Source organism: Elaeis guineensis, chromosome 2 (genome assembly GCF_000442705.2).
Source record: "Elaeis guineensis isolate ETL-2024a chromosome 2, EG11, whole genome shotgun sequence".
NCBI classification, from domain to species: domain Eukaryota; kingdom Viridiplantae; phylum Streptophyta; class Magnoliopsida; order Arecales; family Arecaceae; genus Elaeis; species Elaeis guineensis.
The window spans coordinates 54,999,752-55,071,840 of NC_025994.2; the positions used below are offsets into that span (position 1 = coordinate 54,999,752).

The following is a 72,089-nucleotide window of genomic DNA, read 5'->3' on the forward strand; positions in this document are numbered from 1 at the left end:
ATCAAAATATTTAAAATTAAATCTAAGAAGATCTAACATGCATGAGATGCATAACTAGACTAGGATTAATTGAATCCATGAATAGTCTTAAGTTTTATATTTTAATGAGATTAAAATATGAATTAAATATAATTTATTTTCTATTTTTTTGATATTATAATTATTATAATTAGATCAGAAAATAAAAAATAAAATTTTAATTATTTCATAAAATTGATCTGTTGCATGCCTAGACTAGTTGTAGAATTGTTCTAGTAACTTGTCTAGAATAATTTTTATTTTGAATAGTTCAATTTAAATTCTATTTTTTAGATATTACATATGATGTATCAGATCTGAAAGCATATTAATTAGAATAATTTTTGATACATGAGATGTATGCAAAGCATGTATTAGTTAAATCTTAAATTGTATATGTGATATGTTAATTTAGATCTAACTAGTTTTGTAGTTAAATTTATATTTCTGATTAAGGTGTTCTCATGGCCGTCCAGTCATAAGAATAAAGTAAGGTTTAAGATCCTCTCTTTTCATTAATGGGGTGTTCATATGACGTGTAGGGGTACCTCACGTTCATCCTTAATCAGAAATCAAAACTTACTTTTCTGCAAAACCCTAGATCCTGAAACCTTAGGATTTATTTTACATGCTTTGTATATGAATCCAAACTTAATTAATGTATTGAGTTATAAAATTAAGTTAGGTCTAAAATTGAGAATTTTAGATCTAAGATATTTTCATAAGATTGAGTTCGGGCTTGGGTAGCTCAATTAGATCTAGTGGTTGATCAAACCGAATCAAGAGTTGGTTAGATAGGATCATGAAAGCTAATAATTGATCGACCTAATAGGATTAAGTCTAGGTCAAGATCGAATCATATTAGATGTGACTCGATCAAGTTAAGACCTAATTTGGCTCAGTGGTTAGAGCCTGGATTGTAGACTAACTCAATTAGTTCTGGTTCGACAATTTGGTGTCTAAGATAAGTTGGACAGATGCGACCGACTGGTTTTTAATTGGGAGCTACTCGACTTGAATGCGTTCTTATCGAGTTAATGGCATATCCTCCCACCGGTCTCACTTAACTGGCCATATGTGTCGACCCAATTCTGATTTGAGGTGGCTAACAATTCGAGCTGACCCATGCCACTAGGTTAGTCATAATTATTATGACTATGTCAAGTCAAGTTTAAAGAGACCTAAATCAAATCTCTCTAAGAAAATATTAAGTCTAGGTCTTCCACCATTGTGAATGTGCGGGTCCTTTCCGGGGTTGATTGTTCTCGACTGGTTACAGTGGCTCAGTTGTACCAGAAAGACGCAACCATATCCATTAAGCATTGGATGCTACGGATTAGAGGATGGGTTGGGCTCAATATTTCGGATACGGTGAGGGACCCAATCAGGAATCTAGTTCGTGCAAATGGTGAGTTTGGCTTAACTAAGGATTGGAGTAATATCCCGAATATGGTGAGCTTCATGAATTAGAGATCAAGTTTTGGGTACACCATGATTAGAGAATCATTGGACAAGAGTTGTCCACTCATCGGTTGACCCATCATCAATAACTATTAGGTGAGGTGATGAGCCAGTCAGTGAGACGGCACCACCCACTAGAAATCACTAATCATGGAGATTTTCACATCTCTATCAAGGGAGTGTAGGGATCTGAGAAAATAGTGGGAGCCTAATTTGTTTAAAAATAAAAATCCTAAATAAATTGGTTGAGTCTGATTACAAAATCTAACTAGAAACTTTTGACTCTTTACAGGAATCATGTCTGCCTCAAACCCCCTGACCAAAATTCTAGACACTCATAGACTGATTGGACCAAATTTTAAGGACTGGTTGAGGAACTACAGAATTATTCTGGATTCTAAAAAATTGACTCATGTCTTAGACTAGGACCCACCTGCCATGCCAGCACGTCCGACTGCTAAACAGATAGCGTCTTTGGAAAAGTAGATGGATAATGATAACAAAGCCAGGTACTACATGTTGGGTGCAATGTCTGATGATTTGCAGTGCCAACATGAAAATATTTTGACTACCCACCAAATGTTGGCTCACCTATAAGAGTTGTTCGGTGAACATAGTCGCGTGGCCAAGTATCAAGTTTGTCAAAGACTTTTTAAAGCCAAGATGCATGATGGGCAGTCAGTCCAAGATCATTGTTTGACAATGATCAAGGATCTTGAGGAGCTTGAGAAGCTCGGTATCATCTTAGACAAGGATTTTCAGATTGATATGATCCTTCAATCCTTGTCCGATGCATATGGTCAGTTCATCATGAACTTTCATACGCATAAAATACAATGTACCTTAGCCGAGTTAATGAATATGCTGGTTACGGCTGAGCTTTCAATGAAAGGTTCAAAAAGCTCAGTTCTTACTGTGGAGCGGACTTCTTCCAAGAGAAAGTCTTTTGGAAAGAAAAAGAAGTCCGTGAAGAAGCAGAAAGTGGATGGCAAGAACAAGAAGACATGACCGAAGAAGAAGGCTTCTTAAAAGAGAAAGCATTTCCACTGTCAGTCAAAAGGCCATTGGAAGCGAAACTGTCCTCAATACCTGGCCATCCTGAAGAACAAGAAGGATGGTCTTCTGAAGGTATGCTCATTATCGAATCTAATCTTACGATTTCTTCTGCATCCAGTTGGATGCTTGACTCTGGTTCTAGTGCTCATTTGTGCACTTCTATACAGGATCTTGAGGAGAGCAGGAGGCTGAGGGATGGGGAGATGATCCTACATGTCGAAAATAGAGCAAGAGTTGCTACTGTGGCCGTAGGAACCTACCTTCTGTGATTACCGTTAGGATTAGATTTAGTTTTAAGAGACTGTTATTATGTGCCTGCAGCAAGCAGGAATTTGATTTCTGTTTCATATTTAGCACAAGAAGGCTATGTGATTAGCTTTCATAAGGACCATTGTAACATATTTTATGAAAATAATAAAGTTGCAAATTGTTTTGTTATTAATGGTCTCTATCAGTTACATGTTGATGTATCTGTTTTTAATATTAAGCAAAATGTGAATGCCATAGAAATTAAAAGGCCTAGAGATAATTTAAATGATAAGTATCTGTGGCACCTAAGACTAGGTCATATAGCGGAAGACAGAGTTAACAAATTGGAGAAATCCGAGCTACTGAGTCCGTTGACTTTTGAGTCATATCCAGTTTGTGAATCATGCTTTTAAGGCAAAATGACCAAGCTCCCTTTTGTGGGACATGGGGAAAGGGCCACAGACCTACTTGCCCTAGTACATACGGATGTGTGCGGCCCATTTGATGTGCCGGCTAGAGGCAACTTTGTCTACTTCATTACCTTTACCGATGATATATCTAGGTACGGGTATGTGTTTCTAATGAAACACAAGTCTGAAGCCTTTAAAAGGTTCAAAGAATTCAGACATGAGGTAGAAAAATAAACAGGAAAGCCCATTAAGGTTCTTCGATCAGATCGAGAAGGTGAATACCTTAGTCGAAAATTTCTAGACTATCTTAAGGACAATGGTATAGTCTCTCAATGGACTCCATCTGGAACGCCTCAACTCAACGGGATTTTAGAATGAAGAAACCGGATCCTATTATATATGGTCCGTTCCATGATGAGCTTCACAGACCTCCCAAAATTTCTTTGGGGATATTATCTCATGACAGCAATTTATGTATTGAATAGGATTTCCTTTAAAATCGTTCCTACCACACCGTACGAGATATGACATGGTAAGAAGCCAAGTCTGAATCATCTCAGAATTTGGGGTTGTCCGGCTCATGTCAAGAGACAGCAGACGGATAAGTTAGAGTTCAGGTCTTTTAGAGCTCAGTTCATAGGATATCCTAAAGAGTCATTAGGATATTATTTTTATATTTCAAAAGACCACAATGTGATTGTGAGTCGAAATGCTATTTTTCTTGAAAAACAGTTTATTCAAGATGGTGGCATCGGAAGAATAATTAAGTTCAAGGAGAATGTCTCCTAAGAGCAACTTGCTAAAGAATCTGAGGAACCTAATCAATCAGAACCAGTCCTAACACAACCTCTTCCACCTCGTAGATCGACTAGAGTTTTTCGTCCTCCTGAAAGGTACTTAGGTACCATAAAAGAGGATGTAGAGGAAATGTTCCTCACAGGAAATGGGGTTCATGGTGATGATCCCAAGACCTATCACGAGGCAAAATCAGATATCGACTCCGAAAAATGGTTAGAGGCAATGAGATCAGAAATTGACTCGATGCACTCAAACTAAGTCTGGACCTTGGTAGATCCACCTGAAGGTATTGTACCTATTGGGTGTAAATGGATCTTCAAGAGAAAGATAGGTGCAGATGGGGATATGGAGACATTCAAGGCTAGGCTCGTAGCAAAAGATTATAGTCAGCACGAAGGTATTGACTATCAGGATACCTTCTCGTCCGTAGCCATGCTAAAATCCATCCGCACATTGCTTGCTGTTGCAGCCTATTTTGATTATGAAATATGGCAGATGGACATGAAAACGGTATTCTTAAATGGATATCTTGAGGAAGATATCTATATGGAACAGCCGCTTGATTTCACATCCAGTGATGATGATCACAAGATCTGCAAACTGCAAAAGTCCATTTATAGACTTAAGTAAGCATCTCGGAGTTGGAATACTCGTTTCAATGATGTGATCAAAATGTTTGGTTTCATCAAGAACGAGGAGGAACCATGTGTGTTCAAAAAGGTCAGTGGGAGCGCAGTTGTCTTCCTCGTATTGTGCGTAGATGACATCCCCCTAATTGGGAATGACATTCCCATATTGACCTCAGTCAAAGTATGGTTGTCTAAGGAGTTCTCTATGAAAAATCTAGGAGAGACATCCTTTATACTGGGTATTAAGGTCTATAGAGATAGACCAAATAGGATGCTGGGACTTTCACAGAAAATATACATAGAGGAGGTGCTAAAAAGGTTTAGCATGAATAACTCCAAAAGAGATTTATTGCCTTTTAGATATGGCATTCATCTCTCCAAGAAGATGTGCCCTAGCACACCTAAGGAAATTGAACACATGAGCAAGATTCCTTATGCTTCGACAATAGGGAGCCTCATGTATGCCATGCTATGTACACGACCTGATATAGCCCATGCTGTGAGTGTCACAAGCAGATATCAGTCGAATCCAGACGAAGAGCACTAGACTTCTGTGAAATGTATCCTTAAGTACTTGAGAAGGACTAAGAATATGTTTCTAGTTTTTAGGAATGGAGAACTCCAGATTTAGGGATTTACAGACTCAGACTTTATGTCTGATATAGATGATCGAAAGTCGACATCTGGGAGTCTGCTCATTTGCAATGGTGGTGTAGTTAGCTGGAAGAGTTCCAAGCAAACGGTAATTGCAGATTCTACCATGGAGACAGAGTATATTGCTGCATTGGAAGCTGCAAAGGAGGCATTCTGATACAAAAAAGTTTACCGCAGAGCTTGGAGTAATGTCATCGGATGCCATCCCTCTTTACTGCGACAATAATGGTGCCATAGCCCTAGCTAAGGAGCCAAGGTCTCACCAGAAGTCCAAGCACATCGAGCAGCGATTCCATCTGATCTATGATTACCTCAAAAAAGGTATGTCGAGGTCAAGAGAGTCGACTCCACAGACAATGTGGCAGACCCGCTGACTAAGCCATTGGGCCAACAAAAGATCGAAGCCCACCTTGAGAAGATGGGACTTAGATATGTAGCCAATTGGTATTAGGTCAAGTGGGAGTTTGTTAGATGTGTGCCCTAGATGCCAGATCGGCTGATACATTCCTGTACAGAATTAAGGGCAAATTTATAATTTTGACTATAAATGAATAAAAGAGTTATTCTTCTATCACATTGTGTACATTGTGTCTGTGATACATCCTTTGAGTTAGTAAAAATGTAAATTCATATTTTCAAGAGTTGAAAATTTAAGGCATGAATTTACATAACTAACTCATAAACTGCTCCTGACCATAGGATCATCACGAGGATGGTGATCGATCCGGAAGGTTGGTGTATGATCGCTTTCTTAGGATAGATGAGTCTTGAGTCTACGGTGTGGAGACACCAGAGTGAGAGTACAGGTATTCGTTGAGAACGAGAGTATTGAGCGTGACCACCTCGAGCAGTCATAAAGAAGTCTACCTTCTCGTCGATGACTAGCTCGATGCTGCAGTTGTGTATCTAGTTCTTTGACCTGAGGTGCATCGACGGTTCACCTTGAGTATGTTATAGTTTGACTACACCATACTCGATCTCCTAGCCATTCGAAACCCTAAGGTGTATGTTGGCTATAGCATATCCATTGTAGGAATCAGATCACATCAAGATGGGATCTATCAATCTCGATAGATGAGAGGAGTAGTCCTATGATGATCGAAAGATCGAGCCCTTAAGCCCATGGCCATGGCAGAGTGAAATAATGGAAAAGAGTTTTCCATTGAATTTCACATCGAACTCGAATCGATCGATTGATTCATATGACTGATGTTGGGTTTGACGAGTTCACCTTAACCCTAATTCAGTCAGGACTTATGATAGAGAAACTCAATCACACAGGTAGCTGCACCAAGAGGTTCGTCTTCAGTTCTGATGGGTTGCCACCATATACTATTAGGTGTCACTGATAGATTTTGGGAGCAATTAGAATGATTTTGATGATCGATCATTCTAATTGTCTGAATCAGAAGAGTTCTGGTCCATCGAAAGAAGTTTCGATGATATCGATGATGAGATCACGACATATCTTATTACCATACAGAATTGAACCTAACTGCATCACACAAACAAGGGTTAGGGTCTGGATGTCATCAATTGGGCTACACCAATTGATTTGGATAAGATCCAGTTAAATTCAAGGAAATCATGCTAGCACTCGATTGAGCTTAACTTTCTCCTCATGTAATCTTTTCTGTCTCTACTGAGCCAAATATGATCTGGCTCATCCAGAGAACCTTGAGAAGGTTTCTCTCAGTCTAATTGAAGCTTGTCCAGCTCAGAAAAGGCTTGTCTTAATTCATGAGATGAATTTAAGACAACACCTGCTAATTTCTAGTACCTGCCAATTTTATTTTAGGACATCTGTCAAAAGTTGACATATGGGTCTTAAACTGAAGAGGATTCATTAAAAAAATTTTATGGAGTGTCCACATGTCCAAACCACTTCAAATTGGATGCCATAATCAGATTATGGTGTGAGCTTAATTGGATTTAAGTGGGTGCCCCAAATGGATAAGAACCAAAGAGTCCTGATAAACTTGGACTCTTTGGCGCCACCTTATTTGTGCTTATCCAATGTTGGTGCCAAGATAGGAAAGAGCATGGGAATTCTTATCTGATGTGATCAGATGACATCACTCCATCAATCAAAATTTTTTCAAAATTTATTAGAATTTTTTGATTGGTCGAATGATGTGGCACTGCGCAGCATACAAGATCTATATAAACCCTGCTGCACCTAGGGTTTCGAGATAGAACTTATTTTATGCAAAAAAACCTATTAGCTGCTGCCCCCTCCCCTCTTCTCCATGTCCTCCATGCTCTCCTTTCTCCCCTCTTCATGTCCAAGAAGTTGGACGTTCATCTGGCAAAGGTACAAGGCGTGGTGATGCCTGGAACAGAAGGCTGCAGGACATCTTCGACAGGCTACTGCTCCAACTTCAGAAGGAGTTCTGAAGTACTTCCAAATCAGATATTGATCTAATTTTTGGAGCGTAGAATCGTGAGGAGAAGAAATTCTAGATCCTACCTGAGTGGATTCTGGTAGAGGCTAGACACTTGCGTGGCTACATCAGAACCTCAGGCAGTGCTGTAATCATCTACAGGGTAATTAGATTATCCTAGAGGTATGTCTATATTTCTCATACTTTTAGATTTAATTTTAAATTTTAAATATCAGATAATAAAATTAGATCTAATAGATATTAGATCTAAAATAGTGTAAGATAAAAAAAAAATTAATTTATTCTGCTCCAGATTTGATGAAATCTGGAAGATCCTACACAGGAAAAAGGCGATTTTTTCTTCAATGTCTGACATCAATTCTGAAAAATAGTTAGATATAATGAAGTCAGAAATTAACTCAATGCATTCGAACCAAGTGTGGACTTTAGTGGATCTATCCAAGGATATAAAATTCATTGGGTGTAAATGGATCTACAAAAGAAAAATAGGTGTCGATGGTAAGGTAGAGATCTATAAAGCTAGGCTTGTGGTAAAAGATTATAGCCAGTGCAAGGACATTGACTATCAAGAAATATTTTCGTTCGTAGCTATGCTGAAGTCTATCTGTACTTTGCTTGCTATTTCAGCTTATTATGATTATGAAATCTAATAGATGAATGTGAAAACTATTTTTCTGAATGGATATCTTGATGAAGATATCTACATGGAACAACCTTTAGGTTTCACATCTGGTGATGGTGATCACAGAGTCTGCAAGCTGCAAAGGTCCATATACGGATTAAAGCAAGCTTCTTGGAGTTTGAATCTTTATTTTGATGATGCGATCAAATCATTTGATTTCATCAAGAATGAAGAGAAATTTGGTGTATACAAAAAGGTCAATGAGAGTGCAATAACATTCCTCACATTATACGTGGATGATATTCTCCTCATTAAAAATGATATTTTCATGTTGACCACGATCAAAAGATGGTTGTCTAAGAAATTATCTATGAAAGATCTAGAGAAAGAATTCTATATTCTTGGAATAAAGGTCTATAAGGATGATCTAAAAGGATGCTAGGCTTGTCACAAAAGCTATATATAAAGAAAGTGCTGAAGAGGTTCAGTATAGAAAACTCTAATAGAAGATTTTTACCTCTTAGGCATGGTATTCATCTTTCCAAGATGATGTGTCCATCCACATCTAAGGAAGTTCAACGCATAAGTAGGATTCCTTATGCCTCAGCTATAGGAAGCCTCATGTATGTCATGCTATGTATTCGATCTACTATTGTCCTTACTGTAAGTATCACGAACAGATATCAATCGAATCTAGGTGAAGAGCACTGGATAGCTGTGAAGAACATCCTTAAGTACTTAAGAAGAACTAAAGATTTGTTCTTGATCTATAGAGGAGGTTCTGAGTTACGAATTGAGGGGTATACTGATTCAGACTTTATGTCTGATCCTAATAATAGAAAGTCTATATCAGGATATGTGTTCATATGCAATGGTGGTATAGTCAACTAAAAGAGTTTCAAGCAACCCATTATAGCGGATTCGACCACAGAGGTTGAATATGTCGCTGCTTCGGATGCTGTAAAGGAAGATTTCTAGTTCAAAAAGTTCATCGTGAAACTTAAGGTTATGATATCAGATGCCATACCACTTTATTATGATAACAATAGAGCCATGACATTTGCTAAGGAGTCAAGGTCTCATCAGAAATCAAAGCACATCGAACGACGGTATCATATCATACATGACTACCTCGAAAAAAAATATGTTGAAGTCTGAAGAGTAGACTCCACGGACAACGTGGCGACCCATTGACAAAGCAATTAAGCCAGCCGAAGATGGAAGTCCACCTTAAGAAGATGGGACTTAGATTAGTGATCAATTGGCTTTAGTCCAAGTGGAAGATTATTAGATATATGTCCTAGAAGTCAATATGGCTGACATATTATAATAAAGGTAGGACATAATTTTATACCTAATATATTGATTTGATCAATAAAAGGACAAGTTTATTTTTCATTCAAGTGTGATATGTTCCTAAATCATCCATGGAATTAACATTTCGATACATATTCTCAAAGTGTTGAGAATTAAAGACATGTATTTAATTCTTAAATACTTTCGATCATAGTATCATCATGAGAACGGTGATTGATTCAGAGAGATCGATACATAGATCGCTTCCTTCAAGGTAAATGAGTCTTTGGTCTACAGTGAAGTGATGAGTGCGGGTAGTTGTTAGAGAATAATTAGTACTGAGCATAACCATATAAGAGATTACTTAGATTTCTATTCAATCGTCAGTGATTGTCTCAATGCTGTAGTTGTGTGAATTGTCCTTTGACCTGCAATGGTATGACTGCTCGTAGTGAGGCTGCTAGAATTTGATTGACACATAAACATGGTCTCAATGAGTCTTTGTAGTGGATGTTGGCGATAGTTGATCCATTATAGGAATAGGATGCACATCAAGATAGAATCTATTGATCTTGATAGAGAGAAGAAGTCTTATAGAATTTGAGAGGCTTAGTTCGAGAGTCTGTGGTCACAATAGTATAATTGATGAAAAAAATTTTCATAAGGATCACAATTAGACTTGAGCTGATCGAATCTATCATATGACTGATGATGAGATTTGATGATTTATCCATGACCTACCATTTAGTCAGGACTCACGATAGAGAGACTGAATCATATATAAACTACACCTTGAGGTTCTTTTTCAATTTTACTGGATTGCTACTATATACTGCTAGATATCACTGGTGGATAGTGAGAGCTCATTAGGGTTGATCAGGATCGACAATCTTTGATGAGTTAGAGTGGAATTATTCTGATCCATTGAAAAGAGTTTCAATGATATTATGATAGTAATCATTGTATATCTCACTACCAGATAGAATTGAACCTATGGGGTCACACAACAAAGGGATTAGATCTGCAATAAGCAATTGGACTTATGAAATCTCAATTAGGTTTAAAGAAATCTTATTGGATTCAGGATAATCTTGCTAGCATATGGTTGGACCTAATTTTCTCTTTACATTTGAATTTCTTATTTGATAAGATTAATTCAAATTTAATTACCTGCTAATAACCTAAATAAATTAGATTCATTGGCTTCAATTATTGGGTGCCTAGGGTTTTGGATCAAATGAATTAAGGGTTCAAGCCCTTAATTAATTTCCTTGATAGTTTTGATTAGGCACCACTTGATTTGATCAAACTGGGCGTGCCCACCGATTAGAGAATATGTGGAACCAGCATGGGGCATCCCATGGGTGCCATATGGCGTGTGTATTCATGGGTGCAAAGGCTCCAATAGTTGGCACCTAAAGGATCTCCTAAATGGAGTCAAATAACTAAAGAAATAAGGATTCCTAATGCAAGTAAGAGTTGTATTAAATGGTTGTTTAATTTTGAATAGGATTCAAACCTTATGTCTATTTAAACGGACCTTCCCTAAGGCCTCTAAGAAATTGAACCAGCAGCCCCATGCCTCCATAGAGCAGCCCACAACCCCTCTCTTTCTTCTCCTTTCTCTTCTCCCTTGAAGATCCAATGCCCAAGCCTTGGGCATCCTCCATCTTCCATGCCCGAAGGAGTTTGGACGTCTCCTTTGTTTGCTGATTTCTAGTCTTTGATTACTTCATAATCAAGGAAAGAAAAGCAAGAGAAGAAGAGAAGAAGAAGATCAAGAAAAAGATCAAAGAGTTGATTGCGATCCATACCTCATTCAGATTCACAGACTGATTTTACTTAGAGAAAAAAAATCAATACCAAAGAAGATTGTTTCAGACTGATCCTAAGTGGATACCCATAGAGGTCGGACACTTATACAGTTAAGAAAGAATCTATTCTCTTTCAGATCCAGATTTGAAGAAAAAATTTGCAAAACAAGTATATGATTCAATCACATATTCAATTTCAGCATATGTTCAATTTCAGTATATGAAGTAGATCCTAGTACTTTATATTTTATGCATGTATGATATAGATTAAAAGATATTTTAATCTTTTATTTTATTATATTATTTAAAATTTTTTTTTTTGAAACATACATGCATGCCCCGACATGAAAAATCTAATAAAGACGACGTCCGATGAGTCTCCTAATCCATCAGTGATACGTAGCAGTATGTAGTGACAACTCAGTAGAATAAAAATATAAACCCCTAGGTACAGTTGTCGTATGATTCAATTTTTCTATCATGAGTTTCGACTTAATGGAGGTCATAGAGAACTCGTCAGATTCCATCATCAGCCATATGCTAGATTGGCTCGACTAGAGTTCATTTGTGAATCTCGTGAAAATTCTTTTTCAGTATTCATCTTATTTTGGCTAAAGATTTTCTAAATTCAGTCTCACAAATCATATAGGACTTCTCTTTTTCTATCAAGATTGATAAATTTTATTTAGATGCATTCTACTCCTAACAATGAATCTGAATCTACTGTAGCCAACATACACAGTAAGGATCCAAATGGTTAGAGACTAAGAGAACGTGCAGTCAAACTCAATAGTTTCATTGCGAATAGTCGATGACACCGTAGGTCAAAAGATCACTCATACCACTATAGCATCGAGACAGCCACTGACGAGTGAGTAGACATCCAAATAGTTTTTCGTATTGATCATGCTTAGTACAAGTTGTTCTCTAATAACCACCTGTACTCTCACTCCAATATCTCTATACTGTGATCCGAGACTCATCTACCCATAAGAGAGGTGAACAATGTACCGATCTTAAATGGATTGATCACTATTCTTTATAACGATCTTTTGATCAGAAACATTTAGAAACTAACCACTAATAATGTATATCTCAAATTCTCAATATTTTTGAGAATATACAAAATCATCTTTGTTAATTTTTAGGTCAAATCATGGATACATAAACATGATTGAAATAAAAAATTCTTTTATATAAAAATATTATAAGTATAAAGATAAGCACTAAAAATACAAAATGTGTTAGTCAATAATTGACTTCTAGGGCATTTATCTAACAATAGTCGTATAGAGATTCATCTTCTTCTTGCTGAATCAGAAAAGAGGCTATTGGAGGTTTTTGGTTGGGCTCAATTATTGCCAAAGTGGATGATAAATAACTTCTCAAGCTGCTCAAATGAATAAATGTACTTCGATTGAAGTCTAGAGGATCACACTCATGTCGCCTTCTTAAGGGTGGCTAGGAAGGCGAAGCAGAAGAAAGTGTTTGAAGTATCCTAAAGCATCATGAGGGCCTTATAGCCACCTAAGTGGTCAAGGAGATCTGAAAAGCCATCGTCTGGCTCCATCTATGGCATCTTGAACTAATGTAGAATCGATTTCTGTAGGATTGTACGAGAAAAGGGGGTCGAGAGTTGAAGTTGAGGGCATCGTCATTCCTCTGGCTCTTCATCTGCACTTCACCAAGATGGTGCTCAGTCTCCCAAACTTTCAACTTAAAATCCTTCTCTTGGCGAGATTTTCCAAAGCATGGATAATAGTCTAAGGTCAAATCTCTACTAGAGGAATCCAGGGAGTGCTGATGTTGCTCTTCTTTCTTTGAACCTCGATGGGATGGCGATCATCATGTCATGGGAGCAAAATGATGCACACCCCAAGGAGTCGCTTCTGGACCTTAAGGGTGGTTCTGATGGCTGTGCCAAGAGGGCATCGCCTGATAAGTGGATTCTTGGGACTGTCCCTGCTTAGTGGCTTATTGCAGTTGCTACATGATGTCATTCAATACTTGGACCTGTCGGATCAGAGTATCAAATTATTGTGGATCCACCATCATAGGTGGTTGTGTGGGTCCCCGTGGGGTGGATGCTCATGCAGCACCACCCAAACTACGTCGTGATGATTATCGGTGAGAGATAGCGGAGTTGTTGTATGCACTAGTCCTCACTATTTTATCTCTCTCTATTGTCGGATCGAGTGGCCCTTCCTTTAGCTCCAAATTACCACTGTAAGGCTCAGGTACAAGGAGAGCATGGCTATGGTTGGCGACTATCATTTCTGAGGCTCGGTGATTGGTGGAGATCCGAGGTTAAGAGATCGCTCCTAGACCCCGAAAAAGAAGTCCAATCATTTGGGATTCTTCAGTGGAGGAGGACCTTCTGATGTTTAAGTTAGCCAAAACTTTAGGAACAGTAAAAGCGAGAAATAGAAAGAGAGAGTTTTTGATTTTTTTGGGCCAATTGAACCTACTACAGGGTCTTGTGTGGCCCCCTTTATAGAGGGGGAAAGTAATATGTTACCTTTTTAATCGATAATTGCCATGGAGAATCAGGATCTACGATTGTATTGATCGTGGATAGTGGATGATAAGTGGCATTAACTTACATGCCATGCTCAATTGTAACTATTTAGAATTTAAGGAGGATTGCATTGGCCCATGTTCTTCTTGTAATGATCAACGTTTTGAAGTTCTATGAGTCGTCGGCTCAGATCTGACCATGAAATCGGCATAAGCTCGGCCAAATCATCGAGTCAAGTTCGAAGATAAAGATCGAGCTTGAGCAACCCCCCCCCCCACCCACCCAATCAATCTAGCATTATTTAATTATTTTTAGATTATATAAAAATTATAAATTTTTTAAAAAATATTCATAACTAAATTAAAAAATATTTATACTATAAATATCAAGAGCATTTGACCGTAATAGTTATTTTTTCTTGCTATCATTTGCAATTCTTGCATCTCCCATATCATATTTTAAATTTTTAATATTTAAATTTGATAAACTCTTATAAAATCTTTCATCAATGTTTTAGTTTTTAAATTTGAAATTGTTGTCGCAAAGCAAATTATTTCTGAGTGTCCAACCCGTGGCTAGCATAAAAAGGACAAACCTTTGGGAACGGGCCTTGCCGTCACTAGCGTACAACCCTAATTGAGCAAATCGGTAACACTGATAATGACATGGCACGTGCAGATAGGTCATTGCTCATGTGAATGTTGATGCCAGGCAGCTGATCCGGTCCCGCCGCACCCTTATCTTCTCTCTGGTTCCTCCGATTTTTCTCTCTTTTTACTACTTTAAACGACCCGTAGCTCGCCCTGCCCCCCCCCCCTCCACGGGGTTCCACCAACGTAATAATATAAATCTTGACGTAAGCATTCCCCGTCCCTGTTCCGCTTCCGCTCCCCTTCGCCGGATCCCAGTGTCGGCGATCCCCACCCCCCCCGGGCCCCGGCCCCGACTGCCCTCACCCGCTGGCCTTTAGGTTTCCGGCGGTGCGCCAATGCGTCGGAGCTGAGACAGAGATCCGGATCCTCGCCGAGATCAAGATCATCGGAAGCGGATGGGGAACACCTGCGTCGGCCCGAGCAGCGCTGGGCGTCACGGATTCTTCCAGTCCGTCTCTGCGGCTCTCTGGCGGGCCCGCTCGCCGGACGGCCCCGAGGCTCTCCCTTCTCCCGCCTCCACCTCCACCGGCACCGCCACCGATCCCGCCCCGGACAAGCCGCCGGAGCCCGTGAAGATCCCCGACGAGGACCTTAAGAAGCCGCCGCCGCCGGCGGTGGTTCCACCGCCGTCTCCCACGTCGGAGGAGCTCCCTCCCCAATCCTCGCCCCCCAAGAAGCCTACTCACATCAAGCGGGTCTCCAGCGTCGGCCTCCAGGTCGATTCTGTCCTCCAGCGCCGGACCGAGAAGCTCAAGGACCTCTACAGCCTCGGTCGGAAGCTTGGCCAGGGGCAGTTCGGCACCACCTACCTCTGCGTTGAGAAGACCACGGGAAAGGAGTACGCTTGCAAGTCCATCGCCAAGCGGAAGCTCGTGACCGAGGAGGATGTCGAGGACGTGAGGAGGGAGATTCAGATCATGCACCACCTCGCCGGCCACCCCAATGTGATCTCGATTGTTGGGGCCTATGAGGACGCTGTGGCCGTGCACCTCGTGATGGAGCTTTGTGCTGGGGGAGAGCTTTTTGATCGGATAATTCAGAGGGGGCACTATTCAGAGAAGGCAGCTGCTGAACTCGCGAGGGTGATCGTTAGTGTCGTGGAGGCATGCCATTCATTAGGGGTCATGCACCGGGATCTCAAGCCTGAGAACTTTCTTTTCGTCAATCAGAAAGAGGAGTCGCCGCTTAAGACCATTGACTTTGGGCTGTCCATATTCTTCAAGCCAGGTATTTTTTTTAGATTAGTCTCACCTTGAAGGACTATATAAATCGTTTGCTATTTTCTTTCTGCTATAATGGTTTTAATTGAGGGAAAAAATTGATTTTGATGTGAAAACATGTGTGTTCATTTTATTGATGTACAATGTCATTATCTCTACCATTTATTTAAGAACAGTACATGCTTCTGTTGGAATCAAGAATCAGCGGTATATCGAACATCAATACATCATTTTGCTGCTGAATTATTTATACTGTTATTATGGATGAGTTAAATTTAATGTATACCATAATGTAGATAGAACATCTCCATTTAAGTTAATGGAAGTCAATGAAATTTAAGATGCATTTCTACAATATTTTATTGGTGTTTTTAGTTTTTTGCATGCCAGTGGGACTGAATAGAACATTCATAAGTGAATACAGAACCTCTTTGCTAAATAGATTTGTTTTAGACTGTAAAAATTTTATGAACATGTACAACTTGTCTAGCCCAGTTAAGAATGCTATGAGAATGTGCTTTGTAACTAGAGAGGATAAGTTGTTAAAGGAGATAAGAAGTTGTACAAATTGTATTTATAAGCATCTAATTGAACATGGTATGTCCTCTCTCAAAAAATTTAAGAAGGTATGTCCAGATATTGAGAGGGGCTTCAGAAATAAGACATGGTCAGGAAGGCTTTTATTTCTTTCTTTTTAGATCTTATAGATTTAACAGAAAAATGAAAATATGGTATAATGTAAATATAACAGAAGATTCATCCTTTAAAACAATGCTAAAAGGAAAAAAAATATATGAGGAAATGACTTTCATATAATTATAGGTGCAGCATGCCACTCTTTTATCCCATTTTGGGTGGGTGGGTGGGTGGTGAGGTGGTGGGGTCCATTTTCAAGTGGGCATTTAACATTGGTTTGGAGTCAAGAACGCTCTATTCAAAGTTCAAATTTTAGGTCCATTTGCATATTTTATTGGTCCAAATGAACTCAAAATTACTCAGATTCAAATGTTAATTCTTGTTTTTGTTGTTGCTAATGAAAGAAATGTTGCTTTGATCTACTCCATGCTCATGCTAACTTCAGCCTTTGTTTGGAAATTTTGAGATCTTTTCAGTGTGTGAAACATTTCTTTTCCCTTCTCTTTGATCCAAAACCAGTTTAACCACTGTTATTTGATGTCAGTTTTGACTGCTTGGTTTCCTTTGTTACCATGTTGTTACCACATCACTAAGCTGGTTTTCGTTTAGACCTCCCATCATTTTTTTGCATATTGTTGGGTCTAATGTGCTATGTCTGTACATTTTCATGTCACTTGGTGCTGTATGTTCATTAATTCTTGCAGTGTCGGTAAAGATTTTTTTTTCCCTCTAAAATGAAGAAATCTCAAGAAAGAATAAATTTACTGAATAATTGATTTATTGTTTATGCATGATGTGAAACCTTCAAGCATCACTTTGACAACAGCTACATGAGATCACAACACAAAAGATTTCGGTAGCTTTAGACTTTTGATGAATGAATGTAATTCCTTACATGATGCACTTGTTCAAGCTTTAGCTATGTATAGCTTTCAGTGAAAAAAATGTTTTTGTTTGATAGATTTTACAACTTAAGTTTGAGCTTGTTTCTTTTAATCTCTCTTTTTGCTTAATAATTTGTCTTTGTGCTTTATAGAATGTTGTAATCAAGCCTTATTTTCTTCCTCTCCATTTAAGTTCTTCTCAAATTTAGGAAGCCTTAAAGGTTTGCTTCCTCAGTGTATGATCCTAAAAAGTGTAACCAAGAAATGAGTTTCTCTACCCGCTAGTAAGCATCCTAGGGTTTCGAGACAGGTCTTATTTGTCACTATATGCGTTGGCCAAGGATATATAGTCTAGAGGGTTGATGCAAGATTAGAGGTGAGTGCAGAAGACTTTTAATTTTTGATGGATGATCACTGAACTCTTAAAGGTTAGAACGGACAAAACAATGGATATTTCATGAACAAGTTATTGATTCTATTATAGATATTATAACAATACCCTTTAATGCTAGATGCCCTTTTGATTTAATTCCTTTTGTTTGCCTTGTTTCCACTCCTGATTTTAGAACTGTCCATTTTCCTTAAAGAGTGTGTTAGCAAATCTTATATTTTATTTGTTTATGGCTTCAATCGCTGTATGTGTCATAACTCTTAGGTTTCTTCATGATAAATGGATATTGTTACCAATCTTACAACTTTGGTCTGCTGTCACTATTCTAACCTTAATTTTAAATGTTTTTCTTAAGGCACCTTAACTCGATTTTTATACCCATTTATACATCTAAAAGATGGTGTTAGCAAACCAAGGTTTTTAAAATTTTGAGATCTCAGCATCTTGGTAAATGGCTGATTTTTCAGATGAAGTGAGATCTTGGTTTGTGTTGGCTGAGATGGCACATTGAGAGAAAAAGGGGAAGTATGTAGATATTCTGAGACAACCTAGGATCTTGGATCTTATTGTAGAAACTGGGATTTTTCAATGATAGATATAGTCATGTCAAAACTAATTATTGTTTAATGATTGCAATATTCAATTAAAATTGTAAGAGAAAGATTAGGAAACCTCAGCCATTATGGTGATATCTCATCAGACGATGTCTCGGGATTCATTAGTTTACATTTGCTGAGATAATATGGCCGGGATTTTTCCACCATCGCTAATGCTTATTCTCACAACCTTTTGTTCCTTCCCACACCAACCGACGGACCAAGGTCATAAATATCATGGAACAAGTCCGTATGAATAGTAACATACTGTTTTGGCCAGAAAATTGGGACCAAGATGTCCCTAGATTGCAGACATGATATAAAAGGGGGTGTCCTGATTGGGTTGGGTTGGTAATGGTCAAACTGATCGGTATGGGCCCCGATTCAACTGATACTATGTGTGTTTCATTTATCTTGGCTGAAATGGGTTGATATCAACTAATAGGACACTGGTTCAAGTGGTTCCAAGGTGTCCCAATTGGGTTGAGGTAGCAGATGACAGACCAATCTAGGAGATGAAATGGGGCTCTGGAGCCATCAGATCTCCGCTTTTCTAGAATGTCTTGTGGTAATAGTGAATGATGATAATGACAGTTCGAGTGATGGGTGTGGAGGCTAGCGTGGACAGGGTGGCCAATCTGGAGATGGTGGTTATTTTCAAGGGCTTTCCAATCACAGGGGAGGTAGAATGCGCACACCACATGGGATAGGGACCATCAAGAGGGTGCAAAAATGGTGCAACTAGGGGCATACAAGACCAGGGTTATGGGAATTGGTATGTCAAGAGATTGGAGGCTCAATTGTAAGAAGTTATGTTCAGGCATGGAACGATTATATGTATACCTGATATATTAAAATTTGAGTTGGTGGAACAAATTCGACGGGAAACGAAAGGAGATAAGGAGCAGTACTAGAAGACTTGGGACTTGTTATGTACATTAGGAGCGGATGGTAGTGACAAATCTGGAAGTGCATCATATGGCTATAGTGGACAGTGGATCTTATCATAGAGGCTGATCTCCTTGTGTATCATATAGTTGGGTGGATATTATGCTCCATCCATGTATGATCGATAAGGTTTCTTCTACTCATCATGTCTTGGGATCTGGCTCTGCATCGTATCACCCCTATGGATATGGGTATAGCCATGGATCAGAATATGGCATTGCTTTATATTACCCTAATCTGGGATGATTGAGCTTCTACAAGTATCAAATGTACATGCATTTGCAGTACCAGGAACTACAATCCAACATTTGATGACTAGTAGGGATGGGGATAATATCTAGGCTGTTATGATATCCAAGATCTAGACTAGGGCTGGCAATTCGTGTTTGCGGGTCGTAAATGGGTCATGTTGACTTGCAGGTATAACATAGATTAGCTCAACCTGAACATGATCCGTTTAATTAAACGGATCGACCTGTGAAACACGAACACGACACGAACATATATAGATCGACACGACATGATCCGTCTGACATGATTAATAATCATGTTAGCGGGTCAAACGAGTACATGACCCGCCTAATGACCCGTTTAACTATTTGACATATTTACAAAATTTAATTAAAATAATAAAAATTTGATCAAAAAACTAAAATAATATAAAAATGATTTAGTTATCTGCTATGCTAATTCATAGCTCAAACAAATTTAAACAACTTTAAAAAATTAATCTTATTTACAAACACTCCTCATTTGCCCTCAAATAATCTTAAAATAAATGTGTTAAATGTGTTTAAACATGTCATGTAACCTATTAACCTGTTTAAACCATTTTATTTAAACCGGTGAAAATGGGTTATATGGGTCAACCCGCTTAAGACATGAATTTGTCGTGTTATAAACGGGTCAACCTATTTATGACCAAACCTATTTATTCTAAACATGAATCTGCCTAAGTACGTATCGTGTCGTGTTCGTATCAACGGGTCGTGTTGAAAATTACCTGCCCTAATCTGGACTATGAGCAAGATCCGGATGTATACCAAAGGCATCAACACTTTGCATAGGCTTAAAGTTGTAAAGTGAGTTATTCATTTTCTTTTTGCAATACTATATTGTATTTGTCATTCTTCACTGGTAAATGTTGCTAGTTTATCGATCATTGATTGTCGATGTTGATAAGAGCAATTCACTATCACTTACCCATTGAAAAAAAAAGAATGATTTAAATGTTAAAAATACAAAACAAAATCATCCCAATACCCTTGCCGTGTATAGAAACCAAAAAAAAGAAAAAAAAAATCATTTTTTGTGGCCCATTGTGGACCGATATGAAGTCTCATGCCATCTGTCAATATGGGACAGACTGGGACCATACCATTTTGGCCAAAAACCAGTGCCAGGTCCATTACTGGCATTTAAAACGTTGCATAGGAGAAAAGAATTTGGGAAAAATCTTTCTTAGTAGTTGTTGATAGATTAGGATCTAGTGCTTTTAAGTGTACTTGGACATATAACTTTTCCCTCTTCTGTTAGAACAAGATTTTTACATCATGCAAGTGGGTCTATGGAATCATGACCTGCTTTGATCAAGTGGTAGACTTCTCATTTAGTAACTATTGGCTATACCTAGGGCATAGTATTCATTGCAAGGTGATCTTGCTTATGCTGCCAAAATTGACCATCATTTGGTTGTCAGTTATTGTGGCCTTCACTATTTTAGGGCTATTTTTATTAGCTCAATTTAAAGGGCTACTTTTGTCATATTATCGATTTGTGGTATATGTTTCCTGTGACCTTCCTTAACCTTCTCAGCAGTTTGTTGCTTTCAAGATGGTCAACATGCATGTTGGACTAATTAAAGTGGATGAGGACTAATTCATTACTTTCAAAGGTTTCAGATTTAAGGCCATCAAAAGAACATCAAAACATAGCTTCTTATACATCCTTGACATTTCAAACTTATATCTTTTACAGAGGATGCCCTAGATTGAGAGAGATCAAATATACTTTCAGTATGGTTTCTTTCAAGCTATTCCCACATGAAGACAACCCTCTGCCTGTTTTGACTGCAGCCTGGTCTTTGCAGTTGACAGTCAAAACTTAATTTCTAATTAGAGAAAGAAGCCTCAGAAACCTAGAACTTAATTGGACATACTATTTAATCAGTTGGTTCAAATCATTATTGCTATGTGAATTTCACCTGTTGGCTTATAATTTCGCACCTTGAAGATTGGCATGATTTCCTGTACCCAAACCTTATCGTCTTGCTCCTTCATCTAGGCTCTTTCTAATTAAGTGGAAAGCTTACTAGTTTAGGTTTCATAGCAAGGCTGTGTCATGCTATAGCTGCTTTGGGAAGTAAGGCAGCGATTTGTAGGTTTGACAACAAGTAACTGCTGGTCTTTAAATTTAAAAATCATTTCACTCATTAAGAAGAGTTTTGCTTAATTGTGGTCTATATTTGATGTAAAGGAACTTATTGATGATTACGTTCGGGGTGAAAGTGGACTAGGTATTATCTGCTATCTGAATCTATCATAATGTCTCAAGTATTTGGGTAATATTCGTATGCCTACCCATATCTATCAAAGAAAAATGGGTATGGATATGGATAGTTAACTATCCAATTCATTTAGGCTCTTTCTAATTAAGTGGAAAGCTTACTAGTTTAGGTTTCATGGCAAGGCTGTCTTATGCTATGGTTGGTTTGGGAAGTTAGGCAGCGATTTGTAGGTTTGACATCAAGTAACTGCTGGTCTTTAAATTTAAAATTGTCTCGCTCATTAAGAAGAGTTTTGCTTAATTGTGGTCTATATTTGATGTAAAGGAACTTAATAATGATTTTGTTAGGGGTGAAAGTGTACCAGATAATATCTGCTAGATGTGTTTCCATATCCGAATCTCTCAGTATATCTCGAGTATTTGGGTACCATTCGTATATCTACTCATATCTATCAAAGGAAATGGATATGGATAGATAACCATCCAAGTAATTTGAATATTTGGTTCTATTTGCAATCCTATTGGTTTTGTATAGATGTCATGAGCTTTAAAGGGCAGTAAGTGACTTTGACGTGTCTTTAACTTAATTTACTTTCCATGAAGTGTTATCTTCAATTTGGTTGTTCATAAAGTTTAACCATCCAATCCACATCTGTATTAATATCCATATTGTCAATATTTTATTTGTATCTATATTAATTTAAAATGGATACGGATATGAATTTTAGCATCTGATTAATGTCCATATTTATGTTTGCATTTGTCAAATAAAAATGTATATGGATGTGGGTATAGTGATACCCATCCATTTTCAATCCTAACTAGATATGATTTATAAGAATGAAACTAAATTACAAATTTTTTTCTCAAAGACTAAATTATGAATTTTTCTGGACCTAGCTTAAGTATGATCAACCTTCTATGTGAAACTGATTTTGCAGTTTCAACTTTTTGAAATGGCAAATTTGTTCTTAAATTAACATATGTCAATCAGACATTCCCAAAATTAAACTAAGAATAATATGATTAATAGTGCCTAAAATAATTTTTGCTTGATCTGTGCTCCATATGATGAATAGATTAGGCTAACCAATTCGATGGCCTGAATTCATTCTATAGCACTTCTTAGGGTTCAGCTTTGATGATTCATTCCTTCCATTTTTCAAAGGATTGCTCACTTTTTGTAGTCCGATTGATTTTATTAAATCGATAGTTGAGCATGTTTGACCTATTTCTCAGGTGATTATGATCAGCTTAAAATGTGTTTTACAAATTATCTTGTCTAGAACATGAGGAGATTGATATGTAGTAAAGGGGATATGAAGGCAGGGTAGTTTCCCAAGAACAAGATTTGAGAAATACCTTAATTGAAAATAGTGTGGAGCTTATCTTTGTGAAATGCTAAGCTGTTATTTTGGAGCTAATTTTCTATTCTGATTTTGATCTTCTTCATATATATTTGTTCCATTCATGTTACTGAAATTTTAAGAATGTTGTCTTTATGATCTGATGATATCAGTTCTTTCAGCACATCATCTATACTAATAGTCTCTCTTTTAACAGGGGATACATTTACAGATGTTGTTGGTAGTCCATACTATGTTGCTCCAGAAGTTCTGCTGAAACGTTATGGTCCTGAGGCAGATGTTTGGAGTGCAGGAGTAATTATATATATCTTATTGAGTGGGGTCCCTCCATTTTGGGATGGTAAGGATATTGGTGGTTGTTGCTCTTCAATTGCAATGTCCAATAGTTGGTCATTGAAATCCAAAATTTACTGACTATTCTATTTGGCAAAACAGAATCAGAGCAAGGGATATTTGAACAAGTTTTAAAAGGTGATCTTGACTTTTCCTCAGACCCTTGGCCCAGTATCTCAGAGAGTGCAAAAGATTTGGTTAAGAGAATGCTTGTGAGAGATCCCAAAAAGAGATTGACTGCTCATGAAGTTTTATGTAGGTTCCGTGCTATCTGCTTTCCTCCTGTATGGTAGAATGTTAATCGATAACAGCTTGATATTATCTCAGTTTATTGAAGTTCTGTATAATTTATAAATTGCCTGCTGCCATTGGGTGGATTCATCATCATATATCATGATCATCGCTATGTATGTTTTTTTTTCTCATTGTCACTCACCTAGGAAGTGTCTGAACTCTGAACTCTGAAGATTATGTCTTCTTAGCAGTTACTGCATTTTTGTTGGAAAACATACTGATATGACATTGCTAAGCCATATAATACCATCTAGAAACTGAGGCAAAAACATGTTAATTTTCTGTCACAAAATTTAGATAGCTGTGTCTCCTACTTAAATTCTTTATTTGGTTCTAATGCTTCAAATGGTTGTTTGCTGGATGAGTATTCTTTGTATTCTTGCAGGCCACCCTTGGGTCCAGGTTAATGGTGTAGCTCCTGATAAGCCTCTTGATTCTGCTGTCCTAACTCGATTGAAGCAATTTTCTGCAATGAACAAGCTTAAGAAAATGGCCCTTAGGGTGAGTAATTTGATAATTTAGACCGTTTCAAGCTTGTTTCACTCTTTGAAATTGGTACCATAACCTACCATGCCCTAGTATAATTCACGAAGAAGTGTTGAAAAGCTTTAAATGGTGCCATATGTGATAAACTTTACTTTTATTTGCAGTCTGCATTCTAACTTCATTCGTCTTGTAAATCTTCCAAGGATTGAAGTTTCTATGCACTTTTGTCTTGGTTTGCTCGGGTCCATTTTAACTCTGGTTTCTGTCCAGACAGCCGCCTAAACTTATCCATTACTTTTAAATATAGTTGGAATCACCCATCAACTTTGCTACCTATGTTTTATCTGTATTGTCTTTCTTATGTCTGGCACAGATTTAACTTGTTGTTGTATTTGTTACACTAATCTTCTGCAGATTTAACTTCTTTATCGTAATTAAAAAATAATCTTTTTGTAATTGCTTGGCTTGTTGCTTTCATGAGCATGCTTGCAAACTGCAATTAACTGGTGGCTTCTCCATGTTTTCCTGTGTGTTCTAATACTCTTTGCTTCATATTTTCATAATGTTCTTGTTTAGTGTCATTATACTGGATATGATTTCAAGGATCCCTTTTTGGGAGTGGGAGGGAGTGTTCAATGCCATTATTTGAGACTGGGCCTCCCTTTAGCTTTTCTTTATTACCCTGTATGATTTGACCAATCTGATTTTTTTGAGGTCTCTGCTAGTGCTCTTGACTCTATCTCGTCAACCAATGCATCATCATTTGTAGACAGCATGTACTGATTGATTTGGTGCCAACATTAGTTTGTGAGACCGGAGAAAGTTGATGTGATCTCTTTGTGCTAATGGAGGTGCATTTTAGTTTTGTGCAATTCCCCTTTTTGTGGTGGTTGTTAAATTGCCTCAGAAGTCAGAAGTATAATTTTATACATTGTGTACTTTAAATTTTCAACCTAATTAAATAGTATTAAGTTGATGAGTCTGAGACACTCAGCACAGGAGTAAAAATCCGCAGAAAAAGCAGATTGTTAATGTATTCTGAGTACAAAACTGATATTTCTTAATGGCATGCAGTGTTTTCATGAAAGATAATGCTAATTTGAAATTCCAAAGAACAAAAGTATTCTTGTTAGATTATGGAATTCGATTTTTGTATGCCCAACCTAACCATATCTTTGTTGAAGTTTTGAGTATAAAAACAGCATCATGCTCTCATATAACTGCCTCATTTTAGGTTAGGGTGTGTTTGGCTGGGGTGAAGTAGATGAAAGTCACTTTCCCAAGAGGGACTTTGGTTTAACTTGTGGTTGGTTGGGGTGAAGTTGATGTATGTCACTTTTCTAACAGTGACTTTAGTCCACTTTGGACCAAAATGTGCAGTACATCCTGTACTATACTAGTCTTGTACCGGTATAATGTTTCGTACCACACCAACACCCAGTACGCTATCTCATAGGATATTGAACCGCGTACGGATGCTGTAATAGAATTGTACCAATATGGGGTCCAGTACCGAGATAGCGAACTTTAGATCGACTAGAACTCAAGCTACTCAAGATTGACTAGAACTTAATCTATTTCAAGAAATCTGTTCAAGCTTGGTTTGGCTAAGATCCAAGCCAAGCTTTCCATTGTGACTGGCTTAGATGTTCAGGTTTGGTTCGTTTATGTGTAGAGCTTTCAAATTGGTCTGAGCTTGGCTTACTTTTTGACTGAGCTAAGCTAGAATCGAGATGATGTTGAGCCGATATGGGCTTATAAGCAGCTCAGATTGTTTGCAGCTCTGGAAATAAAGTGACTTTACGCCATCTAGGTTCTAAAGTCATTTGAAAGTGAAAAGATTGAAAGAAAAGATCTCTCACTTCACCTACATTTTTTCCTTGATCTTGACTATGGTCATATTTTTAATATTACCATTAATAGAAAATAGTACTAAATAATTAATAGTAATACTATTTAACTATTAAAAATAATATTAGTATAGTAGCATCATTTTATTAAATCATAATCAATAATATTAATAACTTAATACTATTTATGTTTTATTAGTAGGATTATTTATCACTATTTAAATATGTAAAAATAATAATGAATAGTAACTATTAAATAAAATAATACATGGAATACATTCATATTTGCAATAATATCGTATTAATTGACACTTGAATATTATATAAATATCTACCCATGATTGAATTATATAATAACAATTAATAAATGAACTACATGGTCATATTATAATAAAGTAATATAATATCATTACATTATTAAAATGGTAGCTAATAATCAATAAATAAAATAATATGTGGTCATATTCATATTTTAAAATAGATTATAAATAATATCATAAACAATTAGTAAGAAAATAATATTATTTTATTCACTTTGTGCTTGCTCCATAAGGGATATAATGTAGATATCAAGTTATATTCACATTTTCAGTTATAAACAATGAGTAATATTTAAACAGTGCTTAAGTAATTAATAATAGAACGATATGATTTTTATTCAATCAGTATGTGCTCCATAAGTAGGGATGGAGTTAGGATTATATGCTTGGGTGAGGCAAGCTTTGAAAAAGAGGGAGACAAAACAATATGATTATGTAAATACCCTTATTTGATTATAATGCCCATCAATCATGCATGGTCATCTTATCTACAAAATGTCCACGATTAGATACATGTGCTCTATGAGGTACAATAAATAACTTTTATGATGAAAATAAAAAATTAAGGTGTTGTTTAGCATCACTCTCATTTTTCTTATTTTCAGAAATAGGAACTAGAATTGTTTCCTATTTAATTTCCAGATTTTAAAAATATACATGTTTGGTACATTTACTTATTTTTTGAAAACATAAGCATGATGGTGGTGAGGCGGTTGTGGTAGATACAGTGAAGGTTGTGGTGTGGACATTGATGGTGGTGGTGGTGGGAGCATTGGTGATGTGGTGGTGGCGGTGATGATAGTGGGGTGGTGTGGCAAAGACTGTGGCAGTAGTAGCACTTGTTGTGGAGGTGGTGGTGGCGGCAACGGCATTTGTGGCGGTGCGGCAACGGCATTTGTGGCGGTGGCGGCAGTGGTAGGGGTTGTGGTGGAGGTGGTAGCTATGGTTGTGGTGGGCACATGGTGGTGGCAAGTGAAGGTGATGTTGGTAGTAGTAGTAAAAGACATGAGGTTCTTGTTTTTTAAAATAGTATATGAACTTCATTTTTTCTAGAAATAACAAATACAATTTTTGAAAAAAAGAAAATAAAAATAATAGCATCAAACATATTTTTAGCCTTTGTTTCTGTGATCATGTTTTAAAAATAAAAAAAAGAAAAAAAGGTGATGCCAAATAGGCCCTAAACTATTTCTATACAAATATAGAGACCCAACAAGATTCCCTATCATGATATTATAATTCAGCAGCAATGGCAAGGTTACAAGAAGGGCACTAAAGAGGCAAGGGAAGCACATCTAGCATATAAACTTTGTCAAAGAATTTGCTAAAATATGAATGGAGACTCACCCCTGATATGAGAGGGGAAGAGGTCCATGGGAGGATGGGAAAACTACTCAACTTACAAAGAGTCCTTAAGAGAAAGGAAAAGGGAACATCATCTTATCATAATAGTTCTCCTTAGATTTGATTTTTTATGGTTTCTTTAGATTCCGAATTTAGCTCAGATCCTAACTTCCATATGGGATTTAGATTTTAATAGATAACAAAATTAGAAAAAAGAAACCAATGATCCATCATTGATTCTCTTGCCATAAGGAAAATCTCAAGGAGTGCTTAACAACATGCGGGTAGTGAGGGAAAGGGTCATGCCTAAGTTTTAACAGATGTCGGGAGGGGCCAGCTGCATCTTACTTGAGACTAGGAAGGGAGCTGCACCTTGGGGCAAATGAGGCTAGCAGCAGGATTTTAGCAACACTTAGGGGGCTGTGACCTTGCTAAGTCCTTGGGTTCATCCCTGTCCATAGGGGTGATAGTGTACATAAGGAGGTTATTTTCACATTTTCAATAATAAATAATAGCTAATATTATTTAAATATTGAATAGATAATTAATAATAAAATATATCATTTTATTGAATCAATATATGCTTCGAAATGTACATATTAATTCATATTTTTATATTAGTTGGCATCCAATGCAAAGTATCAGAACTGCACTTTTTTCAGGATTCACTTTCCAGGCAAACCAAATCACCAAACTCCACTTTGAATAAAAGTTACTTTTCAAAAAGTGATCACTTTCCATCTTAATCAGTCTCCTGCAACCAAATGCTCCCTTATCAAAATTCACGACTGGCTAGTGTTTTTCTTTCAAAATCATATCTTTCCCTTGCTAATGTATAAAATCATTCTGGGAAATTTACAAGAATTTTTACTAAAAATTCTTAGTTTGCTCTGTAAATCTCAAGGTTGTTGGATTTGGTATCTTGTTTCTGGTCATAGTTTCAAAAAACCGCCAGAACAGTACAATAAACTGCTACCTTCTGATGTGGAACCAGCATGGATACAGGTGCCGGGATGTTGAAACTTGCTGTGCTGGTATGTACCAGCCATACTGGTCTATACCACCAGTGTGTGCAGGTGTGTGCCATACTGAGCATGCAAGTTGGTGTTAATGGTTTTTCATTTTTTTTAAGTTGTCCTTTTCTGTACATACAATTGGTATGAGTACCATACTGGTAGCATATTGTTTTGATGCAAAAAATGGTAGGGGGTTCAGTACCGTTGTTGAAAACCTTGATTCCAGAAATGTGAATATGCAAAGATAAAGACCAATCATAAGATAGACAAGCTTGAATTCCCAAAGGATTCAATGCTTTTGCAAGATGTACATAGAAGTTCTTTGAGATGATGTTTCAGGATACACATTTCAAGCCCTCTTTTGGAGCTTGGATACAGAGTGATGATAAAATTGAATCTATATGCCCCAAATAGCTTGAGTATTATTTGATAAGTATGGTTTTGTTGGCTTTGTTTGCTTTCTGAAATTCATCTCCTGTTTAAAGAACAATGTCTAGACTTCCTCATGCAAAACTCGACTCTATCGATCTTAATTGAGCCCAACCTGCTTATTGAAAAAGTGGGTGTATGCTCACCTAACCCAGTGGCCTTAATTTGATGTTGGCTTAGGTGGGTCTTACATGGCCATAGATCAATTTGCCAAATGCCAGCTAACTTCAATCTTGCATCAGTAGGATTAAACTAACCCAATCTTGTACAATTGGTAATGTTAAAATTATCTTGGAGGCAAAGGCTGCTAATTGGTTGCTTTATTATGTGACTAAATCTCTAGAACTATTTTACCCCATTGGAACTTTGACATCCATTTTTTGTGCTTCATTATATTGTTTGCTTTTATCTGTATCAAGATTTGGCTCTCTTTTCCATGAACAATGTATGACAACTTTCTGTGGTATCTTTTAACAAATCTTTTTAATGGGTAAACATTGTTCAATCAGATTTTGTAATGTTGTAATGTGTCTTCAAATTTGCGTGACGTGTCTGAGTTTCTTTTATGAAATTGCTACAAATTTGTAGGTCATTGCTGAGAGCATGTCTGAAGAAGAAATTGCAGGCCTCAAAGAAATGTTCAAGATGATAGACACAGATAATAGTGGTCAAATCACATATGAGGAACTCAAGGCTGGTTTGCAAAGAGTTGGTGCAAACCTTAAGGAGTCTGAAATTTTAGCTCTTATGGAAGCGGTAAGCACTACCTAGATTTTCTTTGTGAGATTGTTGCTTCTAATAACATGACTTCTAAAAATTACAATTTGTCCCACCTCTTTTAGAGGGATCAGTGTCTGAAATCAGAACATAAGAATTTGCAACGATTAGCTCAGTTGGTTGGCACCTTTTCCCTAAGGGTTGTCCTTGGAGGAGGTCGAGGATTCAAATCCTGGTATTGCCAAAAAGGAAAAAGATTTAAGTGACCTTATTCAATGGGATTTGGGCTCATTATCATGGTCTTCAGTTCTCTCTCCCAAATTAAAATGAATTCTCCCATGTGAAGACTTTCTCTCAGGAAAGGTTATACTTGTACTGTAGGCTAATGCACACCCCAAGCACTTACTCTCATCAATTTTTTTTTTTTTTTTTTTACTTTTGAGGATTGGATGCCAAAGGTAGCTCATACAATCATTCTCTTCCTATTTTAAGTTGATGTCATGATGTATTTGGTCATTTATCATTTTTATATAATATCAGCTTCGCCTTTGTTCAAAAGTTGAGAATTTTGATGGTTTAATATATTAGTTAGTTGAACATATTTAGATCTACATGAAATACTACAAATATATAAGGAAGACATTGTTGTTGAATAATAGTATATTGCATGATGTGTTGATGATCACAATTAGCGTGGCAAAGTTACTCAAGGATCTGTCTTTTTGAACTTGTGATTCTCTTTCTACTTTGCCATCCTTTTTCTAAATATCATATTAATAAAGATGTAATATTTTATCTTACATTATTTCTCTTTTTTGTGAATAATGTATTTCTCAGTTTTAATATATATAACTTTATCCCCCTAAACAAAAAAATTATTGTTCTGCCCGTAAAGGAGAGGTCCATCAATCAAATTATGCAGAGTATTTTATATCTATTGGTCAATTTGGGTCATCGTCCAAATGACCAAATCATACTTTGTTATTCTATGCTTCTTAATTGTAGTTACATATGGATCTTTAAACTATATTCTAATGCTATGCTGGGACATTTTCTTTTCCCTCTATAACTTTGAGTATTTTTGTTATATTGAGTGACATATTTTAAACATTAATTGACTTAACCAAACAAACTAAACATCCAAATCATCTTGAACAAGCTTTTTGTATGTGGATGAACATTGATGGTCATGAATTTAATATTAATACAAGTAATTCTGCAAACTATAAGTAGTAATGGAATATTGTTAACAAACATAATTGTTGGAATGTAACTCATGGTTAAAAGCATAGAAGTGAAAAAGTAATTATGCTTCTGGCAGTCATAGCTTTTACGAAAACTAATATATATTTTAATAATTATCAAAGATCTCCAATTTCTAACCTAATGCTAAACTCAAGCTTCCTATGTTCAGAGGAAAGCAAAAAAGAAGAGAAAAGAAAAAGAAAACTGTACTTCTTTTGTCCAACTCCATTTTTCATAATTGTATGGATACACCTTTGTGAAAATACATTCATCTTCATTTAGTTCTTGACCTTCAAGATAAACAAGAGAAACAAACCAATAAAAAATTCGAGTGCTTTTATCAAATAATATTAACATCAGAAAAAAAAAAATAAGACAATGATCATTGCTCTCCATATTGCTTTTCATATGATTGCACATGCTGAACAACAAAACTTGGCCATATCTATTCCAATATCAGTTCTTGTAAGTTTAAATCCAAACTCACGAGTGCCTTTTTATGAGATATCTTGGCTCTATTGCATGTCCATGGGCTCGAGACCTGGCTTAAACCAAGTTGTTGTAACTAAGGTTTTACGTCCCAGTGGGACAGGGGGCATCTCAATTGTCCTATCTTGTTCTTGTGAGAAAACGGGACTGAGATGGGATTAGGACTCCGAAATTCATCCATATAGGGAGGGAAGAAGAAAGAGGAAAGAAAGAAAGCAAGATGAAGAAAGGGAAAAGGTGAAAGGAAAGAAGAAGAAGAAAAATGAAAGAAAGAAATTGAGGAAGAAGAGAAAGAAAGGAAGGAAAGAAGGAAGAAAGGAAAGAGAGAAAAAAAAGGGGAAAAAAAGGAAGGAAGTGATAAGAAAAAGAAAGAAAAACAAAAGGAAAGAAAGGAAGATAGAAGAAAAGAAAGAAAAGAAGGAAAGAAAAGAAAAAAGGGGAGAGAGGCAGAGGATATCTACTAGGACAGCTATTGGGATGGGATGGGACAGTTGGGTATCCCGTTCTATGGAGATATCGGGACGCCTCTATTCCATGAAATTTAATACCTTGGTTGTAACCATCTTGGATATGATGAGAGAGAGAGTCCCTAGGTCTCTCCAGACCATTTTGGTCCATCTCTAGGTTTGGACCGATCAAGACCGCCACGTCTTGATGCTTACGGCTGCCTAGGATTTTTGGGAATTCACTAGGATGCCAATGTTTTGATCTTTTTTCTTTTTAATAGTTATTTAGATGCTTTTTTTTGTTCTTTTTTAAAAATTTATGACTTTCTTGTTCATTATTCCGTTAATGAGTACTGTTTCATTTAATTTATTGTTATTTTCCATTTTCTTTCACACTACATGTGTTCATATTGTATTGATACCATAAACCCAACTTTGGGTTGAAAAGCCTATTTAAGTGCTTGAAAACATCTAAAAATTCATGCAAACAACAAAAAAGTGAGAATACAAATAAAGATACGAAAATGTGTCTTGAGTGGTTGAGATGGGGTGTTTCTACGTTGTATCATTCAACACTAGAGTAGGATGGGTTCCACTTTGGAGATTTAAACCCTTGTGGCTCAATGTCTATTCGCAAGGCATTCCTTTTTCCATTTCCTTATTGCACAAGCTAAGTTCTAGTTAAAGGTGCACCGGTAAAGGCAACCCTTGCAAACTGAAGTTACTTATCTAGTGTGTTTTCCATTATTTAGTTAATGCAAAAAGTTAGATAGGCAAGAAGAATATCTTTTTCAACCATAGCTACATGAGAAATGACATGACATGACCTGAAAATTTACTGAAGCAACACCTATTATGTTTCATTTCGATTGTCTTTTGTTTTTGTTGTAAGGATTAAAGTCTTAGTCTTAGTACTCGTCTTGGTTCAGTCCCATGTTTTGATAAGGTATCAAGTGAAGCGGAATGACCATTAACAATAATAAAGAGAGAATAAATTAGAAAATCAGTGTTGCATGATGCGAAGCCATCCCAAGCAAGGTTTGCACTTTTAGTATTGGGTTCCATGTTGGTTAGGTATCGTACTGTTGAACTGTACTATGTCAGTATTGATACAACATTTTTTTGCTTTTTTGTATTGTCAAATTTTTTGTTTTTGAAGATCATTTTATTGTTTTGTGGATGATTAAATTAGGTTTTTCACACTTATCTTAGACTAAAACAACATCAAATGGAAAAAAATTGTGATTCAATTTTTACCTTCAAGATTACAGGTATGGAGGATATTTTTAGTTATTTTCCCCAATGCATCAAATGCAGTCAAAAAATAAAGGCCTCATATTTTGTGCATATATGAATGAAAATCTTGGCTAACTTTCTTAATATTAAGATTGTTTGCCAATTTTCCAGTTGTAAGCACCAACTTATTTAAGTCATCTTACCATGATGGTGTTGAATGTTGATATGTGCATGCGTATGTTAGCACATTTCCTTTTGCCTGTTTGTGTTTTGTTAGCTTACAGTTCATTATTCAAACTATATAATTTACTTCATGTCTCCCATGAATGATTTAAAGTTCTTGCCATACATCGTTTTAGTACTATCTGATATAGTAAATGACATAGTTCAATTGGAAAAAGGAATCTAGATATTACTTAAGACAATTGATATTAGTTACCTAAGAACTATCTGGATGAACCTATGCATTTGATTGCAGAACTAGATAGACATTGACATGCTCTAGGACCTTTTTTTTCATTGATATGGATTTTATCTTTAAGATTTGTTGTGCTTATTTGGCTACTTTGCAGCATGGGTGGACCTGACACCCAAATGTCTAATTATTGTCTTGCTCCGAGTCTTATGGTTACACGTCTTAGTGTCTATCTTTAATTGTCTCTGCCCAAATTCCAGTCAGTGTTTGCTAGAGAGGTACTGGTCTAGCAAATTCGCAGGTGAAGCCTTCGACCAGCAAGTATTTGACTTTATTTCCATCCTGCCAGTGAGGGTGTGAATGAATGAGATTTAGAGGTTTTCGCTATATTTTCCTATCAATTTTCCATTGGAGATAATGTTAAATTTTAGGCCGGTTTCTATATTTGTAGTTGAATAATTCTAGCACATTTTCTTATTATCGGGTCTTATTTCTAGTATGATTTTGTACTGAATTTAATGCTAGAATTAAGGGTTATATCCTATATATGGACTTAAAGTTAGAAAATACCTAATAATTAATTTTGATTCAGATTGATGTAGAATCCCACTAGGGATACCAGTTTTGGGCCTAATATAGGCTTAAAAATGAAACAATAAAGGAGGAGTGAATATAAGGGAGGGGATTATACTTGATTTGGCTTGGATTCGTTCTCAAAATTGGCAAAAGAGCCCTCTTCTCTGAGTTTTCCTAACAAAACCCACTCCCTATTTCAAGAAAAGAGAGGAGAAGGCCACAGGATGTCTTCTTTATGACCAAGTTTGGTGGTGAGGGGATGAACCAGTCTGAACCAGCTGAATCAGGTGATTCTGCTTAATAGGGTTGGCTTGGTATTCTTGTTCCCAAGCATTGGGACAGAAATGTCCTCATCCATTCCAACGAGGACAAATTGAGATGGACTAGGATGGACATGCTCTAGAGAGAGTCGAGGTCCTGGATGTGTCCCAGAACCCATTCTCTCTGACACGATCTGGTTGTGGTGATGGGCCCAGACTGACCTAGGACAAACCAGGTCCTTAATCCTTGATTTGTTGAACATTTCATACTGTTTTAAGTGTGTAGACTAGGGAGCTTATCTGCATATTCATCGTAAAGGATTTTTATAAATTAAAATATAATATTTTTGACATGTTATTTTATCATGTTATTGTCACACCAACCCATTTTTTGTTGATTTTTTATTTTTATCTTGTTATTTTTGTTTGTATATTATTTCTTTTGACTTTATACTCTGTTATTCTTGTAATTGACTATTCCTCATCCAATTTGCTTATGGAATAATTGAGTAAAAGTTGTTCTTGTCAATTTGAATGTCATAAACTTATCTTAAACTTAATTTTTGGATATTCTGTTCATATAAAAAGAATAATTCTTCGTACTAAATGAAGTTGAGTGTCAATAACTAAGCATTCATGCTATATTCCCACTTTGATTTTGGCCCTTGGATTTGTTTCTGACCATTATCCTAATCTTAATTGACTAGCTTTATAACATTTGTATAACATTGACTTTATGGATTGGAGGATTCCTAACTTGTCAAACTTTGAGATGGCTACAACCATCTCTATTTGATTGTTACCCCGTATATTCGATTTATTGCTAGGGTTAAGAGAGTTCTTTTTTTTTTTTTTTGGGCCTTAGAAAATCATGCTATTTTAGGATAGATATTACTCTGAAAGTAAATTGGCCTTTCTACAGGCTGGTTAAGATTTGTCTTTTTTATGCTGGATAGGTCACCTGTTGATTTATATAGATAAATAATACAATACTGAAAAGAAAAGTAAAGGAAAATTTAATGTAGAAGAAAAAGCACTTAATGGAAGAGTGACTGATCCTGGATTATTTTGAAATGAAACTTCTGCACTAAGTTGCCAGCCCATCCTTTTATGAGTTATATGGGCTTGACTCATGAGGACTGCAAATTGAAGTCCTTTTCAAAGTCATTCTGCATAAATAGAAGAAGAAATTAGGAACCCTGTATCTCCTTGTCTTGAAGCACACTATTTTAAGATGCATCATACAGTGAGAAAAAACCCTCAGCTGCCAGGTTGATAGCTCTGTCACACTATTTTAAGAGAGCTTTCTTGGTTGAAGCATTTAGCAGAACTACAGAAGATGCTTTTTATAACATATTCAGGCTCTATTAGAATTCCAAATCTCTTTTAGTTTGAAATACCACTCCTTCCCATCATTACCTTATCCGGAAAATAAGATGCTAAATAAAGTTTCATTATACAAAAAAAAAAAAAATTAAACTCTCATGATAACTAAATTCTTTTACTTGGTTATATCCATATCCAGTAATGCAATGCTTCTTTGGTTTGAAATGTTATTTTCATGCAGTGGTGAATGTGTGGTCCTTTATTCTGTTAGCCAAGGGAATTCTGTCCAAATTGAGCAGCCTCTTCTAGGTGAATGGCTTAGATATCATGTTTTGCATCCTCCCCATGATTTCAGTGGGTTAAAACACTAGCTATTTTAAAAAAAGATTTTGTTTGAGGCAAGGTTTTAAATCCCGTGGGGAAGAGGTGTCCCAGTATCTTTATGGAACGGGACGCTCCCCCATCCCATCCCATCCTGATAGCTATCTCGATCATGTATGCCGGTAGATATCCTCCATTTCTCCCCTCTTCTTTCTTCCTTTCTTTCTTTCCTTTTTTTTCTCTTTTCCTTCTTTTCTTTCTTTTTCTTCTACCTTCCTTTCTTTCCTTTTTTTCTTTCTTTTTGTCATCCCTTTCTTTCTTTTTTCCTTGGTTCTTCTTCTTTCTCTTTCCTTCTTTTCTTCCTTTTTTTTTTTCTTCTCCATTCCTTTCTTTCTTTCATTTTTTTTTCTTTCCTTTCACTTTTTCCTTTGTTCATCTTCCTTTCTTCTTTTTATTTTTCTTTTCCTGCATGGGTGGGTTTCGGAGTCTCGACCCCATCCTGATCTTGTCTTCTCACAGGAACCGGATAGGGCAGCCAGGACGGCCCCCATGCCATCGGGGGATGAAACCTTGGTCTGAAGTCAAATTCCTTCCAACCAGGTGCTATTTATTAACAGTGTCTACTCTTTTCAAGAAATGATTAAAAAGTCAGTTTGCCCATCAATGGATCAATTCATGTGTGTTACACTATATCTATCAGCATCCATATTTGCATTCCCTGCATCTTTCTTTTAGCTTGGTTACCTCACTTGTGCTATTGCTTTCAAGTTTGATTCCCATCTACTTTTTAGTGCACCACTAGCTTTCTTTTAGTTTATACATGAAACTATCCTGTTTCACTGTTCTGATACTTTTTTGAGTAAATAAAATTTGCAGGCAGATATTGACAACAGTGGAACTATTGATTATGGGGAATTTCTAGCTGCAACCCTGCATCTAAACAAGATCGAGAGAGAGGATAAACTCTTTGCAGCTTTCTCATACTTTGACAAAGATGGGAGTGGTTACATTACTCAAGATGAGCTCCAAAAAGCCTGCGAAGAGTTCGGCATAGGAGATGTCCATCTTGAAGAGATTATTCGAGAAATAGATCAGGATAATGTGAGCGTTATCAAATTGATCACATGAAGATTCAACTTTGTATCATATTTGATTTTTTTTTTTTGATATTTTGTCACAGGATGGACGAATTGACTATAATGAGTTTGTGGAAATGATGCACAAAGGAAATGCTGGTTTTGGAAAGAAGGGCCTACAAAATAATTTAAGCTTTGGTCTCAGGGAGGCACTGAAGCTTGGCTAAAAGTGATTAGGTATACTTTCATTTTTCTTTTCTTCTGCCCTTTATCTTTAATTCTATAGAGTTACAATGGCTCATAGGTTGGTAGTCCTTCATATAAAAGACATGTATTTACTTATAAATAGGTCGTGCATCCATGCCTTTCTTGTACAAGAAGATCCTTATTATCTATTGATATGTTCGTCCTCATTGTATTCATAATGACTGGAGTGAACCTCATATTAGAAGGAAAAAAAAAAAAATAGAAAACATTTTGTTCCTTAGCATTAAGAATTCTCCTGATTCCTGAATGTATTGAATGATTGCTAAAAAGACATTAAATGGTGGTTGATGGATCTGAATTTGGTGTTCTGCAGGGAGCAGTGATGAGCTCCAAAACTATTTGATTTTAATGAATATTTCTTTTACACTTCATTATATGCCAGTAGTACATATTTTAGGAACAAGGACAAATGTTCATTTTTCCAAGTAAATTAAATTTGAAACTGATATGTAAAATATCATGATGCATATTTATAGAATCAGTATGAATTTCTCTCTCTCATTGGCAATTTTCAAGTTGCATCTTTAAAGCTAGGAATCACCCAAGTGAAGCACATGCCAGTCCTCTTACGTCTCATTACGTGAGTAATATTTATCTTTTACTTGTTGCTGATATCAGATAACAGAATGTAATGCTCTTTATTCCAAACAATATTAACTTAGATGTAGGTCAATTAATTATTGGTTTTATGAGTTCCTATGGTATGTCAGCTAACTTAAGAACATCTTGCGCAATTCTGCATTATTCTCATATTGCAATCATGTCCAGTCTGTTCATAGATATTATACCTTGATGGCCTGCATGTGGGTATGGTGCGGATATGGATCTAATGGAGGGAAAAGTTAGGCAAGGATCAAGAATAGTTTTAACGGTGATCATCGCTTCTGAGAACTGTTTTCAATATTAGCGAAGTAGCCATTGTTAATGGTTCCTTGGAGTAGTACAGTTCCCTGAAGCTTCCAGAAAACCATTGCTCACTGCGGCCAGCTCTTCAAATGTTATAGATAATCCTGTTGATCCAAACCTCAGTAACAGGAATCTTCCATTGTGATGGCACATGCTCTTCAGAATCTGCTTGGAAACTCATTCCCATACCACTTTCTAAGTGTTTCTTATTGACTTTTTATGAGATGCTTCCTGTACCTGCACTCCTGCACCTGCTAACAAGAACCAGACAAATTATTTGACATTTGGTCATCAGAATATCCTTTGCAATTAATTTGTTACACATACTAATGTAATCCTTCACCAAATTTTACTCTTTATTTTATCAAAATCTACATATGTTTTCTCTGAAGATATTTTTTATGCAATCGTTGATTAAGGTAATCTTGTAAATGCTAGTACGATGCCTAATGCGAGTATGGTTGGGTATAAAGAGGATAGTTGTGTGCTATGTTACTTGGATGCTCTTTTCAAGCTCCTAGAGTCAGTGTGTGATGTATATCCCAAATGTATACATGTCAGATACTTGGATGCCTGTCTTTTTTTTTTGTTGCAACTTTTGGAAGTTGATGAAGTATCGGACTCTTCCAATAATAAGTTCACCATTATAATCAGTGTTCTAAATGTGGTTTATGGGCTGAACATGCAGATTTGATACCCAGTCCACATCTCATTTCCTATATGCAGGTTTTGCAGTCAGAGTGCATATGGTCAAAAAGGCAGTCTCCTCAGCACTATGTAACTGCATATGCAGCATTCTTAGCAAGGTTTGCTGTATTGGTTGGTACCGTTTGATACCGAACCATACTGTACTGATACCGAACTAGTATGTAGTCTCATACTGTATGGACACTCAGTACGTCTCGTTGTCTTATACCATATCATATGCTGATATTGTAATAGGATGGCACCAGTATAGGGTTCGATATGGAGACAACGAACATTTATTCTTTAGCATTAGGTGGCTGCATGTGTCTTGGTCAACCTAATGGCTGCATATTGGTTAACATCATGGCTGCATATGTGACCCACTCTTATGTTGGCTGGCGTGGATGAAGCTCACTCAGCTAATGGTTCGGTTGGATATGGTTTCCAGATGGGTTAGATTTGGTTATTATTAATCATCCCAATATGTTAATTGTATTTTAACTATTGCTATTGGGTAATAAGTACAATACGTAAGCACTATTTATTAGTTTTCATTGTTGTTAATATTGCTATTTTTTATTAACAAATAATATGAAGTTATTATTATTTTTATTGTATTTAATATTATTTATTTAATATTATTTATTTATTTTAGATAGTAAAAAAATACTAACACCATATGTGCTTGTATATGCATCCCGCAAATGTATATGCACACTTTGGTGCCTTGATAGCTTGTACACTGCAACCCTTTTTTAAAACAGAAAATGATAATTTTAAACTTGAGCTTTTCTTTTGCTTGGATATTGGTCAAGAATGTAGATAATTTTGATTATTTTTTTAGAAATCCTTATGCAAGTTGAGAAATTTGAATGAGAAGCTTGTACAATATGGTATCTTTTAATGTCTTCTTTATACAATATTCAAATATATGTTTTAGTTATCTTTATTTTTTTCTGCATATCCTTGCCAAGTCAGATACTGGACATGTGTTTGACTTTGATTCTTATGTCTGCTTCTATTAATATTTGAAACTTGTCGTAAGAGTTTGGAAGTGGACAAATTAAGCATTTCCATTTGTTTTAAAAGACTCCGTCAATGCCTGTGATTAGTATGGCTATTGTCTAATATCCTTAAGTGGGAAATTGACATTGGTGTATTATAAAGGCTGATTGTGTGATTCACTTGTTCGGATAGTGGATGCTAATAAAAGCCCTCCTATAAATGTTGTTTTATTTTCTCAACTGCATCCCCTGTATTCTTTCAATCAGTGGTAGGTAGAGTTCATTGTAGAATGATGAAATCACAAATTTAATGCAAAAATGAGCATGTGATATCTTATTCCATGTCAAGCAAAATAGGTATTTGCTGCATAAAAAAATTATGTTTGTGCCTAAAGGTAAAGAGATTGAATAGGATGGAGATTGAGGTGGAAGTGAAATCACCAACATTGGTGTAAGCATCTTATATAAGCAAGTTGTTATCACATAGGCAATGTGAAATTGCTTTGCTAATGAAGTTCATTCAATGGAGTAAACAAAGGTTTGGAGGTCAAATGAAGATTGTTGGATAAATGTTGCAAATTAAGTGACATTGTAAATTTGTTTCTAGCAAAAGAGATGGTTTGCTTTAAGGATACACTCAACAAAACAAGGGTGGCCTAGTGCATTAAGCTTTCGCCATTGCTTGTTTTGGGGAGGATCAGATGTAGGCAGCCTTACATAGTTACATATATTGTGAGTATAGACATTGGCATGTGTTTAGTCCCACATTAGGTGTTAGAGAGGTCTTAGGTTCTTAAGAAATACCAAGGACCCCAATTTATAACTTTCTAGCTACTCTTTTTGGGTGAGGTTTTACATAATTGTAAATGGTACCATAGTTGACCCAATCCATATGACTAGGAGAGATTGCAGCACGGACCCTTTGGGACCGACCACAAGCCAATTGTGGTTTTCGTAATTGGACCCTTTCTTTGGAGAGTATGTTAGGGCTTAAATGGGGAGAGCGTGTGAGTACCCATGTAGATGTGTGTTTAGTTTGACATTAGGGGCTCATTTGGTTTTGCGGGAAGAGAAAGCGGGAAAATGTGGTCAATGGGAAAATAGAGAAATGCCAGATGTTTGGTTGGGGTTTTCATGGGATAGAGATGGGAAAGTAGCTTTCCCACAGGAATAAGAATCCCACATTTCATGGTAAAGAAAACCCATGTGGGACATGGATTTTTCTCATTCGCACTAGCTGGGAATTGGGGTAATATTTTTCTAGTGCCCTTAAGCTTATAGATAGAATTAGGATAAGGTCTTTCCTTTATTAAGGGCATAATAGGTATTTTACACAATTTTTTAGGAAACTAAATACTTAACCAAACATAAGCCACTCTAGAATGTGCCTTTTTCCCGTAGTCAACCAAATAAATAAAAACTACTTTCTCAAGCATTGTATACTCAGGCATCTGCTTTCTAGGAAAAACATTATAGTGAGTGGAAATTCTTCCTATGAACCAAATGAGCCCTAGGGGTGTGCATGGTGGAGGTTTTGGTTACTTAAGCAAGGCCAAGGATAATCGATAAAATTCTAACTAGCCCTTTTTGGGTGAGGCCTTGGGCCATTACATATATGATCTTTTTATTTTTAGGTGAGAAAACAATTGGAAATACTCATCTATTTCATAGAGGTAATGAAATAGAGGAATTCAATACCTCCAAGGAGGCAAACCAAGTAATGGTTGTACCAGAAAAGCTCCAAAATCAAATTTCACAACAAAGATTTAAAATGAACCTTTTAAAGGGAACACATCCATAATTTTAAACACTACTAGGAAACAAACAAAGGAGACCTTTCCATGATAATGAATAGATAAGATATCAGCACAACGAGAACACACCTCAAGGGGAACCACTATATGAGTTAGTTATTTTTGATTTTTTGTTAAGCGAAGAACATGTTTGGCTTTTTCTCTTCCTTTGATAATTCTGGATTTTTCTTTTTTTTTTTTAATATCATTCTTGCTCCATGGTCACTTGAACTAAATCTACAGCTTGTGTTTTTGTTGCATCTCTAATGGGACTTGCAGTACAAATCCTGAGTATGTTTGGAGGAGATGGAGCAATGGGAATAGATGTAAAGAAAATGACAGGAAGACAGAGAGAGTATAATGATGTGGCTTGGGGCTCACATGGGCTTTTTAGGGGTATATTGAGCATGACATGATCCTTTTAGGGCTAAGTAAGTGGAGAGTTTTGTTTCTAACTGGCACTTGAATTCTCTAATGGTGGCACCCAAGAAGAGAGCATGGGGTGGGATTAGCCCATCGAGGGCATAGGCATGGCTGTGCAGCTTCCCTCATATTTATTTAGAAGTGGACATTATGTGGGCTCTAATTTATCATGTAGATTTCCACAGAAGGGTAGTAGGGGTGAAGGAAATTGGATTGATTAGACTAATATTTTTATTTATAATGGTGGCCAAGGTCGTTGCTAGCATATTTATGTTGCAAGCATATTCGTAAAGAATCCATCTTCTCTTTTGCTAGAGGCATCCCATCAACAACTTAAAGTCTTAAAAAATGTTTCACATGCCTATTTCTGGTATATGGATTGTGGAAAAGGATTTAATTAAGATGGGAACCATTTGAAAAATCATATTGTCTATGAAAAGTGTCCCGGATCTTATTGAAAGATGGAGATTTTTATTAGTTTGTGCAATAGTTCATCATGGTTTTCTTGCTTTTCTATGATAATCAACGACTCTTTATTTGCTTTAGGCGCTTAAGCTCAAGGCCAGGTGATCTACTTTCAATCTTTTTATGATTTAAGGGGATTGATTTATTGTTCATATGTTGAGAGAGGAGATTGATGCATGGACTTAAACAAGGGCTTAGATTGGGACTTATAGTTGCCCGATATCCTACCTTCCATTATGACAGTTTTTGTAAAGATGTAAAGTCGCTCATAGATCTGCAACTTAATAGTCCATTCACTTTGTTAGTCTTGAAACTATCATTTGGTAAGGTAGCTCAACCACTTAGTTTCTAACATCCCCCTTATTTTTGGGGAGCCCCTCTATTTTTGAATTAGTTTAGGAAAGGTCTGGGAGGAATGTGACCTTCGAGAAAAACGTCTCTTCTTAAAATGGATACCTTTAGCTAACTTATGAAATGATTAACTTTAAAGTGCCTCTTAAGATGTTGATAGAAGTAGAAAATTTTGAGGGTAATCCCTTTTTTCCTTTCTTAAGGAACCTATGGTGTGTGGAATGTCTCTTGTTTAGTAACATGCTTACGTTTCTTTGTCAAATTAGAGGGGAATTCCTTGGATTTGGAATATTTGAAACCGTACCAAGGCTCTACATGCAAAATGATTATGGAAAAAGTGTAGAAGGTAGTCATCTTAGTTGGAGAGCAATCATGGCTATGTGTAGGGAAGAAATTAGTAGATGGTTGTTCCAGAGATATCTAGAAGTGTCTTCACCATGGAACGTAGTACTATCTCGAACCGTCTGGTTTGGGATGTATTGAACTGTACCGAGGGCAAACCAGCATGGTTCTTCGGTTTGAAAAATCTGGAGAGGAAAAGGCAGAAGGAGATGGAGAGAGAGAGGGAGAGAGAGAGGGAGGTAGACAGAGTGGGAGGAAAGGGGGAGGGAAAGAGAGGGGGGTAGGGGAAGGCTAGAAGCTCTTTGGTCCCTTGTTTGGAATGACCCTTTTTTTCTTTTTCTGTTTCGAAATAAAGTCAGCTCAGTTTTTATTTCGAAATAGAAAAATAAAAAAAAGGCCAGCCCAGGCCCCTATGTTGTTTGAAACAAGGGACCGGAGGCCTTTCGGCCTCCCTCTCCCTCTACCCCTCCCTCCCTCTCCCTCTCTCTTTTCTTCTCTCCTTCTCCCTCTCCCATTCCTCTCCGGTTCCGCCTTCATAGGTATGCTACGAGCCAGTACCATACTGTATACTGCTGGGCAATTGGTACAGTTCTTGGTAACAGTATTACTGACCTTGATCTTCACCTTGCTTTCATGTGGGCATATTACAAGATCAAAAGGCTGTATTGAGACGGGAGCATATTTTTTGTTGGAGGACAGTTCTATTTTGAGTTGACCTTTGGCTGCAAAATTGACTTGGCAAAATTTTCCCCCAAGCTCTCAAGGGTGTTCTGATGCTATTGTTATGATTGTTTCATAATCTTTTATAAGAGTGCTTTTATCTTCATTCTGCATGGACAATTTATTGAATAGGTTTCCCTTCTTGTAAATATGTGCGGAAAAATTGAAACCTCAGGCAGCCAACAGATGTATTGTATGAATGGTGTGCCCAGCGGATTGAATAGGTTTCACTGATATGAATCAATTTGAAGTTTCTTAAAATGTCATTTTCTTTCCATGAAGAAAATTTGGATTAGAGGATGTTTGTAAAAAGCTCGAACATTCATGTATGTCATAAATTTTTGAGACACTCTATGAAATTGTAATTTTAATATTTGAGAAATATTAAATATGTGGACCGGATGAATAGGTAGTTTAATATACTTGTGGGTTTTTGGTACAGTATTTGAGTTATAGTTTAACTCAGAAATACATTTCTGTAGAGTTTGCAATTATTATACAAATAAAAAGTGATCTGTGATATTTAAAAAAAAAAATGAGTTTGCAGGGTCAGTGGTCTTGTTGATCAGTCCTTTTTCTCCTCTTCCTAGCCAACTGGAAGATTTATGTCAAATTTCCTATCTGCATGTTGGATATCACATGGATTCAATTGCTTGGTATCCAAAAACTCATTTATGGTCTTGCTAGTATTGTGGTTTTTTTTCATCTTCTTTGTTTTTTTTCTTGCTTTTTCTAAATGTGCTTAAATCAAATAATCTAGCTGAAGGCTTCCTAAAGTTACGACTGCTTTCAAATATTTGTTTTCTTCTTTATTTTTCCCTTATCAAAGTTACATAAAAGGGCCCTTTTTTATCTTCCTTTTAGGGTAAAAAATGATAAATTTCCTGTGTTCTTGATTTGATCATGAGAAAACATCTGCAGATGCCTTACGTAATTTTCTTGTGGTACTTTGGAACCTCAGTTCCATTTTCTGTTATTGTCCTAACCTCCAAAATTCTTTTGGCTGATGCCTATGCTCTCCATGTCCCCACTGTCATGACAACCTGCTTAAAGATATGGAACTAAATGTTAGATTTTCCAATACTCAACACAATCTTTGCCGTCTCGGTACAAGATTCCATAGTAGTACTGTTGGTGCAGAATCCCGTCGAAGTTGGAGAAGCTGGAGCTGGGATGACCGCGGCCGCTACCGGGACCTGCAAAGAAAGTCTAAACTGGAGTTGGGGGTGCTCCGGCAAGACCTTCCGACGCTCAAGTCAGTACTCTGTTTCAACAGAAATGGAGTGCTCGAGTGAAAATTTTGGCAGAGTTTCGAGATAAAGTTTAGAGCTTAGAGAAGAACGTATCTGGGGATCCTTATTTATAGACAGAGGGTGTAACTGACCGACAGTGACGTCTGTAACCGTCTGGTAGTGGATCGCTCAGAGCCGCGTGGAGTTTGTTACGGAGAGTAGTGACGTCAGGGGTCGTTCAGGGCCACGTGGAGCTTGTTGCGAAGAGTGGAGTGATGTTCGTTGTCGGGACTTGCCAGAGAGTGGTGGAGCTACATGGAATCCATTACAGAGAGTGGAGCAGGAGGGCGGCTCTTGTCGTGATTTGTCAGAGAGTGGTGGAGCTGCATGGAATTCGTTGCAGAGAGTGGAGCAGGATGGCGGCTCTTGTCGTGGCTTGTCAGAGAGTTTGGATCCGTCGGTTGAAGCTCGGTCGGAACGTCTGATGGGGTAGAATGGCTCTTCACATCGTCGTTCTGGGAGAGGCTCGGATGTTCCGAGGTCGCTGACGTTTCAGGCGGGAGTCACCTGCCGCAGGAGCTCGGATGGAGATTTTCTGTTGGCGGAGTCCGGGGAAGTCCGATCGCTAGGGAAGTCCGTCTGGGATTTATTTGATGTGGAGGCTCATCCGAAGATCGTCCGCTGGGGAAGCTCGATTTTACGGGGAGCCTGGTAGGAGGTCGGTCGGCGATGGACTTCGGATAGCGTTGGGGAGGCTCAGCAGACATCGGGGGCGATCGGCCATCGCAGGGACCCAGCTGCTGGAGCCAGTCCGTCATAGGCTGGAGAAGTTCGGACGGGATCCGGTTCTCGCGAGAGGTCGAAAGGGGACCGTTTGTTGTAGGAGCTCGGGCGAGGACCAGTTGTCGTGGAAAATCGGAGTAGTGTCCTATTGTAGAAGTTCGTCCGGAATTCCCTCGCTACTGAGTAGCTCGGCTGAGGTCTACCTCTAATAGAAGTTCGAAAAAATTTTGTTCATAGTAGAGGCTCGAATGGAATTTGCTTACAGTAGACGTTTGGGGTAGATAGCCCACTGTAGGTGTTCGGAGTAGACCGTTCGTAGTAGAAGCTTGGCTCTCATGGGAGTCCGATTAGGATCCGGGGGGTGGTCGACCGCCGTAGAAACTCGGGTGGAGTCTGGTTACTGTAGAACTCTCGTTGTCGGGGAAGCTCGGACGCTGACGAAGTCCGAAGAAGTTCGGGGGGTAGTTGGTTGCTGTAGAAGGTTGGCTGACAGTGAGCCCCAGAGGGCCTTCGGGACGGCCCGATGGACGAATGCAGAAGTTCGTTGTCGGAGAAGTCCGGACGATCGAGGAGGTTCGGAGAGGCGCCACGCACAAGGTTGGGAGCCGGAAGAGCACAGGAAGGATCGGTCCTTTACAAGCTTCGGTCGGGGGGGGGGTATTTTATACTCAACAAGTACCATCCTATTACAATGTCATCTGGTATGTGGGTCGGTCGGCGGACTGATACCCACCCTTTTTCTCCCCCCCCCCCCCCAAAAAAAAAAAAGGCATACCAATTCGGTATTCATATGGTAAGGTCGGTACATATTGGTGCGGACCAGCAGCAAACCTTGGTCAAATGTCTATAGAATGAGGTCAAAGAGATGATATGTGCATGCATTTTGACTGATAAACAGACGGATTTAAAAATCTGTTGAAGATGAAGGTCTGGAAGGATGTAGCTTTGTCAAAATATTCTGTTGCATACAGCTTGGCCTTAAGATTCAGTCTTGGCTCTGCGTCTTTAACTAATGGCTGAGAGAATTTGGGTTAAATAATAGAACTGACTGCCTCGTCCATTTGTGTATCATCAGATTTCTATGATCTTTTGAGTCCCAATTAACTATTATCTCATTCTCTTTTTTCTGTGTGCTTGTGCAGGTGTAAATATTTAATTGTTGGAGAAGAGTGGTTTTCATTTAACATGAGCAGATTTGCGAGCAACCGAAGAACACATCTCATGTTGTTCTTTTTCAGCAAATATGCACCTAACAGATATTCAGTTTTCAACCAGGGCTCACGTGCAGTGTGATGATATTAACATTTTCAGGTTTCAATCAGGGACCTTGTGTGGTGTGATGCTAACTCAAATTGAAGGAGGAACCCACTTGAAATTGGTATGCATCATCTCTCAATTAGATGAATGTGTTGATAGCTATTCAGTGCATAAAAGAAAATCTGCTGCCATGTTTTGCATGTAGGTAAATATGTCAAGCTTGCCCCTGATCCTTTATGTCTTTTATCACAGGATTGCCAAGGCCTAGCCATCCACCATGATTCACAAGTGACCTTAGCATGCAGAATGTAAAGATTTGATGGATATATTATTATATTGACTGCTGTAAATCCTGGAGCCACTCACAAGAGCCCCCAATCACAATGGGATTGAACATTTCTTCAATCATTTTTCATTCAAGATAGTTTTACTTTGTTGTGCTTATCCTGAAATCCCATATTGCACGATCTTACCTCCAATGCCCGTTATCCTGGCAGTGCCGACCTTTTTTAAGTTTCCAGACTCCCATCCAGGATGGATCCTTTATTGAGCTCCACACTTTTGTTAGCAAATGGCTTCCTTTAAAGCTTTGCTCTCAATTCTCATGTACAGGTACATAAATATTGTATTCTGGAGAAGAGTCGTTTTGAGAAGTGCTTTTGTGCTGATGAGTTAAAATGGACGTTGTAATTTATGCAATGATTAGGGTATATATGCAACTTTCAGAGAGCTTCAAAACTTTTGGGGAAGCCAGGTCACTTGTGAATCATGTTATTTTCATGATTTTATTTTTGTTACTGCATTAATGATTTTGTAAGTTTTTGATTCCAGTCTAATTCAGATTGATCCAGCCAAGACACTACTGTATATTAGGCATGTATGTTCACACAATGAAACAGCAACTGATAGAGGTACTTGGAGGACATGCTATTTGTTCTCCTAGAGTTCTCTAACAGCTACAGTGAAAGTATTCACGTACTCTTCTGATTAACATAATGGTCTGTATGGAGACCTGGCTGATGCCTTCTGGCTTACGCCAACAGGAAGCACATCTATGGTTCAACGTAGCCTGCTTCATGTTCATCGAAGAATATCTCACGAGGGGGAGAATTTAATAATGGTTCGTACTTGCTGGGAGCCAAGCTTTGTTGTATCCTACTTTGGCTAGGTTGACCCTGGTTTTAAAAGTCAACTTTCATACTTTATTCTTCAAGTCTCCTCAACCTTCTTATCCAATTGATAGGCTTCCTACTGGTTTGGGATCTCATTGAAATGAATTTGAAGTATGAGCTCGTGAAAGCCTTCCTGATACTCCTGATCCGATTCCTTGTTTGTGTTTAGAGTATCTGAATGTAGATGTTCTAAGTCTGAGAGAACCAACTGTTAGATCTGATTTTGATGGTAAGGTACTATCATCAATTGGATGTTGCCTTGGGATTGGTGCATGACTCTGGGCCTGCAAATCAAAGCAAATGGCCCTTGATAGCAAGTAGTGTCAGAGTGGCCCTTGATACCACATGAATTTTGAAGCAGCGGATAAAATAAAAAAAAAAAAGAAGAAAAGATCATCTTCTCTCGTTGATTTTTCTCCTTTTAGACTTTCCATCGGAGTTGTAGTTAGAGATCTAGGGGGAAATCTAAGTCCTTCCCTTTGACGTCTATTTAATGGGATGAGGACCCTTGCGAAATCTTCTATTGCCGGCCACTTTCTATCACAAAGAGAAGTCTTTTTTTTTTCTTCTTTTTTTGAGATTTTTCTTCAAGTTCATGGGAATTGTGTCCAAGCTTCATTGGAGATAAGAAAAATATCCTTCTCACCATCTTCTTCCTCTTCTTTGGCCATCAAAGCTTAGTTTTTGGACGGCAATTGCTAGATTTCCTTAAAAAAAATCCTCTCCTATTTTGATCTGTTTTTCTACCCTTTCTTTTGGACTTTTTGGGCATCTGTAGCTGTTGCCGACCGTCAATTTGGGGTCCATCGGTTGTGTTGTCACAGCCTTAGCCATCGCTAGCTTGAGCCATACCAACGCTGACCCATTGTTTTAGAAATTAGAGAGGGGAAAACCATCTTTTATTTCACCGTGGAACCAAGAAAGAGAAGGGAAAAAAAAAAGAAAAGAAAAAAAAAGGAAGAAAGAAAAAAAAAAGAAAAAAATAGAGAGAGATATTTTCTCTCCCCTTTTCCTCTTTCTAATTCTCTCTATGACTTTTTCTCTAGAAAATTTTACTTTCTCTCTCTACAAAGTCTCTCTCTAGGTAGTGTGTCTCTTAGGATTTTTCGGATTCTTAAAAAGATTCTCTGATAGCTTTCATAGATCCTAGAGAAAGGATCTGATTGTTGACCGTTGGATTGTCAGCTCTATGAGGATTTAGGATTTTTATTTTAAAAATAATTATAGTTAAATTTTGATAGAAATATAATTTTTGGTTTTTAGGTAAAGAAAATTTTGGGAAGCTCGTTAAGAAGACTCCACATCGGATAAAAAGAGTTATTCAAGGTGTTGTTAGAAAGACATCGAATCAATAGGAGGATGGTACTTAATAGGTTAGTAGCACTTCTCGGCAAGGAGTCATTGATCTTACTGGAAACAATCAGATGGAGCAGTAAGAATTGAATATGTCCCAAATAATGTAGACCTTGATTGATTTGGTGTAATCGCAAGAACAGTTGCAGCAATAGTTATTATAATAACAACTAGGGCAACAACAAATACTGCCACCTTAAGGACATGGAGTGCAGCCAGAGCAACGGAGTAATATTATAGAATTTAAAAAATTATCTTCATCAGCTTTCAAGAGGACTATAAAACCTTTGGAAGCTGAGAATTGACTTATGGAGATAGAGAAAGTATTTGCTATTATAAGATGTTGTGATGATAAAAAAATCTAATATGCACATTCATGTTGCAAGGTCGAAAATGGTAGAGATTGCAACACAAATATGAGCAAGAAAGACAGCAACTTATTGGGAGAGATTCTGAAGAGTATTTTATAATCAATATTTTTCTCGAAGTGTAAAGATTCAAAAAAAATATAAATTTATTTATCTGAAATAAAGAAATATGATAGTTGCAGAATATGAAGCTAAATTTATTGAGTTTATCAAATTTGTTCCAAGATTGGTTGAGGATAAGCGTGATCGAGTGTATAAATTTGAGATGGATCTGAGGATAGAAATTAGAAAGTAAGTGATGCCATATGTATTAATTATTTATGTCGATATGGTAAATAAAATATTAATAATTGAAAGAGAAGTTGATGAGGAACTTGCAGAAAGGGAAAGAAATCAAAAGAAACTAATTAGATCGAATGAATCCTAAGGACGGAATAGTAAACATATTGGGGGTTTGAAATAAGAGGTTAGTAAGTGACAATTATGGATCGACCGATAATGTTAAGAATTCTCGATGTGGTGGAAATTATACGGTAAGTGATTATCATTGGAATATTAGTATATACTTTGGTTGTGGTAAAAAAGATCATAGAATAGCTAATTATCTACAAAGGATGAAGAGTCGACTTACCCTGATAGCTGAATAAGATAAGGATGGAAGTCTACAACCTCTGATCTGTTGAAGGGTCTATGCTTTTACGCAACAAGATGCGCACATTTTTGATACAAGGATAACAGGCTCCAAGAAAGATTCTCAGAATTAATTCCACTTATTAATTGGGTTCACTCACAAAGTAAGTAATGTAATTCTTTTTCTAGATTTATCGATAAATTATATAGTACGTATATTATTAAAATTTGAATCACATTATTTGTGATTTCTGAATATGAAGTGTGATATTTGTTTGTTAATTTTACTTCATTGTGGAATATTATTTGATGCATTATCAAATGTATTCTCTATTATAGAGTTATAATTGATTGATTTTGATTTCGGATGATTTTGTGTATTGTTCGATTGAAATATAAAAATAATTTTATCAAAAAAAGATATTTGAATCTAGATGGATTTTGACTCATAGCTTGACTATATATCGAAATCTTACCAATGGGGGCTATATATTGGTATATCGACATCCTATCAGTGGGGGTTGTAAATTGGTATATCGATATCCTATCAATAGAGATTATGTGCTGAAATATCAATATTCTATCAGTGGAGGTTATGTGCTAGTATATCAATACCCTATCAGTAGAGGTTATGTATTGGTATACCGACACTTTGCTAGAGGTTGTGCATTAGTATATTGACACTTTGTCAGGAGGTGTTGTGTGTTGATACTTTGATTAGTTCATAGCTGTCGAGGTGAACTGGATATTTTAAAAAAAATTGATTTAGAAATAAAAATAAATTTGAAAAAAGATTTTGAAAAGACTGAATTTGTGTGGATCTTATTTGATTAGTGTTGCATATTTTAAGTTGTTGTATCCTGTATGCTTATTTTAAATATATTATTATTATTAAATTTATTTAGCTAAAGTGTATATTACTTATTGGCCTTATCTTTCTTATTCCACTAGCAAGGCAAGGACAAAATTCTTACATAAAAAAAAAAACTTTTTCTTGTTTTCTCTGCTCGGTGATTCCATAGTAGGTTGTTTCAAATGTTTTCTAGAATTAGAAGGAATCGCTATAATGACCACTATGTGCATTTCTTCGACCTTATTCCTTTTTTGCTTCATTGTGCTCTTTCATCTTTTTCTTGTCAAATTAAAGAACCATTTTTTCATCCTATCATTATATATTTTTGTTTTATCTCCTAGTATTTATTTATATTAATTTATTTATCAAGCCATTCTTCATTTCAGTTTTGAACCACCTTTTTTTGGTGTTTTCTACCCTCCACAATCCTTTTGTCCTACTATTCCTGATCCTCCTTCGAGGAGATTCGGGCTCCAAAGGGGTTTCCCAACACTCCAAGGGAGCTCGAAGAAGTGTTTAATCTACTTTTGCTGTCTAATTATTACTCTATATTTTACTATTTTTACAAATTCAAAAGATTAGCTTGATTTGAGAATTTTATATAAGAGAGTAAATTAGAAGTAGAATTTGATATCTTTATTTTAGATACGAATTTATTGAAGCTAGTAAAAAATTATAAAATTTTATTTGATAAGATATTTGATTTAGTTATTTGAATTAAAGTAAATATTAATTATTTAAATTTTATTACATAGTTACTTTATAATATCATCATGAGATGTCTTGCATACTTATGGAGAGAGTTCTTTATGAGTATGCGGTGGTTACCATGGCCCTTAGCTGACGATCTCAGATCAAAGGTATGACAATTAATATGGTATCAGAGCATAAGTAGATAAATTATAACACATAAAATTAGACATATAAGTATAGATGGATAGACATTAGGGATATTGAGAAGATAACTTATATTGATTTTAAAAACTTAAAAACTTATATTTGACATGGGTACATTGATGGATTTGAATTAGAATGCATAGCAGAAGCATAGTGGTTTAAATTTCTTTCAAACGGATTAGAATAGTAATTTAATTTAAAATATATTATAATGAAAGATTTGATTTTGAAATTAGAGGATGATTATGACTTGAGGAGAAAATAATCCTGTATTTTTTGAGAACTTAAGTAAGAAAAATTTTAAGAAAGAAATTTCTTTATAGGAAAGAAGAATGTAATACCCAACCCTCAATGCCACATGAATCTTGAGGTAGCAGATAAAATCAAAAACAAAATAGAGAGAAGATAGGAGTCTTCTCTCCTGTTGATTTTTCTCCTTTTAGACACCTGATCGAAGTCGAAGTTACGGGTTAGGAGGAAGTTTAAGTCCTCCCCCTTGACATCTATTTAATGGGATGAGGACCCTTATGAAATCCCCCACCGTCGGCCACCATCCGTCATCGAGAGAAGTCCTTTTTCTTTCTTCTTTTTCTTCCAAGATTTTCCTTCAAGTTCATCAGAATCGTGTCCAAACTTTACCAGAGATAAAGTAAATATCCTTCTCACTATCTTCTCCCTCTTCCTTAGGCGCCAAAACTTGGTTTTTGGTTGGCAATTATCAGATTTCTCTTGAGAAAAATCTTTCCCTGCTTCAGTCTATTTTTTTGCCCTTCCTTTTGGGTTTTTCCAGCATTGATAGCCATTGCGGCCACCAGTCTAGGGTCCATTGGCTGTGTTGTCACAGCCCCAGCCACCACTGGCCTAAGCCATATTGATGGTGACCCATTGTTCCAAAAATTAGAGGGGGGAAAAATGTCCCCTATTTCACCGTGGAACCAAGAAAGAGAGAGATAAAAAAGAAAAAAAAGAAAGAAAAAAAGAGAAGAAGAAAGAAAAAGAAAAGAAAAAAATAGAGAGAGATTTTCTCTCTCCTTTTCCTCTTTCTAGTTCTCTCTATGACTTTCTCTCTCAAATTTCTCTCTCTAGAAAATCTCATTCTCTCTCTTTGTAAAGTCTCTCTCTAAATAGTGTCTCTTCAAGGGTTTTTTGAATTCTTAGAAAGTCCTTTAGATAGCTTTCATAGATCCTAGCGAGGGATCTGATTGTTGACTATCGAATAATTAGACCAATAAGGATTTAGAATTTTTATTTTTAAAATAATTATTGTTAAATTTGATAAAAATATAATTTTTGGTATTAGGTTTAAAAGAAAAATTTTGAGAAGCTCATTGAGATGGCTCCATGTTGGATAAAGAGAGTTGCTCGAGGTGATGAATCAATAAGAGGGTAGTACTTCTCAGCAGGTCGATGGCACTCCTCAGTAAGGAGGAGTTATTAATCCTACTAAGAACAACTAGATGGAGCAGCAAGAACCAAACAGGGCACAAATAATACGGACCTTAATTGATTTGGTGCAATTACAATAATAGTTGCAGCAATAGTTATTACAACAATGGCCAGGGCAATAACAAACACTATCACGTTAAGGATATGGAGAGCAGCTAGAGCAATGGAGTAATATTATAGAATTTAAGAAGTTGTCTTCATCGACTTTCAAGAGAAATATGAAACTTTTAGAAGTTGAGAATTGGCTTATGGAGATAGAGAAAGTGTTTACTATTATGAGATATCACGATGATGAAAAAATCTTGCATGCATCATACATATTGCAAGGTGAGGTGTTTAATTGGTGGCAGATACTGCAATACAAATACGAGCAAGAAAGAGAGCAACTTACTTGGGAGAGATTTTGAAGGGTGTTTTATGATCAATATTTTTCTTGAAGTATAAAGATTCAGAAAGAACATGAATTTATTTAAAATAAAAAAATATGATACTTATAGAATATGAAGCTAAATTTATTGAGCTTGCCAAGTTTATTCCGAGGTTGGTTGAGGATGAACGTGAATGAGTGCATAAATTTGAGATAGATCTGTGGATAGAAACTAAAAAGTAAGTGGTGCCATATGAATTACCTATTTATATAGATGTGGTGAATAATACTGAAATTGAAAGAAAAGTTAATGAGGAATATATAGAAAGGGAAAGAAATAAAAAAAGAAATAGGTCGAATGAATCCTAAGGATAAAATAATAAATATACTTGAGACTCAAATAAGAGGTTAGTAAGTGACAACTATGGATCGACTGATAATGTTAAGTATTTTCGATATGGTGGAAATTATGCAATAAGTGATTATCATTGGAACATTAGTGCATGCTTTGGTTATGGTCAAAAAGGTCACAAAACAGCTAATTACCCATAAAGGATGGAGAGTCGGCCTACCCTAATAGTTGAACAAGATAAGGATGGAATCCTACAACCTCAGACCCAAGAAAGGTTCTATGCTCTTATGCAACAAGATGCGCACATTTTCGATGCAAGGATAACAGACTCCGAGAAAGATTCTTAGAATTAATTCAACTTATTAGTGGGTTCACTCATAAAGTAAGATATCTCTTTTTCTAGATTTATCAGCAAATTATATAGTATTTATATCATTAAATTTTGATTCATATTATTTATGATTTATGAATATGAAGCATGATATTTATTTATTAATTTTATTTCATTATAGAATATTATTTGATGCATTATCGAATGTATTAATTCTGTAATGGAGTTATGATCGATTGATTTTGATTTCAGATGATTTTATGTATTGTTTGATTGAAATATGAAACTAATTTTATCGGAAAGAGATATTTGAATTGAAATAGATTTTGACTCACAGTCTGACTATATATTAAAATCCTATCAATAAAGGCTATATGTTGACATATCGATATCATACTAGTGGAGGTTGTGCATTGGTATATCGATACCCTATGAGTGGAGGTTGTGCACTGGTATATCGATACTCTGCCAGTAGAGGTTATATGCTAGTATATTGATATTTTGTCAGTGGAGGTTATGCATTGGTTTATCGATGCCCTATTAGTGGTGGTTATGCACTGGCTTTTACATGTATGCCATAGAAGCTAATCTGACAAACATACTATATTTATTCTAGGATATAATTTTATACTTAATTCTTTTATTTATTAATAAAATTGATAATTTTTATTTTATTCTTGTGTTATGTGTCTTTGAATCATTCAAAAAATTAATAAGATGATGGTATATATTTTCAGGAGTTGAGCATTTGAGATATGTGTCATTGATGATTAATTTTTAAATTATTCTCGATCGAAGGATCATTACGGAGATGATGATTGATCTAAAAAAATTAGTGCATAGATTATTTTTTTCTGGATGGATGAGTCTTGAGTCTACAGGTGGAGACACTGGAGTAAGAGTGCAGGTAGTTGTTAGAGAATATCTGTACCAAGCGTGATCAATACAAAAGGTCACTTGGATGTCTACTCATTCATCAGTGACTTTCTTAATGCTGTAGTTATTTGAGTGGTTCTTTGACCTGTAGTACTTCAGCTATTCACAATGAGGTTGCTGTAGTTTGATTGCATATTCACTTGGTCTCCTTGTCATATGGGTCCATGCGATGTATGTGTTAGGATGCGTAGGCGATTTATGTATGTATTTCAAATTTTTTTTGAATAAATTATAGTGAAAGATAATTAGATTAATCAAATTAATTTAACATACATATGATCTAATCATCAAATCAACCTACTTTAGGATCTATGACATGATATGTTGCATATAAAATCTGAAAAATACTGAAAATAAAATCAGCATGTATGCATGTGAGCAGTAGATCACATCTACTTCTTATTTGAGTTTAGAACTCGATATTTTTATATGGGTCGATGATCACCGTTGCTGAGAGACATGATGAAGGAGATCCTTGCTGATTGCTCGCAACCGCACATGCATCCAAGCTCTACGAAAAATCCACTCGAAGTCCCAATCTGATCGGTCTTCTCGAGAGTGCAAACTCGCATGAAGACCTTAGCTGATTTGGATCTTTTTTTTAAATCTTTGAAATCTTTTCAGAGGTTGAAGATGGACTTATAGAGAAGATGAAGAGGTGAAAGAAAGATGGAGGGAAAAATAATTTTTCTCTTATTTTTTTTTTTTTCCCAAATCCTGAGGATCAAAACCTTAGAAACCTGGTTTTTGCACGCACCTTAAGAGAAGAGGACTATCCTCTTCTTTCACGCCATGAAACCACACCCAAGACCCCTCCTAACATGAAGGCCTCTCTCTCAAGTCTCTTACACATATAAGAATGAAATAAAACTCTTTTTATTTCAACATGTAAGGAAGTGGGGTGAAGAGTCCTAGAGATCATGGACTCTTGATGTGTTGTTGCCCCTACTCAAAAATTCATGCCAAAACATGCCAAAAAAATATGAGACACTCTTTTTCATATTTTTTTATGATAAATTAATTTTTTAATTAATTTTTCATAAAAAATCTCCTCAAAATGTCATACATATAAAGAGAAAAAAAAAGTTGGTGGCAAGATCTTAGAGATAATGTCAAACATTATCTATATGGTATCCTATTTTAAATTAGATTTGAACATACCATTTAAAATCTGATCTTATCCAAATTTGGATGTGAGATAGAAAAGTAAAAGAACTCTTTGACATAAAAAAAATTCATACAAAAACTATTTGCGTGAGGATATATGGTGTCAAAGTGGGAGGTGCATGGAAGAAGAGTCCTATTCCAATAAGGACTCTTAATTTCTTTATTTGAATCCAAACCAAATCACATATGGTTTAGTCCAAATAAAATATATAAAATTCAGTCTAATTAGATTTATAAATTTTTAATCATATTTTAATCAAATTAAAAATTGATTGAACCAAAATTCTAATCAAATCAGAGATAATTCTCTCTTAGCGATTAGGTCATCTCATAACCTAATCGGGTCAAACCTAATTGAATCTAATTCAATTAGATTTTATTTAATCCTCTTTGCTCAATTAAATTAAGTTAATCAGTAATCTAATTACTAATTAATCTTCTATTAATTCACTAATACTTGATGAATTAATTTATTACAACTTTTGCATAAGGTTAACCATCAATCGAATTAACGATTAAGTCCTTGAACGATTCTCAATCGTCGATCAGTCACATGATCAGTCAGAAATTTTTTTTGAGTGTGATCCCATAGATTTGAACCTAAGTCGGTAGCACAGGAATAACTTTCGAAACCAATCGATGTAACTATCTAGAAATGGTGACCTGATGTTCGGATAGGTCGAATGAAGGTGAAGCAACATTCAAGAATCTACTGGTATATGGTTACCATATAATTCATTCCTTTGACCCTAATGCTCAAGGATGCCTAAGATTTAATTGTCAATCCTAGATAAGTCATCCACATTATATTTCAATCTTTTTCAAATCTATCTCATGGATTACCCGAGCTAAGATTTTGCTAAATTGAAATACATTAATACATTAACTCCTAATTCGGAGGGGTCAATCTTATCTTGACTCACGCACTGACTTGATAAGTACTTGACTGTACCCAGAAATCTTTCGTCACTGAATTAGAAACTCAGTTAGTCTGACACCAAAGTACAATGAGTTGCTTGCAAGTCACTATGGTGATCTCAGGTCGGAGGGACACTTATACCCATACCCTTCGCGAGCTATCCTTGACAGCAGAGTGCTCCACAGTTAGTCACGTTCAGTGACTATGTACTCCTATATCTCACCTGCATGCCATACCAGTATCTTCACACTATTTAGTTATAAGAACAACCAACGCATATGGCACATAACGACTTATAATTGATATCGCTATCATCTAGTAATAGCGCATCGCTTGATTGCGAACTAATTTAAGGACTGTGCGATAAATCCTTCTTTATCGATCAAAGTAGTCCTAAGGACTTTATCACCATATAGAAGTTCGTTAGAAGATGTAATCTTATGATGAAAAAGATCAAATAATTTTTATTATTTATCAATACATATATATTTATAATTAGCATAATTATTAAACGATTAACTTTAAGATACATTTTCCAACAACTTCCACTTGGACTAAAAGCCAATCAGCATAGTATCATATATCCATCTTTGATTTATCATCTCAAAACTCCAAGATACTGAGGTTTTAGTAAATGAGTTTGTCAAGTTCTTCTTTCCATCGATCTTCTAAAGATTGACGTTACCTTAACAGATTTTTCGAATAAGATTGTAGTGATGCAAAATGCTTGGTAAGCTAATGGGACTTCATTTTCTTAGCATAAGCTATGGCTCCAGTGCTGTATAATATAGCAGGACCATCATCGGAGGATGCCATTCCTAGCTTGCTAGTGAGCCTGTATAATCACATAGCTTTCTTGCAAACATCGAATGCTCCAATGCATTCTGCCTCGCAATTTGAATTTGACTATCTTGCTTTGCTTGAAACTTTTCCAGCAGATTGCTCCATTGTTTGGGGTAAGGATATATTTCGATACATTCTTGCTATTATTATATCTAACTAAAAATTGAAGTCATACTCTACAAGTTTTAAGTCAGATTCTCCATAACTGAACCACCGATCCTTAGTATTTCTTAAATACTTAAGGATGACCTTCCAGTGATTCTCATCTGGATCTTGCAAGTATCCCCTCACTATCCTAGTGAGTATACCATATCCGATCTCATACATGGTATACATGATAGAATAAATTCTACTCATAAACACTCTATATACGTTGGATTAGAAAAACTCAAGCAGCTTCTTAGATCTATCTCTATAGATCTTCATCCCTAGGATGAGGGATGTTTTTCTCAAGTCCTTTATGGAGAACAATGATAATAGTAAAATTTTTATTTTCTGTAATGTAAGGAATGTCATACCTGATTAAGAAAATTTCATTCATATACAAAATAAAAAATACACTCACAGAATTATTAACTCATTTGTATTTACAAGGTTCTTCTTGGTTCTCAATGAAGCTATGCATTTTATCACTTATCAAAATATATGTTCCAACTCCAAAATATTTAGCATTACCACAGAAAAAAATATCTCATTATGGTCAATACCATAATGTTGACAATATCCTTAGGCAACCAGATGAGCTTTGTAGGTCTCCACCTTTTCGTCTGCACTCTTTGATCCTATTGAAAATCCACTTACACCCTATGGATTTTATCTCTTTGAGTGGATCAATGAGTGTCCATACACCATTGATCTTCATGGACTCTATTTTGGATTCTATGGCTTCAAGCCATTAATCAGAGTCAAACCTCTACATAGCATCCATGTAGGTGATCAGATCCTTGTTATTCTTATCGAGTTCAACAAGATCATGTCTCAGATCTAAAAATCAAAGTCTCTATCTGATGGATGCGGTACTCTATCAGATCTCCTTAATGGTACCTCTATAATGGATTTTAGATTTGATCTAATCAAATCTGATTCTATGAGTTCACCAGATTGTGTCGATTTTTTTACCTGTCAAACTTCATAAGTTCTATATTAAAAGCATAAGTACCTTCATCAAGGTACTCTTTTTTTAAAAGGAATATCGAACAACTCTTATTCATTAGCATAGTAGAAGTTATATCCTTTAGATTATTTGGAATATCCTATAAAATAATATATATAGGATCAGAATCCAAACTAATCAGTCTGTAAATGCTCGACATCAACTGAACACTCTCAAATCTTAAGATAAGAAAGTATCGGCTTACGCCTAGTCCATATCTCATATGGAGTCATTGTGACTGATTAATTCAGAATCTAGCTCAGAACATAACAAGAGTCTTAAGAGCATAACCCTAAAAGAAGACTGACAGACTTGCAAACCCCATCATGGATCGAACTATATCTAACAAAGTTGATTCTAATAAAAGAGAATCTTATTCTCTTCAAGATATGTCAAAAACTCACCAGAAGGGCATTCTCCTTCTTGGTCTGACTGAAGAGTTTCAATGCTCTTTCTAATTTATTTCTCTACTTTATTATGAAATTATTTAAATATTTTAAATAATCTAAATTTATATTAAATATATTTGTAGATCCAATACATCGGTATGTATCAGACTCGAATATTATTGGCTCATTCACCTTTTTCAGCAAAAGATAACTTGGTCATCTTATTAAGGAGATATGATTGACAGATTGATAATGATTCACAATCATTGACTTCGAGAATTATCCTATTAATTTTATTCTTGCTTAATGATCGAGCCTAAACTGCCAAAGATAAGCTTCTAGAACATTATCTACTTTAGGAGTTTGATTGTTGTGCACTATACACTAATAGGTTGTGATTATTCGTAAATGCCATTTTTTAGTTATCCACATGATTTTGACATCATTCATAATGATATCACAAAAATCATTAGACTATAGTGACAATCACTAAAATGACATTGGTAGAATTGAAAAAAAGCTCGACGATTCTTAAAACCAAGATTAGAACATGACTTCTATCTCTAACATTCAAGAATCTCTTGCTGTTTCCAATCTTTCTACTAACCTAAAGTTGTTGCAATAATTTGTATGGACTTTTGATATCCAATACCGAGACAGTAGTATTATAGATAGAAAAATTACAAGATGTTATCATATAAGTATCTTGTCCAGCAATCTTGTGCTGATTTTGTTGAAAAATGTGTCCCAAAAAGCCAATCGTCAAGCTGTTGATGGTTGAGCAACCAAGTATTGTAATTGATTTATTAATAAATAAAATATATTTTGTATTTTTATCATAAGCTTTCATCTTCTAATGAACTCCGTTGTTATGATGAAGTCCTTAGGACTATTTAAGTTCGATAAAGAGAGGATTTATCGATTAGTCCTTAAAACTGTTCACGACCAAATGATAGGCTGTTAATAAGGACGACAGCTTCTATCGAGCATAGGTCGCTGTAGGCCATATGGGTTGGTTGTCCTCTTAACCAAGGAGTGTGGAGACACTGGTATGGCATACAGGTGAGATGTAAGGGTACATCATCATTGAACGTGACCAACTCCAGAGCATTCTGCTGTCGAGAATGTCTCTGATGGGATATAGGTATAAGTGTCCCTTAGACCTGAGATCGTCTCAGTGACTTGCAAGCAACTCACTGTGCTTTGGTACTGGACTAACTGAATTTCTAATTCAGAGACGGAAGGCTTCTGGGCACAGTCAAGTACTTGTGAAGTCAGAGTGTGATCGAGATGGGATTGACCACTCCAAGAGTTGGAGAAGAATGAGTCGCTGTATTTCAATTTAGCAAAACCTTGGCCAGGGTAATCCATCAGATGGATTTGATATTTTGAAATACAATGTGGACAACCTGATCAGAGTTGACAGTTGAACTCTGGGGTGTCCTATGATCATTTTGGTCAAGAGGATGAATTATATGAAAACTATATCCGCATGGGTTCTAAGGATGTTGTTCTACACATTCGACCTATCCGATCGTCGGGCACCATTGCTAGATGGTCACTTCGATTGGTACAAAAATTTATTCCTGTGCTACCGGTTTAGGTTCGAACCTATGAGGTCACACATATTAGAGTTCATGATCCGATCAGATGGTTGATCAACGATTAAGAATCGTTCTAGGGTTAAATGATCAATACGATTGACATTTAACCCAGTGCAAGTGTTGCAGGAGGATCGATTAGCAATTCGATTGCTAATTGGCTTAATTTGATTAAGCCAATGGGCTGAGATTAAGTCTAATTAAATATGATTTAATTAGATTTAATTTGAGCTTGATTGAATCAAGTTCAATTGGTTTATTGGATAAGCCAAGTGCAAGGAAAATCTAGTCCTAGTTCAACTAGGACTTGGGTCAATCTAATTTCTAATTTGATTAGAAAATTAAATCAGATTTAAATTTAATTTAATCTGATTAAATTAGGTTTTTAATTGAGTTAAGACCTATTTTAATTGGGTTGATCTAATTTTGGTTTGATTTGGTTTGAGAAACCAAATTAAAACAAGTCATGAGATAGAATCCTAGTAAGACTAGGATTCCACCTTGCGCCACATAAGCCTTCCCCACGCCCTCTCTCTTATTCAACGCCAATCTCTACTTATTTTGTGCAACAAAAGCCCTCTCCCAGGTCTCTCCCATGTTCACAAAAGGTTTCCTCTCTTCTTTCTTACATGGAAGGTGGTTTGGATCAAATCAAAGAGGAATAAGTTTGGATTTCAAATTCTATGAGATAGAGTTTTAGAAATCCAAAACTCTTTCAATTTTGCACCGAATTTATCCAATTTTTTTTTAAAATTTTTGTAGCTTTTAGGGTATATATTGTGCACCCTTTTCTAGTGATCCATGCATAAAAATATGGAGGAGGTGCTCAAGAGTTGGGCGCCCCTTAACTTGCCATGTTTGGATAAGACTTGACTAGGTATTTGACCTAGACAAGGACTCTATCATATCTCTCTGTATAAAATAAGTTTCTTCATAAATTTTTTGAAGAAGATAGACTTTTGAGAGACCTTTTGGCCATCCAAAAATCAAAGAGAAAGACCTTTGGGTCATGGATATATAAAAGACACAAGTTAGGGTGTCTAGAGAGAGAAACGAGAAGAAGAAGAGGGTCTTCTTCTAGGGTTGTTTGTTTTCATATCTTTCCTCCCTCCATCTTGAGAGTTTTCTATCTTTGAAAGAGTCCAAATCAAGAAGAAGGAGGCACCTGATCAACCATCAAAGAAGGATCAGCGCAGTACTAGCATACTGTGCTGATTTCCTGAAGCAGGACTTCTGATCGGGATTCGTGGGCTCGTGTGGATGACTCCTAGAGGCCGGACGTATGTGCGGCTTGCAACATCATCCTCAAGCCCGGATCAGCGAGGTTAGAATGTCTAACTTGTAAGGTAATAGATCTGATCTATTGTTTAATACATACATTAGATGTAGTATAGAAACATGTTGATATGATCAACATGTAGTTCATGCTATATTTATATATTTTAATTTCTAATTTAATATAATGTAATAATCATGTAATAGGATCTTAGATCTAAGAATTTTTTAATTTTAGAAAATAAATTTTAATTTATTTTAGTCTTTCGCTGTATGATCTTGAAAAAATTTCAAGATCTAACCCTGAAATCCTAGATCTGGTTCCTACAATTGGTATCAGAGCCCAGGTTCTTTATTACATGATTATTTATATATTCTTAGATTATTTTTTAGATTAGATCTAATTTATAATCTGATTATTAAATCTAAAATTAAAATTTTAGATCAATCACGAACTGCAAGGTTGTCCTGCTGTAATGTTTACCCCTTACAGTGCAAAGGTTGTCCTAGTTTGTGTAGATCTATCTTTAATCATAAATTTGTTAGATATGATCTAGATTAAATTTATAATTTATTAGATTTAAAAAATATTTAAATCTGAAATAAAATCTCTTTGTTAATAATTTTTGTGCAAAAAAATTGTTTAAAGTTGAAATTATTTCAATTACATGAACCTGTTTAGATTAGATCTAAAGTAGTTTCATGTTTATTTCACTTGCATCTTTATTATGAATCAAACATGCAATATGGTTGGTAGAATCATATTGTAAAATTATTTTATAAATATAAAAATTATTTTTTGAAAAGCCGAACCCAACCCTCAGCCCAAAACTTAATTAAGAATTAAGAAGTTGTTTGATTAAGTTCTAGGATTGTGAATTGAAGAACCTAAGACACAAACCATAACACATTGGGTTAATGGGTTAGTGGGAATTAGGTCCATTAATTAGGTTAGACCTATGGTTAGATTAAAGATGGACTTAATTAGAGAATTGACTAAATCTATTCAATTGTTGTCTTAGATTAGGTCAAGGATTCTCTAGATCAATTACAATAGTTGTAGTTGGTCAAGTCCATGTCTTTAACGAGAATCAAATGGACTTGATTCTTGGCTAAGTGGTCTAGCATGAACTGTTAGGTTAATCTAATCGAAACTAATTAAACCAGTTGGTGTCTAAGGTAAACGAGACCGGTGGTTTTTAATTGAGAGCCCACTTACCTGGCCATTTCTGATGGTGTCTAAGGCAAGCTTTGACAGACCCTCCCACTGATCGAACTTATCTGGCCTCTTGGTGAAATTATGTTTTGATCGGATCACTTGACTATTCGAGTTGACCCATGTCAGCTAGGTAAATCAGTGTGACTGATTTAGGTGCTCCTAGACCAGCCCTTTTAATGGTCTCCCATAAGCTAACTTGGTGAAGCCAGTGGGAGGATCATGATAAGCTGGTTCATCTGACCTCATCCTCTAAATTATTTAAATTCTCTAAAATTATTAGGTCCTTAAAATGATAAAGTTATGGAGATAACTGAGTCATAGCCTCCCATTAAGGTGTTTGATAATGAGTCCATTAACTCAATAATCATTGCAGACCCAAAGGCCTGGTGCTTGTTGACTAATGGAATTATCACTCATCATATGATGACTTGAAAGTGTCTCTCTAATGGTGGTTAGGTGAGCCAACCAAAGTTGGGCTTAATCATTCGTTGGTTAGATACATCAAGTATGATCATGTTAATGGTTGGACCTAACCAGATCCTTACAGTGAAGGCCAAAGCCTACTGATTAGGTTTCTGGGACAAAATTAAAATTACTAGAAATTGTTTAGAGAAATAATTGGTTATGAACCTACCCTTAGATGTACATGGGTTGGCCAACCAAAGTTGGGCTTGTGTGCAGTCTAAGTGGATTCTAGTACCCACTAAGGAATTAGGGTAATTCCTCGAATTGGAGGTAGAGGCTACCAATTCGAATAAAATAGTGGGAGAAACCTTTTGATTAAAGTCCAAATCTTTAGGTTTAATGAATCAATTACTAATTAAGTTATGGTTCTCCTTTGTGCAAATATGGCCACTTCCCTATCGCTCCGATCATTGTTGGACAATGATAAGTTGGTGGGATCCAACTTCGGTAGCTGGTACCAAAAGTTGAAGATAGTCCTAGAGCATGAACGGATCTTATATGTGATAATGGATCCTGCACCTGAGGAGCCAGCTGTCAATGCACGTGGAACAGTCAGAGACACTTACCAGAAGTGGCTCAGTGATCGGACCACGGTGCACTGTATCATGCTGGCTGCCATGAGCAACAAGTTTAGTCGCAGATTCGAGATGGCTCAGCCAAAGGACATGCTTCAAGTGTTGGAGGATGCCTTTGACACACCTGATGACGTAGAGAGGCATAAGACTAGTTGTGCCATCTTCAACACCAAAATGCGGGATGGTGCCTCTATCACTGATCATGTATTGTACATGATCGAGCTGATGGAATGATTGAGCAAGCTCGGCTTTTTCTTGCATGAGCAGCTTAGGAAAGATGCAATACTGAACTCGCTGCCCAAGTCTTATCTCCCATTCCTTATTCATTATAGAATGACAAAGCCTGAAGTAAACTACCACGGATTACTGGGGTTGCTTCAAAACTTTGAGAAGGATCACCCACTCCATAAAGAGTCGGTGAACTTAGTGGGAGGATCGTCTTCTGGTTCTCGACCCTTTAAGAAAGGAAAGAAGAACAAGAAGAAGAAAGTGAAGAAGGTGCAAGTTTAGGCTGGGACATCAGTGCAGAGCCAGACCAAAAAGATCAAGCCTGATAAGAGTCTATTCTACTGGCAAGCGCCCTAGATTAGATAGTATCTACTTATGGTACCATAGGCTAGGTCATATAAACAAGAACAGAATAAACAGGTTGACTCAAGAGGGAATCCTTGAAGTCAGTGATTGTGAATCACTTCCAACCTGTGAGTTCTGTCTTCTTGGTAAAATGACCAAGTCACCTTTTACTGAAAAAGGTGAGAGAGCTACTGAGCTCTTGGGCCTAATACATACTGATGTATGCGGGCCCATGAGCATAAGTGCTAGAGGTGGATATTTCTACTTCATAACTTTCACGGATGACCTATCCAGATATGGATATGTCTATCTGATGAAACATAAGTCAGATTCAATTGAAATGTTCAAACGATTTCGAAGTGAAGTAGAAAAACAAACTGGGAAGAGTATTAAAACTCTTTGATTTGATCGAGGAGGAGAATACTTTTCTAGTGAATTTCTCACATATCTAGGAGAGAATGGGATTCTCTCCCAATGGAATCCTCCAGGAACACCACAGCATAATGGTGTGTCTGAAAGGAGGAATCGGACTCTGTTAGACATGGTCCGATCCATAATGGATTTTGCTAGCTTGCCGATATCCTTCTGGGGATATGCACTCGAATCGACCTGTTATCTGTTAAATAGAGTTCCAAGTAAGTCTGTAATTAAGACTCCATATGAGATATGGACGAGACGTAAGCCAGCACTTTCACACCTTAGGGTCTGGGGGTGCTCGGCCTATGTCAAACGATTAGTCACAGACAAACTTGGACCTAGGTCTGACAAATGCTCATTCATAGGATACCCCAAAGAGACAAAAAGATATTTTTACTACCATGCTGATGAACAAAAGGTGTTCGTCAGCCTTAAGGCAATTTTTTTAGAAAAAGAGTTCCTTGGTGAAGGAACCGTTGCCTCTAAGGTTGAACTTGATGAAGTTCAACAGGTAGAAGAACCAACACCAATAGCTGAACCTGAGTCGGATATGATTAGATCAGATTTGGAGCCCAATGTACCTACACCATTAAGATGATCCGATAGAGTACCGCATCAGTCAGACAAATACTATGGTTTCTTAGTCCGGGACGGTGATCCCATCGAACTTGATGAGAATAATGAGGATCCGATCACCTATATGGATGCAATGCAGAGATCTGATTTTGAGAAATGACTTGAAGCCATGAAATTCGAAATGGAGTCCATGAAGGTCAACGATATATGGACATTGGTTGACCCACCTGAAGGAGTTAAACCCATTGGGTGTAAATGGGTCTTCAAAAGGAAGAGGGGTGCAGACGGAAAGGTGGAGACCTATAAAGTCCGTCTGGTCGCCAGGGGGTATCGTCAACATTATGGTATTGACTATGATGAGATATTTTCTCCTGTGGTAATGCTCAAATTCATTCGGATAATGCTTGCAATAGCAGCCCATCTGGATTATGAGATCTGGCAGATGGATGTAAAGACAACTTTCTTGAATGGAGAGCTGACCGAAGAGGTGTATATGATACAACCTGAGAGGTTTACATCCACGGATGAGTCCAAGGTGTGCAAGCTTCAGAGATCTATTTATGGATTGAAGCAAGCTTCTCGGAGTTGGAACATGCGTTTTGATAAGGTGATCAAAATGTATGGCTTCATTAAGAATAGAGAAGAGCCCTGCATCTATAAATGGACAAATGATCCAGTTGTGGTATTCCTTGTCTTGTACGTGGATGACATTCTCTTAATCGGGAATGACATCCCCGCACTACAGAGAATAAAAGTTTGGTTGTCATCACAGTTCTCCATGAAGGACTTGGGTGAAGCATCCTACATCCTAGGGATGAAGATCTATAGGGATAGATCTAAAAGGATGCTTGCGTTATCCCAGTCCATGTACATAGATACTGTGCTGAAGAGGTTCAGCATGGAGAATTTCAAGAAGGGCTATCTACCGATAGGCCAAAAAATTTTTCTCTCTAAGAAGGATTGTCCGATAATTCCTGAAGATAGAGAGCATATGAGTAGAGTCCCATATGCTTCAGCCGTGGGATCTATCATGTATGTCATGACATGTACAAGACCAGATATGGCATACTCACTAGGAGTAGTGAGTAGATACCAATCTGATCCTAGAGAAAATTACTAGAAAGTCGTTAAATCCATCCTTAAGTATTTGAGAAATACTAAGGACCAAAGGTTGGTTTATGGCGAGTCAGATCTGAAACTTGTGGGGTTCACAGACTCAAGCTTTCAATCTGACCATGATGACAGCAGGAGCGTGTCGGGTTATATCTTTACTTTGAATGGTGGAGTCATTTGCTAGAAGAGTTCCAAGCAACATATTATGGCGGACTCTGTTTGTGAAGCGAAGTACATCCAGCATCGGATGCCACGAAGAAAGCTGTGTGGCTGAGAAAATTCATCAATGAGCTCAGAGTAGCACCCTCCCTCGATGGTCCAGTCCTGCTCTACTGCAACAGCACTGGTGCCATAGCTCAGGTGAAGGAACCCAAAGCACATCAGCGGACGAAGCACATCTTGCGCTGCTTCCACCTGGTCCGAGAGATCGTGGATCGAGGTGACGTCGATCTTCAGAAGATCGATGGAAAGGAGAACCTGACCGACCCCTTCACTAAAGCCTTGGTGATAAAGGAGTTCGACAACCACAAGTCGAAGATGGGTATTAGATACTGTGCCGAGTGGCTTAAGGAGTGTGGGAGTTGTTGGGAAATGTATCCCAAAAAGCCAATCGTCAAGCTGTTGACGGTTGAGCAACCAAGTATTGTAATTGATTTGTTAATAAATAAAATATATTTTGTATTTTTATCATAAGCTTTCATCTTCTAATGAACTCCGTTGTTATGATGAGTCCTTAGGACTATTTAAGTTCGGTAAAGAGAGGATTTATCGATTAGTCCTTAAAACTGTTCACGACCAAATGATAGGCTGTTAATAAGGATGACAGCTTCTATCGAGCATAGGTCGCTGTAGGCCATATGGGTTGGTTGTCGTCTTAACTAAGGAGTGTGGAGACACTGGTATGGCATACAGGTGAGATATAAGGGTACATCATCATTGAACGTGACCAACTCTAGAGCATTCTGCTGTCGAGAATGTCTCTGATGGGATATAGGTATAAGTGTCCCTTAGACCTGAGATCGTCTCAGTGACTTGCAAGCAACTCACTGTGCTTTGGTACTGGACTAACTGAATTTCTAATTCAGGGACGGAAGGCTTCTGGGCACAGTCAAGTACTTGCGAAGTCAGAGTGTGATCGAGATGGGATTGACCACTCCAAGAGTTGGAGAAGAATGAGTCGCTGTATTTCAATTTAGCAAAACCTTGGCCAGGGTAATCCATCAGATGGATTTGATATTTTGAAATACAATGTGGACAACCTGATCAAAGTTGACAGTTGAACTCTGGGGTGTCCTATGATCATTTTGGTCAAGGGGATGAATTATATGAAAACTATATCCGCATGGGTTCTAAAGATGTTGTTCTACACATTCGACCTATCCGATCGTCGGGCATCATTGCTAGATGGTCACTTCGATTGGTACAGAAATTTATTCCTGTGCTACCGGTTTAGGTTCGAAGCTATGAGGTCACACACATTAGAGTTCATGATCCGATTGAATGGTTGATCAACGATTAAGAATCGTTCTAGGGTTAAATGATCAATACGATTGACATTTAACCCAGTGCAAGTGTTGCAGGAGGATCGATTAGCAATTTGATTGCTAATTGACTTAATTTGATTAAGCCAATGGGCTGAGATTAAGTTTAATTAAATATAATTTAATTAGATTTAGTTTGGGCTTGATTGAATCAAGTTCAATTGGTTTATTGGATAAGCCAAGTGCAAGGAAAATCTAGTCCTAGTTCAACTAGGACTTGGGTTAATCTAATTTCTAATTTGATTAGAAAATTAAATCAGATTTAAATTTAATTTAATCTGATTAAATTAGATTCTTAATTGGGTTAAGATCTATTTTAATTGGGTTGATCTAATTTTGGTTTGATTTGGTTTGAGAAACCAAATTAAAACAAGTCATGAGATAGAATCCTAGTAAGACTAGGATTCCACCTTGCGCCACATAAGCCTTCCCCATGCCCTCTCTCTTATTCAATGCCAATCTCCACTTATTTTGTGCAACAAAAGCCCTCTCTCAGGTCTCTCCCATGTTCACAAAAGGTTTCCTCTCTTCTTTCTTACATAGAAGGTGGTTTGGATCAAATCAAAGAGGAATAAGTTTGGAATTCGAATTCTATGAGATAGAGTTTTAGAAATCCAAAACTCTTTCAATTTTGCACCGAATTTATCCAAATTTTTTTTAAACTTTTTATAGCTTTTAGGGTATACATTGTGCACCCTTTTCTGATGATCCATGCACGAAAATATGGAGGAGGTGCTCAAGAGTTGGGCGCCCCTTAACTTGCCATGTTTGGATAAGCCTTGACTAGGTATTTGACCTAGACAAGGACTCTATCATATCTCTCTGTATAAAATAAGTTGCTTCATGAAATTTTTGAAGAAGATAGACTTTTGAGAGACCTTTTGGCCATCCAAAAATCAAAGAGAAAGACCTTTGGGTCATGGAGATATAAAAGACACAAGTTAGGGTGTCTAGAGAGAGAATCGAGAAGAAGAAGAGGGTCTTCTTCTAGGGTTGTTTGTTTTCATATCTTTTATATCTTTCAAGATCTAACCCTGAAACCCTAGATCTGGTTCCTACAGATTTCTCTTCCTTCGCCTGTTCGAATCAAGAGACTCTGCTAGACTAGGTTAACCTTAGATTTTTTTATCAGTTCAGACTCATTAACCCGAGAATGATTCTTTTGCACCTTCTTTTTCTTTTTTTTTCTCAAAAAATTATTGCTCCACCAAAGACACATCTTCAGAGGTGTAAAAAGAACTCCTTCAATGTTTGAAAGATTACTTCCCATTGAGCATCAACAAATTTATAACTAAAATCATGTTCTTTACTGCTCTCAGAACACAACACATGGTGATACGATCATTTGGCCACTTCTGATAAGTGCCTTTGATCGCAACATATGTGTTGGACGTGAGAACTTTAAGTGCTGGATCCATAATCATATGTAGGATCCATTCGTGCTCTAGAACTATTGGTAACTTTCGATACCACATCTATCAAAGTTGGATCCTATAAATAAGTCACTATCAAACAGTGAATGGAGCAACGGACATCTAACCATAATTGAAAGGAAAATACTGTTAGATGTGTGCCCTATATGCTAGATTGGCTGACATATTTCTGTACAAATCTAAGGATAAATTTATAATTTTGATTATAAATAAATAAAAAGATTATTCTACTATCACATTGTGTACATTATGTCTGTGATATATCTCTTGAGTTAGTAGGAATATTAATTCATATTTTTAAGAGTTGAAAATTTAAAGCATGAATTTACATAACTAACTCATAAACAGCTCCTGACCATAGGATCATCATGAGGATGGTGATCGATCCGGAAGGTTGGTGTACGATCACTTTCTTAGGATAGATGTATCTTGAGTCTATGGTGTAGAGACACCAGAGTGAGAGTACAGGTCTTCATTGAGAACGAGAGTACTGAGCGTGACTACCTCGAGCAGTCATAAGAAAGTCTACCTTCTCATCAATGACTAGCTCGATATTGCAGCTGTGTGTCTAGTTCTTTGACCTGAG

At 36.7% G+C, this 72,089-nt stretch overlaps 1 protein-coding gene across 2 annotated transcripts; it reads left to right on the plus strand.

The window, feature by feature from the left end:
* Positions 1-14,733: 14,733 nt before the first annotated feature.
* LOC105034989 (calcium-dependent protein kinase 17) lies at positions 14,734-48,277 on the plus strand. 2 transcript variants are annotated; one of them, XM_010910357.4, is made up of 9 exons: positions 14,737-15,810; positions 23,327-23,470; positions 23,566-23,718; positions 24,143-24,258; positions 29,791-29,958; positions 37,110-37,334; positions 37,414-37,546; positions 47,425-47,660; positions 47,792-48,277. In XM_010910357.4, the coding sequence occupies exons 1-7, from the start codon at positions 14,979-14,981 to the stop codon at positions 37,534-37,536; spliced, it is 1,761 nt and encodes a 586-aa protein (XP_010908659.1). In that variant the 5' UTR covers positions 14,737-14,978; the 3' UTR covers positions 37,537-37,546; positions 47,425-47,660; positions 47,792-48,277. The 2 variants fall into 2 exon arrangements, with proteins under 2 accessions (XP_073107878.1, XP_010908659.1); XM_073251777.1 differs by lacking the exons at positions 37,414-37,546; positions 47,425-47,660; positions 47,792-48,277 and adding an exon at positions 36,753-36,833 and having other exon boundaries at positions 14,734-15,810; positions 37,110-37,246.
* Positions 48,278-72,089: the final 23,812 nt, after the last annotated feature.

What these genes read in the sequence shown, in the direction of transcription:
- LOC105034989 (XM_010910357.4), top strand. Translation starts at nt 14,979, where the DNA reads ATGGGGAACACCTGCGTCGGCCCGAGCAGCGCTGGGCGTCACGGATTC. An exon ending in GTCCATATTCTTCAAGCCAG is followed by an intron (nt 15,811 to 23,326) that starts GTATTTTTTTTA and finishes CTCTTTTAACAG; the next exon opens with GGGATACATTTACAGATGTT. An exon ending in GACTGCTCATGAAGTTTTAT is followed by an intron (nt 23,719 to 24,142) that starts GTAGGTTCCGTG and finishes GTATTCTTGCAG; the next exon opens with GCCACCCTTGGGTCCAGGTT.